Genomic DNA, 61,106 nt, shown 5'->3' with positions numbered 1-61,106 from the left:
TAAATCAAAGGGGACATGAGTCAAGGTTCCGAGAACCCGGAAAGCGAGAGAACTCTGTAATGACAAGGGCAGATAATGACTTGTCTTTTTCATAACTGGCGAACGTAATACACATTTATATCATTGGTATTGTCCGATTACTGGGTGTTATTATTAACGACTATGATTTATCTGTGCTTCACCAGGTTGCAGTTCGGTTGCAGTAACAGCAATAACGAAAGGTTTTGATATAAGTAATGGTGTTGGTCTTTATATTGGTTAAACAGACGTAAATTAAATCATAGCATGAGATCGGTTTTAGTGTCTTGTTGCCACCCTTTCAAGTTTCTATAATAATTTTTGTCAAATCATGATTGAATATTCGGAAGGTTTAACCAAACGCTACATTTCTTACATTTCCGGTACATGCGGGTACGCGACTGGACTATGGCGGCTTTAAACAAACAAACAAAGATCTGATGACGATGGTTATATTTACATGACGTTTGCGATGCTCATGGTACTGAGAAACTGTCTGCCATTCTGGAACCTGTGTTAATATCAATAAAATGCTATTATTATTCCTATTCCTATTTGTAATATGCTTCCCATACATATGTGCAGATTTAAAAATGTACCATGTATATTCATTGCATGAATCAACCTCCCCGGCTGTCTACAAGGCTTGAATTGCTATGAATAATTCCTACATAACAGAGTTTTAGAGGACGTACACGACACAGTGGATTTAATTCGTTTATCCAACACAGTGTGAACAACACAGCTAAAACAAAACCACGTATGTCAAAGACAACCGGACACAATAGAAACAGGAGAGGATAGATGGCATGAAGAACCTGAAAGCTAAGTCAGTTCTTTGCCACAGGCAAATACTTATAATGTGATTTGGATCTGTTTCACTTATTAGCCTTGATACGCGTTTCTGGATTCTGCTGGTAAAATGTGGATGAAATTAATCGAGGATAAGCAAGAAATAAAAAGTCGCTGATAATGAATGTTTGCAATGATTAACATATATTGAGACTTATTTATCAGAAACTTTCTATAAATGTCAAGGCATTGTAACGTCATTGTAATGTGGAACTGTAGAACAGTAAATGTGTTGAGTCAGTTAGCTTTTAATAACCAGGAAACCAATTTAAGGCGCATTTAATGAGAATCAATGAACATGTTACATCGATATTCTTTAGTCATTCAAAATGTTATGAACAACTATGAATCTCTAGATTCTCTAGTTTGTGTCAACCAATCTTGGTCAATAAATATCCGGCTAAAGGTAGGACTTATTTCGCTTTGCACAGTTACCAAATATTCACACATTCACAGAGGCTGATTTGTGGGCGTTGTCCCCCTCCACAAGGAAACTGGCATTAAAGGCACAATGGCCCATATTTTCGACAATGTTTTGGCCTATATATGCATTATACGTATTGGGTGATATGCCAATCAATTTTGCTTCCCTTTGATACAGTGAAAGTTATGTGATCCCTTACAGACAGCTTCCAAACATGGAACACTTGTCATGTCATTCGTGTCCAACTCGTGTTATTCCGGGACAAACCGAATTGCGACTAGTGCCCCTCTCGTCGGATTTCCCATTGACGCAGGAACACCAGAACTTCATCAAACATGAACGATACCTCTATTCCTGTTTGATTCCAATGGTACTAAATATCACCGAAGTACTTATACATTGTACTGCTGTTTTTGATTTTTCTTATTTATTAGAAAAAAACTTCTTGATACACCTAAAATCAGGAGAAAAACATATTGTTAAGGACACATTGCGACGTAATTATCACCAGGTGTTCACCTTAGGTTCAAAGTATATTATCGAAAAGGGTTTAACTGTCACAGATGGGATGTCTTTCATTGAATATGCAAAATTAATAAAATGTATGATACAAAAACTCAGCTAAATTAAAACATACAAAAAAAACCCTCCAAAACAATTCTCAAACTGAACATTTCACACCTTAAGTGGAATTTTTACTGAATTCGATGAAAAATATAATGAATGACCAAAACAGTCAGACTAGAATATCCCCAGAGATGTGAAAATTAAAATTATGTTAAAGATTAACTTTTATTAGTGACACAGGTATAATATTATTGTGCTGAAACTCCTAATGATTTATAATTACATTTCCTAAAACTGCTGGGAGCTAACTTATAATCACCACAACGAACCCGAAAGATCGTCAGAAACCTGTGAGACAGTGAGACCAGTGAGAGCCGTTATGTCAAAAACCGCACGTGCGTATGTTTGAATCTCACAGTCAGTCGCATGATTCTTATAAAAGGTTTTACATTTAACAGCACAATTCTGTTAGCAGCGTTCTGAGTACTTTGAACATGACGGCATTTATTTTCATGACTATTTAAACAAACCACAACGCCATAAACGGGGTTCAATATTTTTATCAAATCCATTGCGCGCGTTCTGAATGGTTTGCCGTATTTTCGAACATAACAAGCATCAAGTGGGGAACGAGTCTTCTTTAAGGTTACGAAAAGGGGCGAGTGCTGACGAATATTGCCATGTATGGAATGTAAACAGTTGCTCCGTATACAGAAAACTGTCGTTGCCGGTGTTTGCCGAACTGCTTTCAATCACAAGATGTGCGTTGGATATTCGACGTGAGCACTCCAAGGGACATAACACTGTGGGGTTCGCTTGAAATAATGTTCGGCCGGCAGGAGGCGCGAGAGTCGATTTAATGCCACTTTTTAAATTAATATTGTAATCTAAATAAAATGAATTATATACTAGATATTCTGGCAGTGCATTGTTAGTAGTATTGGGAGAAATGCATCATATGTTTTAGAGAGGCGTGGTAAGACATGGTGCCTTACCACGGAACGCTTGATCTAAGGAAGATTGGCGATGACGTCATTGCCAGTATTGGATTATATCCAGGAGTTTTATCCAGGTCACAATGTATAGGAGAAAAAACGCCTCAGAGGTTTTGGTAGACATTGTAAAACCGGAGGGAGAGGGAAATCCCGACCCCGATTTTTTTACATTGTCTACCAAAACCGAGGAGAAGTGTTTTCTCTATCATGTACACCGTCAATGATGGGTAATTACAATGTAGACGATTATGTAATTAAGCTACATAACAACAACTGAAGTGCGCGTAAAATCAATTTAATGACAGTAACCATAAGTTGATGATTTAACCCCTCCACCTTCTTCGGTCCGGTGGCCGTGCGGTAGGGCATCTGCCTACGGATTAGAGGATTGCGCTTCCAGTCCCGCTTCGGAAAACCTTTGTATTGTGAGTTTAATTTTGGACGATATTTTTCAATTGATTTCAAACACTCATGTATCATTTGAATGTCGATTTTCATATAAAATTATGAAAAGTAAAACCTGGGAAGCGGTCTTACTAACGAAAAGTAAAACCTGTCCCTCCAAAACAAAAACCTCAAATGCGGTTATTCTGGGAAAACAAGAGATGACCTGAAATATAGTGAGAAGCACACTATGGGTTTATACAGCCTTTTCCTTCAGTTGATAACTTAATTTCAGCACTAGTTTCTGAAAATGTCTGATGAGGTGACCGATGGTCAAATAATCTACCAAGAGCAGGAAGATGAAGTGGTCAAGGTTGAGAAGGGTAAGTAATAGGGCGAAAGATGAAAAAGACATGCACTGAGGACTCCCGAGACTGTCGTGAAGTGTTGAACAGATTTCAGTCTCAAATTGGCGGTATCTGTATTGACACATTCTTCTGACATTAAAACTGGCGTGATATTTACCCAGGTGAACTACCGTGTTACGCTACTATTATTGTGGTTTGGAAAATGTACTTTAAGTGTCAATTTGCGTACATAGGACGTGTTATTCGATTGTTAATTATTGAAACACTTCCACACACTGTTATAATTTCTGGTGTCCCTATCTTTGATTTAACCCTTCATTGTGTTCCTAGAACAGATCTTCATCTATTTCATTGACCGGGGTTCAGCATTAATGCAACGTACCAGTTGGTGTTCTAGCTATTTCACTGTTTACCCCTTGACCCGAAGCAGTTCACTTGTTTTGAACCATTATCAGTGGCGTTTAAGTGCATTAGAAACTTCGGGAAAAGCCGTGATTAAAACGTCCACTAACTATGAACACCATAATCAATGTTCATTCACTTGTGTTCCCCTGGCAACCAATATTGTTTCACGTGCAACCTGTTACGACCCAGTTGATAACATGGCCTTCGGTGACCACAGCTTGTCCATAGGGATGGGGTCAGATTCATGACGCAACTGTGGGCAGCATATATTTATTCTGTCTTTCTCCTCGCCCGCTCGCCTCTTCAAATTTTATTACAAAATATTTCATGCATGTTATGTTTGCTCAGTTCGTTAACACCAGGTGTCATCAATGATTAACAGTGATGCATTCGAATCGGTTTACCTTTTGTTCCAACTGGGATCTGTCTTGAAGGATGCTCGGATCCGATTGTTTTCTGACGTTAGCGTTTCGCATCTAAAACACTGTGTTCGTGTTAGAGTGAGTGAGAATGGTTTTGAGACGCTTTTAGCAATATTTCAGCAATATCACGGCAAGGGACGCCAGAAATGTTCATGTCAGAAAAAACATAAGGCTTATTGAGATGAGATGATTTTCAAGGCATTGAATTTCAAGTTCCGCCAGTTCCAGTCAGTTTGTTCTATACACGCTGGGTGCGGTGATAACCGAACAAACGATAACCAACTGACAAGAATTTAGTGGTAATATACAGTATGACGTAAGAGTGCATGTGTTAATACATCACAGAGTCGAGGACATCGTTATTGTTCACTGGTATACATATTTCCTTGCAGTCAGTCCATTCGCAACGCGATGGATTCTGGCTTACGTGTCCTTCTTTGGCTTCGTTTTCGTTTACGCCACTCGCGTCAACATCAGCGTGGCCATCATCTGCATGGTGCGGTCGGCGACGTTGAACTTCACATCAGATGACAACAGCACTGGACTGCTCAACATGACGTCGACTTCCGGAAGTGTAGAAGATGATGCTTGTGACATTTTGGAAAAAGCTGTATTAGCTAAAGAGGCAGGCAAAATGTTCATTATGTCGTTAGTTATATTGTACCTATGCGCACTTGTTGATCATAATCAAAATACACAAAAAATATACAAGTTGTTTAACAAACCATCATCAAAATATTGACACAGTTAACTATTTGTTCGCAGAGAAAGTGACATTCAGGTGTTCGAGAAGCCCCTGCATAAACTAATAAATATAGAATACTCAGTGAAATACTCATAATCAAAACATCACACCTGCTCGGTGAGGTTTTTGCAGAGTATTGTCCTAAATTCACACAAGTCGTTAAACAAACTATCATTAGACTATCGACACAGTTCACTGTTTGTTACGTGGGAGGAGTCCATAGAAATGAACAGCCAAAAGAAGCACATGCAGAAGCAGTCTGGTTCCCTGAGTCTGATGCGCCTGCGCTAACGACACTGAGCTTTAGCGCAAGCGCATCACACCCAGGAAACCAGGCTGATGCAGAAGTGCCACCATATTTATTCACGCATCTGTACCGTCTCCATCATTTCTCCTTGCACATCAGAACCCTGTACAATTATATCTATACTTATTACTGTCGATGAATGTGTTCCAGAGTGGAGAGTTTGACTGGGACAAGCCCACCAGGTCGCGTATTCTGGCTATGTATTTCTATGGCTACATCTTCACACAAATACCTGGAGGGTGGCTGGCAGGACGCTACGGGGCACGGCGGGTGTGGGGACTCGGGATGTTCGTCAATGGACTTGGGACCATTCTCACCCCTGTCAGTGCTCGTCTGAATCTGTATGTTTTGTATGCAGTGAGATTCATCATAGGATTTGCAGCGGTAAGTTTCAACAAATCAAACTTGTGTTAATACCAAATGTTGGCACAAAGAACGATCACCCGATTCCTTCATGCTCAGTGACACCTGTTCCAACTCGGGATCACCTTTTAGGTCCCGATGGCTAATGACTGTAATGAAGTAAATGTGGTCCCGTACAAATGAAGTATTTAAACACTTTGCTATTCAACTTGCATTTGATATACAATCTGATGAATTCATGTGTTTTTTTCCCTAATGGATGCTTATCGTTATTTGGGGGTGTCTCAGGGCGTGTCATTTCCGGCTATGCATTCACTATGGGGGAGATGGGCGCCTCCCTTCGAGAGAAGCAAACTCGTGTCGGTTAGTTATGCAGGTAACGCAACGCAACGCAACGCAACGCAACGCAACGCAACGCAACGCAACGCAACATAAAGTAACGCACAAATGTCTATCACCTGTCCCTGAAAGACGTGACTACAACAGACTGCTGTTAATTTGTTTGCATGTAAACTCCCTGAAGTGCAGGATGAACATTTCCCCTAATGACAACACACACACACACACACACACACACACACACACACACACACACACACACACACACACACACACACACACACACACACACACACACACACACACACACACACACACACACACACACACACACACACACACACACACACACACACACACACACACACACACAAATAGGGAGGTACTTCACATTTTAACTGAGTTGGGATGAAACACAATTCGACAACACAGACATATGAATATTCTTTTGGAAACTCATACGACAAAGACAATGCTCGTATCACCTGCAGGATCTCACGTGGGCACTATCACCGCATTCGCACTGTCTGGGTACTTCTGTGCCAACGGGTTTGACAACGGCTGGGGGTTCTTATTCTACGTCTTTGGTTTGTATAGTTTTGCCTACTCAATAGTTAAACCAAATCATGTTTTAAGAAAACAACTAGAACTAGATGTGACGCTGATAATGCTGTATACATCGTATAATACTGAATCCTGTATATTTGGCAATGACAATTTGAAAGCTGCTTAAAATTATTGTCAAACCAATCATTACCATCACTATGCATATGCATCGCCGTCGATGTTGTCGTCACACGTGAAGATCCTAGTTAGAGTTGATCTTCAGTAACCCATAACAGGCAACAAATGGGGGCAGGTGGTGAGACTCACTGACTTGGTGGACACATGTCATCGTGTCCTGAATGCGTCATGCTGTTGATCACTGGATTGTCTGGTCCAGACTCGATTATTTACAAATTGCCAGCATATGGCTGCAATATTGCTGACTGGGCATAAACTAAAATCACTCACTTATTGTCGTCAGAAATGGTCTAATTTACAAACTATATATTAATAAGAAGAAGAACTTGATCTTGTTCTTTTTGATAAAGCCAATGAAATTATTTATATCATTGAATTTTCTGTCCCTTTTGACAGCAATGTGATTGGCAAGATTCAGGAAAAGCATGATAAGAATGCGGACCTCACCTTTGAAATCGCTTGCGTCCCAAGTACACTGTCGTCAGGCTCCCCATTGTTCTCGGTGCCCTTGGTTTGGTACCTCCTGATCTCTTGGCGCAGATCACAGCCCTTCTGACAATCTGGGTAATGCAGAAGGCTACAGTGTTGGGGAGCCTCCATATTCTCCAGAAAGTTCTTGGTGGTTTCGACTAGGCAGTGTTTCCTGGGAGAAGTCCCATCCGCTGTCTGGGCTGCGTGTAGAGGGGACGAGGGCCCTGAGCTGATGATGAGCCTTACCGGCCTGACTGTGCCAGGATCACCCAAACCCTCTCTCCTGCATATCAATCTTAATCTGTAAAACATAATAAGTGCTGACTTCAGAATCTATTCCAATCAGAAGGGAAATTTTCAAGGGGGACTCCTTTAGTCCTTTGCTTTTTTTTGTCTGTCTTTAAATCCTTTGAGTTTTCTTCTCAATAGGGAGGAGGGTTACCATCCCGGGCCTCCTCAGCACAGATCACCAACACCTCTTACTCATCTCCTCTACATGGATGATATCGAACTCCTTGCCAAGGGAGAGACCAATTTGAAAGAACAGGTTCTCCTTGTCGAGTCCTTCTCTAATGATATTGGCATGACTTTTGGACTCGACAAATGTAATACTCTTCATTTGAAACGTGGGAAGGTAACCAATGATAGATCGGTCAAGTTACAAGGGGGAGGAGTTATTGAGCATCTTGTGGAAGATCAGGCCTACACCTATCTTGGAATGCAAGTTCGAGACAAGCTCCAGAATGCCCAGATTCAAGATAAACTTCGGGCCGAGTATAAATCTCGTTTAAAGAAAATCTGGAGTTCAGAGCTAAATGCTCGAAACAAGGTCAAAGCCACCAATGCCATTTGCTGTGCCAGTCCTCTCCTATTCCCTTGGAGTAGTCTATTGGACAAATCAAGACATCCAGGGGCTTGACCGCCTGACCAGGAGGATCATGTCTGATAACAGAGCACACCACCCTCGTTCCTCTCTTAATCGTTTATACATGCCAATCACTTCAGGAGGTCGGGGTTTGATTAATGTGGAAGCTCTTCATGATAGAGTTTTATTGTGTACTTTTGCACATATTTATTTATCGGATGATCCTCTGGTGATGCATGTCAAGACTCACGATGAAAGCAAGGAATTCCACAGCTATTTTAAGCGTGCCAAGGTTGTTGGACACAATCTGAAATTTGAAGATGATTTTGCTCATGGTGATGTACTGCTGGACGGTACAGCGATGGGAGTAAACCAGGTGAAGTCCTTCACCAAGTCTGGCCAGAGTCGGTCCTTCGTGGGGAAGCTGTCTGAGAAGCCATTGCATCGTGTGTATATGCAGTGTGTGGAACAGAACAGCAATCCAAGCGACTCCTTCGCCTGGATGAAGTCGGCTGGTCTCAAATGTGAAACTGAGGGCTTCCTTTTTGCTGCTCAGGACCAGTCACTTCCCACTCGCAATCGCCAGAATGTGATTCTTAAAGAGAATATCAATATGAAATGTCGTCTTTGCAATGAATTTACAGAGACTGTCCAACACCTTGTCAGTGGATGCCCTTCCTTGGCACAAACAGCATATCTTAAAAGACATGATGGCATGGCTCGCTGCTTTTACTATCGTCTCCGCCATGCCTGTGGTTTTGACTCCGAGGTCCATCCATGGTACGACCCTGAACATGTCCAGGGCGTCCTGGAAAATGATGCTTTTAAACTTCTGTGGAATAGGCCAATATACAGCCTGAGACGAATTCCAGCCAACAAACCTGATCTTGTCCTTTTTGATAAAGCCAATGCAATTGTTTATATCATTGAATTTTCTGTCCCTTTTGACAGCAACGTGATTGGCAAGATTCAGGAAAAGCATGAAAAATATGCGGACCTCGCCTTTGAAATGTCTCGCTTGCATCCCAAGTACACTGTCGTCAGGCTCCCCATTGTTCTCGGTGCCCTTGGTTTGGTACCTCCTGATCTCTTCGAGCAGATGAGGAGAGTGTCCGGGTTCTCCACCGGGAGCACAGCCCTTCTGACAATCTGGGTAATGCAGAAGGCTGCAGTGTTGGGGAGCCTCCATATTCTCCGGAAAGTTCTTGGTGGGTTCGACTAGGCAGTGTTTCCTGGGAGAAGTCCCATCCGCTGTCTGGGCTGCGTGTAGAGGGGGCTAGGGCCCTGAGCTGCTGATGAGCTTGACCAGCCTGACTGTGCCAGGATCATCCAAACCCCTTCTGATGCATTTCTATCTCAATCTGTAAATAATAATAATAATAATAATAATACTCCGGAAAGTTCTTGGTGGGTTCGACTAGGCAGTGTTTCCTGGGAGAAGTCCCATCCGCTGTCTGGGCTGCGTGTAGAGGGGGCTAGGGCCCTGAGCTGATGATGAGCTTGACCAGCCTGACTGTGCCAGGATCACCCAAACCCTCTTTGCTGCATTTCTATCTCAATCTGTAAAACATAACAATAATAATTCCGCAGTAATATTCTGTCAGTCTTGACCATTAGATATGAAAAAATGTGCTCTTGGAAGTGAATCCATAGGTACCAGATATATTCCACTCTTTATGAAGATATACAGTGTTCCCACAAATTATTGAGAAAATCTTTGTTTTTTTTGCTAATGATGCTAAGACTAGAAAAAGGGCTTTCACTATGCACTAAGCATACTAAATAAGGGAGACAACTCTTGAAGGCTTAGAAGGCAGCTCATTACATCAAGAGTTATCTCCCTTGTCTGAGCAGACGGCTTCCTGTGTTGACATGGCAGAATTTACAGCAAGAGAGAAAAGAAAGCCCATTCTAGATGATTTTGAAAGGGGTGAGGCTGATGCTAAAGTGTTAGCTTGTAGACATGGTATTCCTCTGTCTACAGTATACAGAACTTTGAAGAATATTCAAACAGGAACCGGGATAGAGCACAAAGCAGGGGCAGGTCGGCCTAGGAAATTCAGTGTTGTGGATCGCCGAAGACTTGGGCAGATTGTGAGTAGGGGCAAATTGAAAAGTGTTGAGAACATCAGAAATGAAATGATTAGCAGAGGAAGTCCTCAGGTATGCAATGAAACAGTTAGGCAGGAATTACAGAAACTTAATTGGGTGAAAAAACGTGGAATTCCCTCGCCGTTGATGAAAGATGCACAAAAGGAAAAACGTTTAAAAACTGGTGTCGGGCTCATGAAAATCAAGATTGGGATAAAATTTTCTTTTCGGATGAAAGTTCTGTTTGGTTTTTCCCTAATTGTGTGAAAATTTGGACCAAAGATACTGTCAAACCTATCTACCAGCGACCAAAACATAGCCCGAAGTTTCACATGTGGGGTGACATATCGGCTCGCTGAGTGACGCCATTGTGTGTTTTCACGGGAAACTTGACAAAAGAAAGATACGTTGACATTCTAAATGGTCACCTTCTTCCGACAGCACAAACATTGTATGAAGATGATTGGATTTTCCAGCATGATAATGACCCAAAACACACTGCGCGCTACACAAAACAGTGGTTGTCGGGCGAAAATGTTCAAGTTTTAGACTGGCCCAGTTACAGCCCAGACCTAAACCCAATTGAGAATGTGTGGGGAGTCATGAAGGACAGAATAAACCAAAAGGGACTGAGAAATATTGATGATGTGAAGGCCGAGGTGGTCCAATATTGGGATACCCTGTCACACGATTACCTACAAACTTTGATGGGTAGTGTGCCTAGGCGTATTCAGGCATGCATTGCTGAGCGAGGAGGTCTAACAAAGTACTAAAACAAGACTGAGACTGTAAAAGGATGATGTTTTAACATGTTTATGTAAGTAAAACGCCAGAAGTTAATAAACGTAATGAGTTACATGACGCAACATGATTCTCAATAATTTCTGGGAATACTATAATTATGCACATGTTAAGTTGCTAATTTTAACTGACATCTACACTTTGAGGGCAGAATTTTCTATTAACAAGACGCGTTCATTATGTATGCAAAACGTTTCTAGTCACGAAATAGCAGAAATAGTGCCGATGGGACTAAATTATAACTCGTTTAGTGTTGAAACATCCTGTTGTTTCTGTGGAGGGTAATATGCGAGTAACTCTCCATTCCTTAAACATAATGGATCCGAGGCCAATGAGTTCTCGAGGCACTTTATTTTCAAGTAATGGAGAGTTACCCTTGTTAGTTTGTTAAATAACCCTACCCTAGGATATTAGCCTACTTAAATAAGCCTACCCTGGGGTATTACCCTACTTAAATTAGCCTACCCTGGGGTATTAGCCTACTTAAATAACCCTACCCTAGGATATTAGCCTACTTAAATAAGCCTACCCTGGGGTATTACCCTACTTAAATTACATTGGAATATTTCTGGTATCAAAATTAATTGTTGAAATGACAAAATGAAGTCTTTGATTGGAAACTGGTACACATCAATCCATTCCTAAGCAGACAATGGATTAACGTCACCAATGTAATTTAAGTACAGCTGCTGGGGCAGCCTAATGGCTAAAAGAGTCGCTCGTCATAATGAAGATCCGAGGTCGATTCCACAGGTTTCGGTCATCGTCACTACCAACTGCATTTGAAGACAGGCCATCTGTTCATCTGATATCTAACTATATAAACTGATATATGTTCCACACTGCTCGCAGGTGCTGGAAACTTGGTCTGGTTTGGCCTGTGGATGTTGCTGTCAGCTGACAATCCCCGCAAACATAAATTCATATCTGAGAAGGAGATTGCTTACATCGAGAAGAAAATAGGCTACAAGACGAACGTTAAGGTACGATGTATGAACAATGCCACTCTCAACCTCACAAGACAAATGCGATACGTCTACCATCCTAACGATGAGCGATACTACCCCTTACATTTAGTTATCTGAAGTCCCCATTCAACAATAATACATTTTGAGCGGGTGTTTCGATGGAATGTAGCTCTACCCACTTTACGGTGACCTTGTATCTCCACTTGTTCTTCAGTGATTTCTTCATATCATTATACAATTCGGAACAATAACGGTATGTAATGACTGATGGGAATACAGCAGATGTCTACAGGCTATGAGAACACGTTGATAACAACCATTGGACACCGGAATCAATACAATGCTTCAGTATCCACAGATAATCTATCTATACCTATCATACCATCGGGAAGCCTCAGCTTCATAGTTTACAACTAGCGTTAACTAGAACAAATGTATGTACATGTCCTTTAAGACAACTGTCATCAGGTTCTCCGATAAATCTCAGGCAATTGCAAATTCCCTCGTTCTCTACGGAACCCGAAGCGCATGGGTGTTTGAATTGATTTAATTTCATATAATGAAAGGAACTGCCTGTTGCTGGAAGGTAAAACTACTGCAACCGAGTTAAACATCCAGCACTGCAGTGATCTTGATATATTCTTGACAGTCACACTACTTTCACATTCTGTTCAGTTAATTACTTTTGCGCTATGGCCAGTTTGCCTAAAATGTACCGAACTTCACACAAGAAATCACAGAACTTTTTTTGTAACATAAAGTTTTGTGTTCTGTGTCTAATAATTTAAAAGAACGACTCCGTCAGGTCATGCTTTTCTCACATTGGCCACCATCTATAGTAAGTAACCCGTATGCCACGTGCTACCACACAACCCAATTTAAAGGAATTTTATAAATGACTTAAGTAACTCCAACGTTATGGTATTAAGTGTACAATGTAAACCATATTTGAAAAGGAACAAGTATTTCCACACTGTATTTCAGACTAGATCGACACCATGGTTGGCTATGGCCAAGTCCGGACCTCTCTGGGCCATCATCCTGGCTCATATGTGCAACAACTGGACCAATTATACTCTCATCACTGTCCTTCCTACTTTCATGAAGGAAGTCCTCAAGTTTGACATCCGTCAGGTTTGTTGAACCATGTCACCAAGTCACCATGACACAATGGCTCCATGTCATCATGTCACCATGTCACCATGACACATGACACATGACACCATGACACTGGACTGGTGTAATGAACAACCTCCGGCATTCTACACGTACACAACCACGTCAGTTGCCTGACAACTCAATCCAATCAGTTTAGCAACACCTATGTTGACCTGCCAGAGACTGACGTCAATCAAGGTCTCACCAATTACAACACATGTGTTGATCTGCCAGAGCATTGACAATCAAATGATGTGAACAGCTGCGTTCTCGTGTAAAGTTTTGTTAAGAATTTGCCAATTTTCACCGAGTTTTATCATTTAATGAACTCACGGCAATAATCTTCTCAACGTTACAATATCAGTTCGTGTGTACACGGTACCTTGAAACAGAATGGAATAGTTTCCAAATCTAGTTTAGAAAAGTTGACTGAAGTAAATGGCTGCATTTAAAGCAGTGAGTCGAAACCTTTGAGGAGTAGCATCCATTGTGTTGTTGCAGAACGGACTGATATCCTCCTTACCCTTCATCTGTCATTCTGTGGCGGCAGTGATGTCTGGTCAGGTGGCTGATTTAGTGAGAGCCAAAACCCAACTTGGCACCACAAAGGTCAGAAAGATCTGCCAGAACACAGGTTTGTGTGTGTCCTTAACCCACTGGTATGAAACACGTAGTTTTCAAAATATCCTGAAGGGAGAAAGCAATTGTGACCATGTTGATTTCACGTGGCTGTTTAGGAAAGGCAGTTAATACATGGATAATCATCTTTGTGATTGTACATTCAGGTATTGGAAAGACGTCTCTGTACTTTAAAGTAGTTTCAGATCTTAAATTAGTTCAATAACTAATGTGCATTCTCATCCTTTCAGGGTAGAATAATAATTACACAAACACTCCCCATTTCAGCGTTTCTCTCGGTTGCCATTTTCCTTGTGGCAACAGGTTTTGTGAAATGTGAAAACAGGATGGTTGCAGTCGTTTTGCTATGTGCCGCCGTAGGTTGTCTGGGAATAAGCAAAGCAGGATACATGGTGAACCACGTCGACATTGCCCCCAAGTACGTCAAGACTTACATAAGAGTGAGTGAGTTTCGTTTTACGCCGCATTCAGCAATAGTACAGCTAAATGGCGACCCTCTGTAAATAATCGAGTCTGGACCAGACAATCCAGTGATCAACATCACGAGCATCGATCTGCGCGACTGACATGTTTCAACCAAGTCAGCGAGTCTCACCAGCCTACCCCGTTAGTCGCCTCTTACGACAACCATAGTCCCCTTTGATGACAAGCATGGGCTGCTGAAAGCCTATTCTACCAAGATCTTCACGGATCCTAACTTAGGAAAACTTGGATAGCTTCATACTCTTTACTTTGTCTTGTGAACACAGCATCATCCTGTGCGCCGTCAAGCTACAAACACATTTTCAACCAGATTCGAGGGTTGGGGTAATGGGGTAGCCAAGTGGTTGAAGCATCCGCTTGTCATGCATAAGACAAGGTTCGAGACGCGTGAAGGTCCCAGTGTAGAATAGGCCTTCACCAACCCATGCTTGCCATAAAAGGTGACTGTGCTTGTCGTAAGAGGCGACTAACTCGATCGGGTGGTCAGACTCGCTGACTTGGTTGACACATGTCATCGGTTCCCAATTGCACAGATCGATGCTCGTGTCCTTCATCACTGAAATGTGGAGACGTGCTGAACATAAACCATGCATTTCAAGAAGAAAAAGAACTAGTAACTATGTCGCTTTGTTTTTGTTTTGTTTTGGGACTTGTTCCACAAAAAGTAATTGTAAGAAAAAGTAAAACACGAACGTTACACGCGAACGTTTTGCAAGAATATATCCATTCCCATATAATTGTGGTTATAACTAAATCTGGTTTAAACAGTGTCTTCATTGTCTTGCAGTTATTCTGGTTTACTATTTGGTTTTACCAACACAATGGCTACTATCCCAGGGATGATAGCCCCTCTTGTAGCTGGGGCTCTCACGCCAAACGTAAGTGTGGTTTTCTCTTTGAACGCCCCACAATATTCCAGACAAAAGATTGTAACTTGGACCCAAAATATACACTACATGTTTGTAACATCGCATTTTAAGTCCGTTTCTTTTTCACCAATGAATTAGCTTTGCAAATCAATTTGAATAGTAATTTGGTATCCAGCTTCATCCAGATTTCACAGAGCTATTCCTACTACTGTTTGCAGATGATTGTTGTAACCAGGTTCACTGAAAAGAAAATCCGCCATCTTGAATTTATGATACCATTCTTTTTCATCCACAGTAAAAGGACTACAGAGACAAATAGATGAACTTGTAACTTAATGTGATGAATGGAAATTGACAGTTAACAGGAATAAGACAAAAGTTCTTGTATTTAAATAGAATAGAGGGCGGGTATCACGTAATGAGTACTCAATATTTGAAGGAGAGATTTTAGAGACCACAGCGTTTTATAACTATTTTGGAGTCTATTTCAGTAGAAATCTGCCATGGAATAAGCATTCAAGCCAGGCTGCATTGCAAGCAAGAAACAAATTTTCAAGTGTTTTCAAACATTTGAGATTGTTGGGAAACATAACATACCAATCATTCTTCAAAACGTTTGATGTTAAAATACTCCCAGTTCAATTATAAGGGTCAGAAGTGTGGGGCTTACGACAGTTTGATGTTCACTTGTATGTTTGTAAAAAGTTCTTTGGTGTGAAAATAAGTACATCTGGCCTAATGGTATATGGCGAGTGTGGCCGATCTCCACTTTCTGTATGTTCAAATATTAAGGTCAATAAATACTGGTTAAGACTTCTTGACCTGCCATCATACAGACATCCCCAAAAATGTTTTAACGCGATGTTGTTCTATGATAATAACGGAAAAAGAAATTGGGTCACGGGTGTAAGAGAGTTACTTTTTAATAGTGGTTATTGGCAGATTTGGCATGACCAGAATGTATATTCAAAATCAAATTTTGTTTTTTGTCATAAACACACATGTTAAAGGATATTTATATACAGACATGGGCTGCAGCATTAGCTTTGTCAAGTAAATGCAGTTTTTTTTATAACTAAATGCATAAATCACATATAATCCAGGAAGATTATCTGTATAAGGTAAAAAAGTTTCGGACAACTCTTTCACGTTTTAGATGTTCGTCTCATGACCTTCTCACTGAAACTGACCGTTATTTAAACATTGTCCTTGATCAAAGAATTTTTCAAGTGTGTAACTTGAACTTAGTGGAAGATGAGTGAGTAGCATTTTCTGCTTGTGTGCCCAGCTTATTCACAACTTAAAAAACAATACCTGCCGTCATATTATTATACATACCCAAATGTTACTAAATTCTACTCAATGCTATCGAATATTGTAAACTTTTACATGATTTAGCGATGTATATTTAGCATGCCTTCATCTATAGAAACTATATAAATGCATGAGTTAATATGTAATTTAATTGTATAACCTTTAATTGTTTCACTTATATTTTTAATTGTTTACAATTTTAGTTCACAGATATAGTATAGCTATATACGTGCGTGTGTATATGTATCTACATACAACTCCAACCTGTTTCGTAGGCATGCTGTCATATATGTTGAAAAGGGGGTGTGTGTGTGTGTGTGTGTGGGTGTGTGTGTGTGTGTGTGTGTGTGTGTGTGTTTGTATATATATTTTTATATGCGTATAAGGTTGTATATGGTTATGTGTATTGTGTACTATTGCATTATACCGTAATGTACTATAGGCCTGTGACCTTTTAAGTACGGTAACAAAGACATTATGTTAACATCTCATAACATTGTCCACAAAGGATACCTGTATTTAATACTTTTGTATGTCTTTACACCCCTAAAAATGCGGGTTAGAATTGGTTTTCAGCACCCCATGCTTGTCATTCAGAGGCGACTAATCAGATCGGATGGTCAGCCTCGCCGATATTGTTGTTATCGATTCCCAGTTAAGTTAAACGATACTCATGTTGTTGATCACTCGATTATCTGACAACACCTTGAGGTATTTTGAATAGTATTGTTTGAGTAATAAAAACCAACACACACAAAATAATTGCGAGAAATAAAATCCTTACACCAACCAACATATTGGGAATCCAGTCTTTACTGTCATGTTAGTCACCTTTAATATTAAATCTAATAAATATTTTACACTTTTTCTCAGAAAACTGCCGAGGAATGGCGTCTCGTGCTGTGCATATGTTCTGGGTTTCTGGTGGCAGGTGCGGTTATCTTCGCTTTCCTCGCCAGCGGTGACGCACAGCCGTGGAACAACCATGACAAAGTAGAGCTGACCATAACAACGGACAAGAAATCGCATAGATATGTAGCCGTGGACAGCGTAGAGGAAACAGTAGAAGAACCTCCGATGTAGCGTCAAAGACTTTGCAACTACAACAAGAACACTACACTACAACTTCAGTGTCATTGAAAGTTAGCGGTTCGGTTCGATCCACCGAGATCGAATCTGGCACCATAGTTTGGTGTTTCATTCACCATTGTCGCTATATCGATTGGATATTTGAGCCATGTTCTGTGTTTAAACATCACATTTTAGTTTCATACGTTTTGCTTAATAAACTTGGAGAGTTAAATAAAATCTGATGTTTTACAATGTTTGATTACGATGAAGAATCGACAATGATCGAATCGCGGGTTCGGAATCGAAAAACGAATGAAATCGAGGTCTGGGTGTCTTTGCAGGACCCATGAAATGACAATGCCTCTGTGAAACAAATAATGAGTTATAGATATCATTGTAAGGGCTATATGTATGACAAAAACACGTAGTTTAGTCTAGTACATGATTCTTTGTTGTGAACGGTGAACGACAGCGACAGTGGCAACGTTTCCCTTGAATACTAAAGAAAAATCAAATCGTATTCATTATTCCAGTTGTGTTATTCGTACTCTACACTAGTTCTAGGAATCATGACGCTCGTGACGACATCTCATGAGACACATCATACTTGAAGACTGCAGTTGACTACATCCGGCAGTTGAGGTCGTTTTATACGCAGGTTGTTAAGGTGCCATTTCCAAATAGGTCCGGGTGGTTTGGTAGCCACGTGGTTAAAACGTTCCCTCGTCGCACAAATGGGAACTCCACAAAAAATATAATATGATAAGATTTATAAAAATAAACGATGCCGGTTTCCATGCTATGTATATACGAGGTAAGTCTTCCAGACCTCGCTCAATTTGTCTTTTGCCTTTTCCGCAAGCAAACGATTATTGTTTGAATGGTTTAATTTCTAATTGACAAATATTTTAGAATACACAGTGATTGCAACCTGAAATCTACAAGTCACCTGGTTCTAATGAAATAGGTGTGGATCGTGACCTTTTCAGTAATGAAAAGGGCGGTGGGGTAGCTTAGTGTTAAAGCGTTCACTCATCACGCCGATGACCCGGGTTAGATTCCCCGCAATGGTACAACGTGTGAAACCCATTTCAGTTGTTTCACGCCGTGATATTGCTGGAATGTTGCTAAAAGCGGCGTACAACTACATTAACCCACTCACTTATAGTAGTTAGTAAGAGGCCACTAACGGAATCGGATGGTCAAGTTCGCTGACTTGGTTGACACATGTCATCGGTTCCCAATTGCGCAGATCGATGCTCATGTTGTTGATCACTGGATTGTCTGTTCCAGACTCGATTATTCATAGACCGCCGCCATATAGCTGAAATATTGCTGAGTGCGGCGTAAAACTAAACTCACTCACTTACTCATTCTTGAAGCATACTCAAACCTTTAAGTTGAAGGTCAAAGTCTGGATGTCGGTTACCTTACCGACATCTTCGCACGATTTTAGAAATGCTTATTCTTCAACACATAAGTCTTAATAAACATATTCAGCGTATTCAGTGCATTTGAACCATCAAGGTGTATCTGTATGCTAAATAATGTTGACTGTATACACGAGGAAGACTGCTAATTCAAGGGAAGTAATCGCCAAGCGTTCTACCTGCCGCCATGTTGGGATGTTGGTAACGTACGTTACCAGTAACACTTTAGGTGCAGTGATGCTGGACATGGAGCTGAAGATTGTGCAACAAACGGTATTGTCGGTGTCTAGTGTGTACAAGTGCCCAATAGCAGTAACAAGAGTGTTAGTAGATGTCCAACTACTGGATAGTTACATGTTTGGTTTGATGGAGACAATCTGAATTCAAAGTGTTGTATTATTAACACCAAAATGCGATTATTATTCCTAGTTGTAATATGCTTCCCATACATATGTGCAGATTTAAAAATGTATCATATATATTATTTGCATGAATCAACCTCCCCGGCTGTCTACAAGGCTTGAATTGCTATGAATAATTCCTAACAGAATTTTAGAGGACGTACACGACACAGTGGATTTACTTCGTCCAACCAACACAGTGCGAGCAACACAGCTAAAACAAAGCCACGTATGTCCAAGACAACCGGGCACAATAGAAACAGGAGAGGATAGATGGCACGAAGAACCTGAAAGCTAAGTCAGTTCTTTGCCACAGGCAAATATTTATAATGTGATTTGGATCGGTTTCACTTATTAACCTTGGCACGCGTTTCTGGATTCTACTGGCAAATGTGGAGGAAATTACTCGAAGGGACGAAGTCGCTGATAATGAATGTTTGCAATGATTAACATATATTGAGACTTATTTATCAGAAACTTTCTATAAATGGCAAGGCATTGTTACGTCATTGTAATGTGGAACTGTAGAACAGTAAATGTGTTGAATCAGTTAGCTTTTAATAACCAGGAAAGCAATTTAAGTTACATTTAATGAGAATCAATGTACATGTTATATCAATAATCTTTAATCATTCAAGAAGTTATGAACAACTTTGAGTCTCTCGAAGTTTGTGTCAACCAATCTTGGTCAAACATCAACCTACAGAATGCAATTCATTTCCCAGGTACGTTTGATCCCAAGCAAGTAAATAACCGTCTAAAGGTAGGACTTATTTCGCTTTGCACAGTTACTAAATATTCACACATTCACAGCAGATTAATTTTCTCCTTACTTTGAGAATTTTCTCGTTACATCAAGTTTCTTTCAAAAACTTGAAATTTCGAGTATTTTCTCGTTATTTCAGTTATTTTTTCGTTCCTTCGATTAATTTCTCGTTTTGTCAAGTATTTTTATCGTTGCTTCGAGTTTCAGTCAAAAACTTGAAATTTCGAATATTTTCTCATTGCTTCAAGTTTCTTTCAAAAACTTGAAATTTCGAGAATTTACTCGGTACTTCAAGTTTCTTTCAAAAGCTCCGAACAAGATGACATCCTCATAGTCACAAACACCCTACACCACCCGAGTTTCAGTGGTCATAAAACAAATTTTCAGTTCAATAGGGAGGTCGCGCACCCTTGCAACCATGGTATCTTCCCATAAGGCAGACCTCACAAAAGACAGACCGCTTAAAACAACACACTTTATGGTTGTTTGCACAAGGCGTAATTAATCTGATAATAATGGCATGTGCCCAGATATGTAATGTATAAACTATACTTGTTTTACTTCATGTAATGAATTATGATTTTTATATTAAGATCTATTGCATCAAAGATACACAAAAAAGTGCTTCAGAACATTTCAGCTTCTCAAACAACTCAGTTCTTGACTGCTTTTCACTCTAATTACCAGTAAACTAAGAAAGATGGAAATGTGTTGTTACTATACTGTGGAGTGACTGGTAGCAGAACAGAACAGAACAGAATTTTTATTCTTTTCTCAAAAACACAAAAGGTGAAACATAGAACATAAAGTATTACACAATGTATGAAAATGCATTTATTCCAGAACCTTATCTTAAATTAACCTTTCAAAGTAGAATTTCACTAACAAAATTTAGGACAACAAATCAAAGGTTACCAATGGAAACAGGGCGCTGTCTGCATGTCTTGGAAGAAAACCGAGTTTTTAATCATTGTAGTCAAGCCATATGTGACGAATTCCATGTTTTACTAATATGTCCACCACTTGTAGAACAACGAATATCATTTTTAACAAACTATTTCTGTGTGAATTCCTCTATCTGTACATGTATTTTTCTCATGAAATGTGATTTATCAACCACACTCTCTCAAATTATCCAAATATAGGAAACACTGTGCCTTTTCAAATGATATCGTTTAAATATTTTAATTATGTTTATATATACTTTATGTTCTATGTTTCACCTTTTGTGTTTTTGAGAAAAGAATAAAAATTCTGTTCTGTTCTGTTCTGCTACCAGTCACTCCACAGTATAGTAACAACACATTTCCATCTTTCTTAGTTTACTGGTAATTAGAGTGAAAAGCAGTCAAGAACTGAGTTGTTTGAGAAGCTGAAATGTTCTGAAGCACTTTTTTTGTATCTTTGATGCAATAGATCTTAATATAATTTAAGATAAGGTTCTGGAATAAATGCATTTACATACACTGTGTAATGAAATCATTGTGATGATTGAGTCTTACGTGAATTCCAAGATTGTACAAACTGGTCTAACACACTAACAGCACGAACTGGTATCCTTCCAGTCTCCGCATACAATATGTAATGGCGAGCGCTTTCCTTTAAGCGAAGCAGTTTTCTTGAATGGTTATTAAATAACCATTTTCAGTAACACTTAAAGTTTCATATGGCCAGAGGTCGTATAACCATTTCTAAACCTAATGTTGTCTTTTTTATCAGTGCACATACCACAGTTTTCAAGGTACAGCTTAAATAAACCTGATGCAACCAACCATAACGTGTTGTTTTAAGCGGTCTGTCTGTTGGGAGGTCGATACCGTGCGAAGCATATTTCCTAAACTATTCGTGATAACTTCAGACTTGGTACATATATCAAGAATGATAGATAGGTTTGCCATTTCGGGTTTAAACCCAGAAATAAAACTTTTGCGGTTTCCACCCCTATATGACTTAGGCTGTGAGTATGAGGTTGTCATCTTGTTCGGAGCAGATTTCCTTTAACTATACATGCTAGCGTCATCAAATTTGGCACATATTTCAAGCATGATCCATAGACATGCCATCTGATGGTTATACTAGATATGAATTTTAATTTTTGCTGTATCCATGGATACGTGATTTAGGCAGTCAGTATGAGGATGTCATCTGACTCGAAGCAGATCTCCAAAACTATACATGCTAAATTCATCAAACTTAGAAATTAAGAAAAAGGAAATCGAAGCAAACAGTAAATACTCGAAATTTCAAGTTTTTGAAAGAAACTTGAAGTACCGAGAAAAAATTCGAAATCTCAAGTTTTTGACGACGAGAAAATACTCCAAGCAACGGGAAATTAATCGAGGGAACGAAAAAATAATTGAAATAACGTGAAAATACTCGAAGCAACGAGTAATAATCTAAGTTACGAAAATTGTCTTTGAAAAAAAATATTTTATGCTACAAAAGTAGCAGCATTAGACTTTCGTTGGAGACCCGTGAAGGTCCCGGGGTAGAATAGGCCTTCAGCAACCCATGCTTGTCGTAAGAGGCGACTAACGGGATCGGATGGTCAGGCTCGCTGACTTGGTTGACACATGTCATCGGTTCCCAATTGCGCAGATCGATGCTCATGTTGTTGATCACTGGATTGTCTGGTCCAGATTCGATTATTTACAGACCGCCGCCATATAGCTGGAGTGAGTGAGTGACCGCCGCCATATACCTGGAATATTGCTGAGTGCGGCGTATAACTAAACTCACTCACTCACTCACTTTCGTTGGACTTGCGGGCATTGTCCACCGTCCACAAGGAAACTGGCATTAAAGGCACAATGGCCCATATTTTCGACAATATTTTGGCCTATACAAGTATTATATATATTGGGACATGTGCAATCAATTTCGCTTCCTTTTGATACAATGTAAGATACATGTTCCCTTACGACTTGCCTAAAATTGATTTTGAAACATTATCGAGGCGAGCAGCTTCCAAATATGTAACACTTGTCATGTCATTCGTGTCCAACTCGTGTTATTCCGGAACATGCCGAATTGCGACTCGTGCCCCTCTCGTCGGATTTCACATTGGCACAGGAACACCAGAACTACATCAAACAGGAACGATAACTCTATTCCTGTTTGATTCCAATGGTACTAAATATCAGCGAAGTACATATACATTGTATTGCTGTTTTGGTTTTTGCTCATTTATTTCAAAACAAAAACCTTCTTCACACACCTAAAATCAGGAGAAAAACATAGTGTTAAGGATACATTGCGACGCAATTATCACCAGGTGTTCACCTTAGGTTCCAAATAATCTTCACGGATGGGATGTCTTTCATTGAATATGCAAATAAAATATATTATAAATTTAATCAGCTCAATTAAATAAAAAAGTAATAACTCCAAAACATTTCCCAAACTGAATTGAACATTTCACACCTTAAGTGGAATTTTACCTGAATTCGATGAAAAATATATGAATGATGAAAATAGTCAGACTAAAAGATTCCCAGAGATGTGAAAATTAAATACGTTAAAGATTAACTTTCACTAGTTACACAGGTATAATATTATTGTGTTGAAATTCCTAGCAATCTATAATTACATTTCCTAAAACTGTTGGGACCTCACTTATAATCACCACAACAAACCCGCAAGATCGGCAGAAACCTGCGAGACAGTGAGACCAGTGAGAGCCGTTATGTCAAAAACGCACGTGCGTGTGTTTGAATCTCTCACCGTCAATCGCATGATTCTTATAAAAGGTTTCACATTAAACAACACAATTCTGTTAGCAGCGTTCTTAGTACATTGAATGTGACGATATATATTTTCATTATTTTTTAACAAAAGCATAATGCCTTAAAAAATATACCCGATTTAAGTAGTCGGAAATATTTTTATCAAAGCACCGCATCCATTACGCGCGTTCTGATTGGTTTGTTGCGTTTTCGAACATAACAAGCATCGAGGGGGAAAGTCTCCTTTGAGCATTCGTAACTACTCGCTTCTTTCCGTTACCTGCAAGTAAGCTCGTACCCCATTCGTAACTACGACTCGCCTCATTCCGTAACATGCAAGACGTCTTGCCGGAATCACACGAGTAGTTACGAATGTCCTTTGAGGTTACGGAAAGGGGCGAGTGGTGACGAATATTGCCACGTATGGAATGTAAACATTTGCTCCGTACTTAGAACTGCTTTCAATCACAAGATGTGCGTAGGATACTCGACGAGAGCACTTCAAGGGACATAACTCTATGGGGCTCGCTTGAAATAACGTCAGGCCGGTAGGGGGCGAGAGAGTTGATTTTAATGCATCGTTTTAAATCAATATTGTAATCTTAATACGATTTATGAAAATAATTTATATGCCAGATATTCTGGCGACTGTTAGTTAGTATTATTGAGAGAATTGCATCGTATGCTTTTAGAGAGGTGTGGTGTGACACTGTGCCTTAACTTAGAACACTTGCTTTAAGGAAGATTGGCGATGACGTCATTACCAGTATTGGATTATATCCAGGAATTTTATCCAGGTTACAATAGTGCTTGCCTTCAGTTTATAACTATCTAAAATTCAATATGCATCTGAACTTAATTTCAGCACTTTTACAAAAAAATGTCTGACGAGGTGACCGATGGTCAAATAATCTACCAAGAGCAGGAAGATGGAGTGGTCAAGGTTGAGAAGGGTAAGTAATAGGGTGAAAGATGAAAAAGACATGCACTGAGGACTCCCGAGATTGTCGTGAAGTGTTGAACAGATTTCATTCTCAAATGGGCGGCATCTGTATTGACACAACCTTTTGACATTAAAACTGCCGTTATATATTTACCCAGGTGAGCTACCGTGTTACATTACTATTATTGTGGTATTAATGTAAGTGTCAGCTTCAATTTGCATACATAGGACGCGTTATTGGATTGTTAGTTATTGAAACACTTCCACACACTGTGACAAAAATTGTTGTTTCTGTAAAACTGCTGGGGTGGTTGGGTAGCCTTGTGGTTGAAGCGTTCGTTCGTCACGCCAGAGATCCGAGTTCGATTCCCCACATGGGCACAATGTCTTAAACAAATTTCTGGTGCTGCTATCTGTTTATTTTAATCCTTCATCGTGTCCCTAGAACAGATCTTCATTTGTCCGGGGTTCATCATTAATGCAACGTAATAGTTGGTGTTACAGCTGTTGTTATATATTTCTTGTTCCGAGTACACCCTGGGACGTCCACGTGTTTTGAATATTTGAACCAGTATCAGTGACATATAAGTGCAATAGAAGCTTCGGGAAAAGCCGTGATTAAAACGTCCACTACTACTAACTATGAACACCATGACCAATGTGCATTCACTTGTGTTCCCCTGGCAACCAATGTTGGTATATGCAACTCGTGGCGACCTGGTTCATGAAATTACCCTCAGTAACCCCAGCTTGTCTTTAGAGACGACTCATCCAATTTCGAGTTCAGATTTTTTTTTCTTAACTGAGGGTATCATCCATATTTTCTGTGATTCTTATCGCCCCCCACCCACCCACTAGTCCAAAGAACGCGAGAAATCGTTATAAGAATTATAATAAATGACAATCAAGAGCATTATTCAAATAGTTTGTCTTTTTTAATTTCTATGTATTTTATTTTTCCCCGCGTGACCGACCCATGTTCAGAATTTGGTAGCTACGTGAAATGCATGAAAATGGTGCCCTTATGTACGAGGGGATGTCAATAAGTTTTGAGCTTTGAGCATTTTTCATACCCAGGTGTCACATGTGGCCTATGGTACGACATTGAACCTTGAGGTGAAGCTGTAGTTTTGGTATCCTACTCTCAGAAGTTATTGAACAGCTCACATTGACAGAAAGAGCATGGTAGAGAGAGTCCTGAAGATGACCCCCGTCCAGGTCGCCCAACAACAAGCATTAGTCAGGAAAACATTGATAGAGTGCATAGACTTGAGCTGGAAAATCGTCGAATCACACTCCATGAGTTAGAGGAGACCACAGGCATTTCACACGGATCCATCGAGACAATTCTTCATGAACATCTCGTCATGTCTAAGGTGTGCGCAACTCCATGCTAACCGGATACAAGAAGAAACCAGAAGATTTTCACTTTAGGCTAGTAACCTGTGATGAAACCTGGATCCACCACTATGACCCTGAGAGCAAACAAGAATCCATGGAATGGAAACATGTCACTTCTCCCAGGACCAAAAAGTTCAAAGCCTCCAGATCAGTGTAGAAGGTAATGGCGGCAGTCTTCTGGGATAGCAAAGGCGCCATCCACATAGATTACTTACCAAAAGGAAGAACAATGAATGGGGAATATTACGCTAACTTGTTGAGGCAAATGCGACAGTCAATCAAGGAGAAGCGCCGGGGCAAGATCAGACGTGGTATTCTTCTACATCAAGACAATGCTCCAGTACACAGCTCTCGCGTTGCAGTCACTGCTGTCCAGGAATGCACGTACGAAATACTTTCAGGATGATAATGATAATGAGCTTATTGCTGCTTTTGAGGCTTGGTTTGAGGACCAAAATGGCGCCTTCTACAGAGATGGCATCAGCGCCTGGCAGAAAAGATGGAACAAGTGTCTTGACTCACAAAGGGACTATGTTGAAAAATAAATGTGTTTCATACCAATATTTTGTGTTTTTCTATGCAAGGCTAAAACTTATTGACATCCCCTCGTATGTCATCGACTCGTGCATACCAAATTTCATACAAAAGTTTACGCCACCTTGAGCATATTTTTTGCTTGGTTCATTAACACCTGGTGTCATCAATAATTTACAGTGGTCCATTCTTATGGGTGTACCTTTTGTTCCAACTCCGATCTGTCTTGAAGGATGTTCGGTTCTCTGACGTTAGCATTTCGACTGTAAAAAACTGTGTACATGTTACAGTGAGTGAGTATGGTTTTACGACGCTTTTAGCACTATTCCAGCAATATCACGGCAGGGGAACACCAGAAACGTTCGTGTCAGAAAAAAACCTAAGTCAGAAGATTTAATGAGATGAGATGTTTTTCAAGGCATTGAATTTCAAGTTCCGCCAGTTCCAGTCAGTATGTTCAATACACGCTGGATGCTTGCCTATTTCTGAGTGCGAACAAACGAAAACCAACTGATACGATTTTAGTAGTGATATGCAGTATGACTTAAGAACACCTGTGTTGATATATTACAGAGTCGAGGCCATGGCCATTGTTCACTGTATACATATTTCCTTGCAGTCCGTCCATTCGCAACGCGATGGATTCTGGCCTACGTGTCCTTCTTTGGTTTTATGTTCTTGTACGCCACTCGCGTCAACATCAGCGTGGCCATCATCTGCATGGTGCGGTCGGCGACGTCGAACTTCACATCCGATGACAACAGCACTGGACTCCTCAACATGACGTCGATTTCCGGAAGTGCAGAAGATGATGCTTGTGGCATTTTGGAAAAAGCTGTATTAGCTAAAGAGGCAGGCAAAATGTTCATTGTATAGTTAGTTATATTGTAACTATGCGCAGTTGTCTTCCCTAGCAAATATTCAAATATAGAAAAGAAAAGTATGTGTGACTATCGAGGGTTTAGTAATTGACTTCCGTTGAATAATGTCGCAGCGCAAAATACATGAAGTACCAGATTCGTTAATTTTGATTTAGATTTATCTGCTCCTGGTATCTCTAACACAAACATGGCGGCAAACACGGAACACGGCATGCGACTCGAAGCTTGAAATTGTGACTGTTGTCCGTTTGGCTCAAGCGCAGGCTGATAAATCGCAATCTGACTCGAAAACTAATAAACATAAAATACTCAGGGAAATACTCATAATCAAAACATCACACCTACTCGGTGAAGTTTTTGCAGAGTATTGTCCTAAATTCACACAAGTCGTTTAACAAACTATCATTAGACTATTGACACAGTTCACTATTTGTTACGTGGGAGGAGTCCATAGAAATGAACAGCCAAAAGAAGCACATGCAGAAGCAGTCTGGTTCCCTGAGTCTGATGCGCCTGCGCTAACGACACTGAGGCTGATGCAGAAGTGCCGCCATATTTATTCATGCATCTGTACCGTCTCCATCCTTTCTCCTTGCACATCAGAACCCTGTACAATTATATCTATACTTATTACTGTCGATGTATGTGTTCCAGAGTGGAGAGTTTGACTGGGACAAGCCCACCAAGTCGCGTATTCTGGCTATGTATTTCTATGGCTACATCTTCACACAAATACCTGGAGGGTGGCTGGCAGGACGCTACGGGGCACGGCGGGTGTGGGGACTCGGGATGTTCGTCAACGGACTTGGGACCATTCTCACCCCTGTCAGTGCTCGTCTGAATCTGTATGTTTTATATGCAGTGAGATTCATCATAGGATTTGCAGCAGTGAGTTTCAGCGTCTTCGTGTCATATATTGAGATATGCTGCAGATGAACGTCTGAAGTTTTGAAATTTTATCAAATCAACGAAAATTATTTCTTCATAACCATAATGATAGCATATGTTATTATCAAGGGATCCCTCCCGAAACAAGATTATATTGTCCATAAAATAGTTGATACATATACCGGCGACCTGTCAAATGATATACACCTGTTTCCTTATTGTCCCCCTGATATGTTATCGAGTTCTACCAATGTATAGAGATCTCTAACTGTTTTGATTCATTACCCGTGAAGATCCGGGTTAGAATTGATCTTCAGTAACCCATACTTGTCATAAGGGGTGACTAACAGGATCGGGGGGTCGGGGTCGCTGACTTGGTTGACACATGTCATCGATTCCCAGTTGTGTAGAGTGGTGCTCATGCTTTTAATCACTGGATTGTCTCGTCCAGACTCGATTGTTTACTGACCGTGGCCATCTAGCTGGAATATTGCTGAGTGCGGCGTAAAACTCACTCAGTCACCCACTTTTGATACTTATACGTAATTGTTCAAAATTTACTATTTCGAACCAGTTTATTTAATGTGATTGTACACATAGCAATGTCACACGGGTGGTGTGTTGCTGATTAGAAGTTTAAGCGAATTTTTGAACGGCTAAGGGCTGATCTTGTTCAGTAACTTCTACCAAGTGGTGATGACCTTTCATTGCAAACCATTAGAAAGCTAGATTGAACAATAACGGATTGAAATTTGTGGCACGTTAATAATTCGTCACAAGTAAGTCCTGCATTGCAGCACATTCAGTCAACATTAAGACGTCGTCATATACCTCCACAGTATTTACAAAGAACAGGTTTTGAAAATAAAGCGTAAAATAGCCCCAAAAAGTAATTAAAATATAAACTCAGTGCAGTATATTTTTGTTATTATTATAGACAAACTAAGTAAAAAGGTCCTTGTTAGATCGAAATATATTACATCGACCTTTGCATTTTCTAGGGCGTGTCTTACCCTGCTACACATTCACTATGGGGGAGATGGGCGCCTCCCCTCGAGAGAAGTAAACTGATGTCGGTTTGTTATGCAGGTAAATGTGAGAGTCAGACGGCCAATAAGTTGTACTGCAGACACAAGTAAATCCTATACAGTTAGAATAACAGTACATCCGGTTCGCTTTGAATCTAATGTTATAAATCTATCTCGGTGACCCAGTCTGAAACTATGCATGTTTATTTATCATCCAAAACTGTGTTCCACAGGCGATATCGCTTGTGTGAGATCATATGATATCTCCTAAATAGATATTGACAGTGGATTTTATACAATGCCCTGACAATGCTATGACCTCATGACCTCGTGTTTACTGATATCAGTTGTAACAACACTTTTTAACAAAGGTGAAATCCTCGGCAAGTTTTGGATATTTGTTACTTTATCAACTCGTGTTGATATATTTGATATCAGTAGACACTTGGGCGAGATTCTCTATATCTCAAGTCGGTTGTAAAATAACCCCTTCTTTCTCTAGGCTCCCCCGTTGGCTGTATCATCTCGTTTGCACTGTCTGGGTATCTCTGTGCCAATGGATTTGACAACGGCTGGGGATCCATATTCTACATATTTGGTTTGTATAAACTGTCGGTAAAATGTATGTAACATATTTCTGGTGCCCCCTGCCGTGATAGTGCTGGAATCTTGCAAAAAGCTTCGTGAAACCCTACCCACTCACTCACTCACTGGTTCACAAATATTAATTCTAAATTTTCCCAAATGATATTTTGAATTACGCTCTGATTTCTAGGGTGCTTTGTCGTGACTGTCGTTGTCATATAATCGCCATCATCATTATGATCCTCGGTTCCCAAATGCACACACTGATGCTCATGTCGTTGATCACTGGATTGTAGCTGGAATATTGCTGAGTGTGGCGTAAAACTAGACTCACTCACTCATGATTATGATCCCCAGTCAGATAGACGACTTAGTTCGAACATCCACATAGATGCAATGTGTCCACCATAGTGAAATTGCTCAAATTTGCTAAAAACGATTTTAAACCAGACTATCTGACGACTTACCTACTTACTTACTTACTTACTTAATGTCTTCAGTAAGTCGATTTATTATCGCTATGTGGTTATGTATTCATATTAAAATAAGTCCTAATGATCTATAGAAGTTTAACATGGAATGATCTTGTACCCAGCACAATAGTCATAGGTGGCAATTACTGCACGAGGGGGTCAGGCTTTATTTCCTGACTGGTTTGTCTTGACTGTACCCCAATCCGTGTATCGATGCTCGTGATGTCAGTCACTGGACTATCTGGTCCAGAATATCTAACGACTTTGTTCAGCCATGGTCATCACTGGCAGTAAAACACGCTGACAATATCATCGTCATTGAAACGTTCTCAAATGTGTCATGTGTCTCCTCAGAGGAACACACACCACATCCACAATGATTTACACATTGTGTGCGTGTAACAATCATAACATAATGCTTTACTTACATCTGTTATGGGAATTATATCAAATCGATATCTTTTTTTAAAAGTATGACATCTCGAAGTAATGAATTTCAAAACAGCAGTGTATGTCTCCTTCAAGTTCAGAAATATGTAAATATTTGCTTACATATTGACATTGAGCGCTCCAAGGGAAAAAACTCTCTGGGGTTCGTTTGAAATAACGGTCAGCCGACAGAGGGCGCGAGGGTCGATTTGATACAACGTTGCATTAAATCATTGGAACTTTTTAATTTGATGCAGTAATATTATAATCTAAATACATATTACGAATCGATTGGAATAAATTATACACTGGCTTCCCTGAGGGGTGGTAGTTGGTATTATTGAGAGAAATGCATTCATTTTTGTATTTTTAGAAACGTGTACTGTGACATTGTGCCTTTAATAGTGAATAAAACTGTTGCTGTTTCTGCACAAGACTACTTTTTGCCCAGCAGGTGCTGCCAATTTAGTGTGGGTTGTTGTGTGGATGCTAGTATCAGCAGACTGCCCTCGCAAACACAGATTCATATCTGAAAAGGAGATAGCATACATCGAAAGGAAGATTGGCTCCAATACAAACGTCCAAGTATATTCACCATATTCACATTCGATTACCTTTTATGGCTTGAATCTGTTTATACCACCGCGGTGCAGACGGAATGTTTCTGACCGTTACATTAAAGCAAGGTAATGCACAGAGGTGTTTGTGATCTTTCAGAATTACTTTATCGCTATATAAACCGATAATTAGAGCAGTGGGTAGCCTACTGCTACAGACCCGTTCCCTTCCCCACATGAGTACAATGATTGAAACCCATTTCTGGTGTCCCGGGCTCTCATACTACGGAATATAACTAAAAGATGCGTTTAACTGAACTTACTGACTCGTTTTTTTTAACTGGCCTACGGCACGATAAAATTATATATATGCTTGTCCTCACACTGACTGTAGATGGTGCGCCCAAGCCGACAAAGTAGCAACATTAAGCGGGGACCATTGATCTACATATTACAGCTGATATCGGAGTATCCATTCACCTACACTACCATTTTCCAGGCGAAGTCCATCCCCTGGGTTGCAATGGCCAAGTCCGGACCTTTCTGGGCCATCATTTTGGTTCATATGTGCAACAACTGGACCGCTTACACGCTCATCACTGTCCTCCCTACGTTCATGCGGGAAGTTCTCAAGTTCGATATTCAGGAGGTAAAAAACTCCAAACTATTTCTCTGTGACTAAGTCATGTATGAATAGATGGATATTTCATCACAGACCAAAGAGTTGTTTCCAAGCAATGTCGAAATGAGAACGGCTAGTTACTGATTTGACGTGTTGTTCGCTGCAGAGTAGACTTGTTTTTAAGTGAATAGAATCGTTCAATGCCTTGTTACAGAACGGAGCTCTTTCCTCCCTTCCTTTTATTTGTCGGACACTGGGAATGATGGTATCCGGACAGGTCGCCGACCTCATCAGAGCCAGAACCAGTCTTGGAACTACGAATGTCCGGAAGATTTTTCAGGGAATAGGTGCGTTGCATCTGTTTTGGAGAAAGGAGTGCTCTTAGAGTGAAGTCCAGAGGTTAGGGGAAATGCTCATCGGGAAAATTCTTTTCCGACAAGAGTGGGGAATGTGTGCTCATGGTACCGGAAGTAGCCCAGTAGTTTAAACAGCGGAAGTATTGGGTTTGATTCCCAACATGGATACAGTGAAAGAAGCACATTTCCTGTCTTGTTGTTGCTGGGATATTGCTGATATAGATGATATTGCTGGGATATTGCTGAAGTAGACGCAAGTGGTTTATGTAATGAGGAACTTTCTGTGTACATTAATATGTGTACGGGATATTTCACCCCATAACATGTTCACCCCAGGCTGTTTCATCTGGGTTGTTTCACTCCATTTAGAGGTCGTTAAAACTAATTATTATCCTGATTAAGTAAAGAAGTGTTTCAATATTTTATTCATAAATGTATAGTGTCGATCCAGTTTGGCTGTGTTTGATCTGGTGAAGTCGTACAATCTACAGATAAGTGAATAGTCATCTTATCAAGTCAAGTCAAGTATTTTTATTCCGTGCGTAGGCCACAGGCCCATATGCAATATACACGCAATTGTTACAAATATAAGTTAATTATTACAGGGTGTACATATTAATGGTACATGTGGATTGTATTAACAGATTCTTGTCACTATAAATATAACATTGTGATATAAACATATATACACCCAAATGTAAATATATGGTTAGAATGTACGAACCTGTGGTTTAAAGAAAAATTATTGGAGTTTGATTGTCCTGCTTTTATAAGCATGATAGATATATTTACAATAAATTTCTTAAAGTTGTTTCATTGTTCGTTGATAACAGAGACTTAAATATATAGTAGTTTTGGTTGTTTCTCATATATACAGAAAGTATTTTAATCTTAGTGCGTTATATTCAGTACATATAAAGATGAAATGGTACTCGTCTTCTACACCTAGATTACACAGAGGGCAACTACGTTCAGCAACCTCAACATTCAACCATCTACCTTCATTATACTTTAGCCTTAATAATCCACATCGGAATTTGGTCAAAATATTTCGAAACTTTTTGTCCAATATACATGATAAATATTTTTCTGGAGTTAACAGACTTTTAAACTCACGGTACATATGGTATCGTGAACTGTTATTCAATGTACTGTTCCATGATTGAAAAAATATATTGATTGCAACAGTCTTGAATCTACTTAATCTACTTTATCATAACAACAATTTACAAGTTAAATTTCATCTTTGGATGTTTAAAAGCTATCCATTAATCATTATTGACCAGTTGGTATAATTTTAGTATACAAGGGAAGGGTCTATAAGAGCGCTATGTACTAACGTGCTGACAGAAAGAGGCAATGACGAAGGTGGTCTGTCTGCTCGCAACAGTCTTATGACGGCGGTCGAGCCTGGACCAGACAATCCAGTGATCAACAACATGAGGATCGCTCTGCGCAATGGGGAACCGATGACATGTGTCAACCAAGTCAGCGAGCCTGACCACCCGATCCCATTACTCATGATCACCTCTTACGTCAAGCATGGTCGCCTTTTGGGATAATGAAGGCAAATTCTACCCCTGATCTTCACGGGTCCACACCCTTTTGAACTACTTCCACCTGACGCTGCTTTCGATTGCCTATCCTAAAATCAAACAGAGCTTGGTCATCCTTCATAGTATTCGTATTATTAATGTATCAAATGTTTGTCATAATGACAAATTTAGCCTCTTTGCCTTTGTATTAATTATCATCAACATTCATTCTGTGCTTGTAATTACTCTCGAATCCTGTTTATTCTGATCCCACATATCCGGAAACCCCGCCCTTCGGACGATTTTTCATGTGAAACGAAACTTACGTTCATTAATTGTGCTCGCTTAACCGGACGCCGCGCTTCCGGAGCCGGACTGCAAGTTAACATTAGCCTGTCACATGATCTAAGCCATGTGATCCCGTTCGGAAGTTTACTTTCAGCAGACAGCAAAAGTTCGACGCAGTGTCATTTAAAATTTAAAAAAAAAACAGAATATGCAATTAGCAAAATAGAGACGTTTTGTCATCGATTTACGTTTTTCATCTAATTTGCCATCTGAAGTTCCACACGCGACATGATTACTTCTGAGACAACATTACAAATGGTAACCTGCCTTCGTCCCTCCATGCATTATCTGTACACGTATATGTAACGATGATTCAGTGTTATTACTATTGATATATTGATATATGTACATGCAATTTTGTTTTATTTTTTAGTATTCTTTAGTAATTTTTTTATTTTATTATTTTTTTTATTTATTTTTTTTTCACTTAATATTTACGATTTGCTTGTTTGCTTTTTTGATCTAGCTAACCGGACGTCTCGCTAACAAAACGTCCGGATAAACTGGGTTCGACAGTATTATGTATATGTTTATGAATTTTGTATAATATATTCATTTTGATGCCGTTTTGTTTGTAAGAGTGATGAGATGAGATGAGATGAGATGAGATGAGATGAGATGAGATGTAAGTTCTATGTGCCATCTCAACACAGACACGGTAGTACTTACCTGATTGTTGGATTTAAGCATTAACATTCTCCATGCATGCTGACTTTGTTCGGTAAAACAATTCTTGATTAGCCCTATAGGGGTGAAAAAGACACTAATATGAGATGAACTGCCCTAGTTTGGAAATGGGATCAAACTACCTGTGTGAGACAACCGGATAAAACTACTTGGGGTGAAACAACCCGAATAAAGCTACTTGGGGGGAAACAACCCGGATAAAGCCACTTCGGGTGAAACAACCCAGATAAAACCACTTCGGGTGAAACAACTTAGGGTAAAACAATTTGAGCCCATCGTTATCATGATTTTCTAGAAATCGAGAGTTATATTTCCCTGTTTCAGCGTTCCTGTTAGTAGCTGTGTTGCTGGTGTCTGCGGGGTTTGTCAAGTGTGAAAACAGAACAATAGCTGTCGTCTTGCTGTGTCTTGGTGGTGGTGGTCTGGGGATGGCAGGGGCAGGTTATTTAGTGAACCATGTCGACATTGCCCCAAAGTACGTCCTTACTATTTCCGGCGAAGGATATTAATTCAAACTAAAACACTTGCTCAACTTACGTATGTATCAGTAGCATTTTTATTGTAGTCCCTTTCTCTGGACTCCTCCATCCTAAGAAATAGTGAACTGTTTCAATGTTTCAATGATAGACTGTCAAACTACTTTTTTTATATTTTCACGACCAAAATCTCATAGAGCTGGTATGATGTTTTAATTATGATCAGTGTTCCCTTCAGTATTTTATGTTTATTATGCAATTCATAAACTGTCCAACACCTTGTCTGTGTATGCCCTTCCTTGGCACAAACAGCATATCTTAAAAGACATGATGGCATGGCTCGCTGCTTTTACTATCGTCTCCGCCATGCCTGTGGCTTTGACTCCGAGGTCCATCCATGGTACGACCCTGAACATCTCCAGTGCGTCCTGGAAAATGATGCTTTTAAACTTCTCTGGAATAGGCCAGTATACAGCTTGAGACGAATTCCAGCCAACAAACCTGATCTTGTCCTTTTTGATAAAGCCAATGAAATTATTTATATCATAGAATTTTCTGTCCCTTTTGACAGCAATGTGATTGGCAAGATTCAGGGAAAGCATGATAAATATGCGGACCTCGCCTTTGAAATGTCTCGATTGCATCCCAAGTACACTGTCGTCAGGCTCCCCATTGTTCTCGGTGCCCTTGGTTTGGTACCTCCTGATCTCTTGGCGCAGATGAGGAGAGTGCCCGGGTTCTCCACCGGGAGCACAGCCCTTCTGACAATCCGGGTAATGCAGAAGGCTGCAGTGTTGGGGAGCCTCCATATTCTCCGGAAAGTTCTTGGTGGGTTCGACTAGGCAGTGTTTCCTGGGAGAAGTCCCATTCGCTGTCTGGGCTGCGTGTAGAGGGGGCGAGGGCCCTGAGCCGATGATGATCTTGACCAGCCTGACTGTGTCAGTATCACCCAAACCCTCTCTGCTTCATTTCTATCTCAATCTGTAAAAAATAAAAATAATAATAATAATAATAATAATATGTGCATTTAAATTGCGCCAAACTCTACTCATGGGGTGAATGTTCTTCATGACTTATCCCACCGGGTACCCATTTTCTGCTGAGTTAACAGGAGAAATTTTTAACAAAATCACTTGCCTAAGGTGAGACCACATGTGTCATGTGCGTCGTTGTGGGACAGGAAATTCTCCCCGATTAACCCCGATTTCTCGAAACAAACTTAAGTCTGAGTTTTGAATTATGTTACAGGTCTTACTCAAATTTGAGAAAATGCATTTCCCTGAATGAACTGAAATCAGTATTATACTCAAACGTTGTTGACAATTTGAGTTTGGTGGAAATATTCCTTAATTTGTTTGGGCTTTTCTTATTTTAAAAATGCAGTTAATATAAAAATTCAGCTGCTTCTAACTGTCAAGCTCAGTTTGAAATTTCAGTAAAAAGTTACGTTTGTTTCGAGAAATCGGGGCCTGAGCTTCGTCGGCCCGCTTTTGAGCCAAACGGACCATAAATACCGTTGCAAACATAAGTTAGTAGTGCAAGGGTGCAATGCGGATGACATATTCAAATTCCGTCCTGCACCACACGCGGAAGTCCCAGGTTCGATTCTCCACATGGGTTCAAAATCTGAAGCCCATTTCCTCCGCCGTGAACACCAAACTCACTCACTCACCACTGGTGTGTTTGTTTCCAGATATGCGGGTGTTTTATTCGGAATAAGCAATGTGGCGGCCACTTTCCCAGGAATGATTGCCCCTCTCGTTGCTGGAGCCGTCACACCAAATGTACGTATTGTGTCCCCAGGTTACAATACGCCTTGTAACTACGCCAATCTGTTGATACCAGTTCCAAAAAAGTGAAACATATTCTCTTTTGAAATCTCAGTTTCAACTTGAAAATTGTCAAACCTCTCTACCCTTTCAAAATGTTTTCCCCACTACTAAATTGTCGTATTTCACACTACCATTTACCAATTGGAAATGGAAGATGAAAGAAAATGTAAATTATTTTACATAAATGATGTGGATGGTGAGTTTCATTATCTTCTAAATTGCACGTTCTTTAGAAAAGAAAGATCAATGTATACACCAGCTTACTAAATACCAAACATGATAAAAATTGAATCATTTTTTACATGTAAAAAGTATCTGTCATGGAAAATCTGAGTGACCTTCCCAGGTTATAACGTCACCCTGGTTCTTGACATGACGTCATTCTGGATAAAATGTCATCTTAGTTATTTAGATAATAACTAACCAGTGACAGGAAATGATAGATCATTATTTCTCCCGAGTTATATTAATTACGTAATTCTCGAGGCTTGGCGAGATAGCGAAGAGGTTCACACACCGGCGTACCGATGAGTCGCATATTCATAACTATGTAGAGACTTCCATAACGCAAGCGATTCGGCTCTGTTTTTATATTGTTTTACACTGAACATTATGTATTCGACAACAGCTGCAACAGTAAAGTTTATGACAATATATATATTATTTATATTTCAAACCGGCTGCATCGCTTGCTATCCATTAGGCTTCGAAGACAGCACGTGGAGCCGTACAACCAATGAAAACGATGGATTGCTGCGCAAACCGAAATAATGCTACACTCTTTAGGATATTTTCTCAGTGAAACTAAACCATTTTAACAGCAATGTTTAATTAGATGTTTCGACTCATCAAAAACAAAGAAGTTGAAAACAGTGTACATAATATCAAGTGGACCGTGTAAGATGCAAGGAATCGTCACTGGCCTGTGGCAGAGGTACTATGCTGGCTCGCCGCATGGAACTCTGGGTTGGAGAGTGGAAGAGGCAATGGTTGGCAATATTGTATTTTTCTTTTTACTTCAACTGTTATTTCAAAAAGTTTACAGGGATGTTTCTACCGAGTATAATTTTTTCCTCATTCTCGTTTACAGGAGAGTTTGAGTGTTAAGCATTGCATGAACTGAACAGATGAATGAAATATATCCGGCATTTTAGTTTTAACCAATGAATTCGTAAATTTTCTGAAGCAGACAATCAACGTTCAAAGAAAGGTGTAACCTCCCTTGGGTCTTACAGGAAAAATACTATCCTGTGTCCTCTTTCCCAGATAAAAATCATCGTTGGCGTTATAACCGGGGAAGTGATATCTGTGACAATTCTGTTTCGTCAGTTATGTATGAGATTGAGCTGTTGGCTTACTGATAAATGCAGCCAGCATTTACGTGACAAACATGCGCACTGAATACGATATAACCGACAATTTTCCCCACCAGTTTCATTTTAAAAGTGCAATTATTTATGGGAAAACTTAAATAATGCAATAAAACACTGTGATAAGTTAGGTTTTGTACTGTCAAACACTGATTGTGCTTTGATTGGTGCCAAAGCATGCACACTTACTTTAATTAAGCGCAAAAGTATTTGATATGAATATTCCTCTTAAGTAAGTGTATTAAGTAAATGTCTGTTGGTTTCTCTGTTTGTCTGTTTCTGTCTATCTGACTAACTGTTTGTCTGACTGGCTGGAACGTTTTTAATGAAATCTATGCGACCATCTTCAGAACACTGCAGAAGAATGGCGTCAAGTGTTGTACATATGTGCCGGACTTCTGGTGGCTGGTACGCTGATATTTTCCATTTTCGCAAGCGGTGAGACGCAGCCATGGAACAACCTTGACCACGGGCGTGACGTCATCAACGACGTCATCAACGACGTCATCCAGGACCAGAAACCAAATGACTATGAAATGTCCAAGAGTTCATCTATGTAACTTGTACGGAAATAACTGTCACAGATTGAGTGAATGGCGAGAGACATGCTTACGCAAATATACTTCCCATTAAATATTTAGACTCACTGGTGTAAACAGTTTCAGAATATTTAACACTGAGAACACTGTTGGCGGTATTATAACAGGAAGCACCCATTCTCCAATCTATCCACTGGCTTCACAGTTTTGAACGTATCGAAGTCAAAACACTGATTCTCACTTATCAGGCAATTCACAAAATGGGACCTGCTCATCATCAAGACCTCATGACACTGTTCACTCCTTCCAGAACTCTCCGTTCCCATGATCAGTTTCACCTACCCTTACCAACTTATAAATTCAAATCGGTTGGTGCCAAGTGCTTTCAGTATGCACCTGCTACCCCGTGGAACTCTCTGCCTTTTGATCTAAAACTAGTGCCAACTCTGTCACTCTTCAAAAAGGGACTCAAAACGCACCTCTTTCAACAATATATTTCATAAATCCATGTATTTTCTTCTGCATATGAACTGTGACTTGTCAGCGCTCTCACCATTGCCTTTGTTTGGTGGAAGCCAGCGCTGTATAAATACTCATATTATTGTTATTAAATATAGCTATTTACTACAATCAAGTGTCCTAATTTTGCAAAACATTCCATACTGTTTCATGGTACTGTTTAACATGAACTGATGTATTGTAAAACAAATTCGTACAGGTGAAAAGGTCATGGGTTCAAAAAATCATAACATTGGCGAATTCTTGACAAGACGTTACACCTAAACGTGCATTATCTTTGCACGTGCATTTCAGCAATGTGATGCATGATCCTCGCGCAATTCACCTGCATAAGGTTTGCAGTTGGTTCCAACAAATTAGTGGTGAGAACAATCTTCAATGAGATGATAAAATGATATACATATGTACATAACGAATAGTAAGTGTTTTCAGTGAGTCTAAACTTTAAAAAAAAAAACTATTCTACCCTCAGGGGTCTCATCTTCAGTAACTCTGCCGGTCGCAAGAGGCGACTAACGAGATTGGGTTGTCAGGATTGTTGTCTTGGTTGTCATCCTGTCACAATCATGCTGTTGATCAATGGATTGTCTGGTCCAGACTCGATAATAATAGACCACCGCCATATAGCTGGAATATTGACGAGTGCGGCGTCAAACTAAACTGACTCACACGGATTTTTGTAGAGCCACACCTTGGTTTTACACCATTGGTGCTGTTGTTTCAATCATGTATTTGTTGTGAATGTGACCTAGATGTAGTATTCTGTGTTGGATTATATGCACCCAGTATGTTGAATAAAATATGTTCAAACAAACAAATATGTCATCAAAGAAGCCTTCGTTTTTGTTTCTGCTTTGTTGCTATTAATAGCTCATGACAATTCAGGGAGTAAACCTCCAAAATTATTGCAAGTCACTGTGAAGACGTCCACCCCTTGTGTAAACCTGTCCGCCTTGATAATGTTTCAAAGTTTGTTAGAACAACAGCAAAGTTTGTTACACTTAAACCTCAAACGTGTGAGACCTGCATTTGTTTGGGCTTTTGTCTACAATTTAACTGGACCCGTGAAGATCTATGTTAGCGTTTGTCTTCAGAAAATTATGCTTCTCGTAGGAGGCGATTAAAGTTATCGGGTGGTCAACACGTTTCATCCTATCCGAATTGAGTAGATTGCTGATCATGTTGTTGATCACTGGATTGTTTGGTCCAGACTCCATTATTTCCATACCGCTGCCATATAGCGGGAATATTGGTGAGAGCGCTTTTAAGCAACAAACCAACCAACGAAATTTAACTGATATATAATGATAATGCTGTTCAAAGCGGTGTTGATCCAAACCCACTCGCTCGCTTGCAAAACGAAATTCTATATGAAGCATTACATATCCATCCTGAAGCAGTTCATTGTTGAACCTCAGAGAAGGAACTCAGAGGAAGGATAACAATATACATCCTCGATAATCTCCAGGGTAAACGTTACGATAAATTTCGACTACATGTAAACCCCGGATGCATCTACGACTCAGTCCGATAATTTCATAACCTCCTTTTGCTGGCGCCACATTCTCATAGTAGCCAATCAGCTAAGCCGCCGTTGCAACTGTGCTTGCCAGTGTCATTGTGTTGACCAGTTTAATTGTTTAATTATGAATCGAAAGTGACTTGTGATTGGTACGCTCAACGTAGATACCTGATTGGATTAAAAGCTAGAAAAGAGAAGTAATAAAATAATTGCGTCCAGGGTATAGTACGGATTTATTGAAACGTATACCCTGGAGATATCGAGGATGAAATATACCAAGTTTGGATAAACAACTTCTTTAAAGCAGTGAGAGCGAAGTTGAATTTCGAAGTTGTTCATCTTTATTTTGTTATCCTTCCTTATAACTCCAGCTTCTAAATGCCTCTCAATGAAGTAGACCTGTGAAGTTGACCCGGATGCTTGTCGTAAGAGGCGACTGACAGGAACGGGTGGGCAGGGACGCTGACCTGATTGACACGTCATCGCTTCCCAATTGCGCAGATCAGTGATCATGCTCTGGACCACTGGACTGTGCAGTCCAGACTCGATTATTTACAGACCACCGCCATATAGCTGGAATATTGCTGAATGCGGCGTAAAACTAAACTCACTCACTCAGTGACGTTAATGATCATTCTGGTCTCTGTTCGCTTGGAATACGTATGTTATCCTTTAGCGCAGCAGTCCCATGACGTAAGTAATGATACGTCGGTATGTCACAGTCTTTGTGACGTTTGATTTGGAGACGTCATGATTTACTACGGGGCGGTGGAGTCGTCTAGTGGTAAAGCGTTGGCTCGTCGCGCCGAAGACACGGGTTCGATTACCCACATGGATACAATATGTGCAGCTAAAACCTTTCTGGTGTTTCGCGCTGTGATTTTTCTGGAATGTTGCTAAAAGCGACGTAAAACCATTCTGACTCACTCACCCAAACAGCTCAAGATTCTGACTGTGACAGCTGCTGACAATTATGGTGTGAAGGATTCTTCGAGGGATCATGTAGTATGAAGATAATTTGAAAATGTATGTTTATTCTTAGAGTGTATACCATCAATGTTAGAGGCCCAGAGTTAATAGTCTGAAACAATTAATTTGCGCTGTTTTATTGAATGTCTATAATATTATATTATCATGAATTATTCGAGCCAGTAGGGTGTATGAAGGGTTAGTGACATTTTAGGGTCATTAGCCCCACTGGCTGTCCCTTTCTCAAGTGTGTCAATATTTTAATGATAGTTTGTTAATCAACTTTTTCTCTCTTTTTAAGGCAAAAATCTGCAAAAATACTTTTGTATGATGTTTTGATTATGTTCAACGTTTCATTGAGAATTTTATGTTGAATATTTTTCGAATTAGACTGCAATTCATCGGTCCACGTTTGCACCAAACGGACAATATTGAGTATATTTCTAACACTGAGTCTTGACATGGTGCATGTGTGTTGGACAGTGCTTGGTTATTTTACATGTGCTTCGATGGAAAGGCGTCATCCATATAAAGGCTGTAAAGTGTCTGTGTCTGCCGGTGTTCCTCCTTGAATATAAATATGTATGATAGAAGGTATATGTGTTCGATTATACATGTAACTACTTGCATGTGTTGTTTATGTAACTGAGGAGTGTGCGACGTTGTGGTGACAGATGTCTTTGGTTCATTCGCACACTTGTAAATGCGCTTGGTATACATATCGTATAATAATACATACATACATACATACATACATACATACATACATACATACATACATACATACATACATACATACATACATACATACATACATACATACATACATGTGTGTGTGCCTGTGTCTCTGTGTGTGTGTGTGTTTGTTTGTGTGTGTGTGTGGACGGTTAATTGTGACAACAGTTCCTGAATATTTTTTTCATCAATTTTCACGTTATTTTAACCCAAGACTAGTCTTGTTTAAAAATAGTTTCTCGTAGAAGATGAAGAGACTGATACTCTAACATCTGCATCTACCACATGCCTGGTCTATCAGGTGTATCACCACTCTTGGGCAAGGTGAAAAACGAGGCCGTCCGCCACTGACTTACTGAGACATCTACTGAGACTTACTGAGACATCGTTATGAAGTGTAAGGCAGAGGAATCCTGTCTGAAGGGGCGTGAAAAAATTATGATTTGTCCAAGTTGATAAAACCTCACCAATATTCCTTACTTTGAAAAATTCTGATCATTCGCACACTTGGGCAACACGTATCGCGTATCGGCGATCTCGGCAGAAAACGCTTTTACTACGAGAATAGGAAACGCGCGAGAATGGAAGACAGACCTATACTGAGGGGAAAAATAAGAGATCACATATAAGCACCTGTGTTCCTTTTCATTTTTTCCCACAGTTTCTTTCAAACACTTGTGCTTTCATATGATCCCTTATTTTTCCCTCTGTACATATGGGAGCGTTGGTGTACCCTAGTGGATAAACGTTCACTCGTCACGCCAGTGACCCAGGTTCGAGTCCCAAAATGAGTACAGTGTGCGAAGCCCATTGCTCGTGGCGTGGATCTATATTTTGTAGCAGAACCGTATTGAGAAACCTTGAAATGAAACAAGGACCGAACTAGTCGTAATACGGAACATATGTATAGGAATTTATTCATGTGCTTGTCAATAACACTTTATGTACATACGAACTGGCTTGATAAAACATGTACCAACGTTATGTAAGTCTGAGGGTCAGAAAACCGTCCTAAACCATTGAGTATGTTACTCGCTTCATATAGCCCATTATTGTGCACCTGTGTTAAATATATCACAATCGAATTACTAGTTACTCTAAGTAGTCGGACTCAACAACCCATGCTTGTGATAAGAGACTGGCATACAATGTATTTAGTACATGGGTCGAAGGAATCTTGGACATGCGGTGACAAACCTGTCATAAGGTGACAAACCTCAGGCATGGCTGAGGAATGTACTGCATAGGGTGATAAAGTCATAGGGTGACGAATCTCAGGTATGGGCTAAGGAATGTACTGCATAGGGTGATAAAGTCATAGGGTGACGAATCTCAGGTATGAGCTAAGGAATGTACTGCATAGGGTGATAAAGTCATAGGGTGACGAATCTCAGGTATGGGCTAAGGAATGTACTGCATAGGGTGATAAAGTCATAGGGTGACGAATCTCAGGTATGGGCTAAGGAATGTACTGCATAGGGTGATAAAGTCATAGGGTGACAAACCTCAGGCATGGGCTAAGGAATGTACTGCATAGGGTGATAAAGTCATAGGGTGACGAATCTCAGGTATGGGCTAAGGAATGTACTGCATAGGGTGATAAAGTCATAGGGTGACGAATCTCAGGTATGGGCTAAGGAATGTACTGCATAGGGTGATAAAGTCATAGGGTGACGAATCTCAGGTATGGGCTAAGGAATGTACTGCATAGGGTGATAAAGTCATAGGGTGACGAATCTCAGGTATGGGCTAAGGAATGTACTGCATAGGGTGATAAAGTCATAGGGTGACGAATCTCAGGTATGGGCTAAGGAATGTACTGCATAGGGTGATAAAGTCATAGGGTGACGAATCTCAGGTATGGGCTAAGGAATGTACTGCATAGGGTGATAAAGTCATAGGGTGACAAACCTCAGGCATGGGCTAAGGAATGTACTGCATAGGGTGATAAAGTCATAGGGTGACGAATCTCAGGTATGGGCTAAGGAATGTACTGCATAGGGTGATAAAGTCATAGGGTGACAAACCTCAGGCATGGGCTAAGGAATGTACTGTACAGGGTGATAAAGTCATAGGGTGACGAATCTCAGGCATGGGCTAAGGAATGTACTGTACAGGGTGATAAAGTCATAGGGTGACGAATCTCAGGTATGGGCTAAGGAATGTACTGCATAGGGTGATAAAGTCATAGGGTGACAAACCTCAGGCATGGGCTAAGGAATGTACTGTACAGGGTGATAAAGTCATAGGGTGACGAATCTCAGGTATGGGCTAAGGAATGTACTGCATAGGTTGATAAAGTCATAGGGTGACAAACCTCAGGCATGGGCTAAGGAATGTACTGTACAGGGTGATAAAGTCATAGGGTGACGAATCTCAGGTATGGGCTAAGGAATGTACTGCATAGGGTGATAAAGTCATAGGGTGACGAATCTCAGGTATGGGCTAAGGAATGTACTGCACAGGGTGATAAAGTCATAGGGTGACGAATCTCAGGTATGGGCTAAGGAATGTACTGCATAGGGTGATAAAGTCATAGGGTGACGAATCTCAGGTATGGGCTAAGGAATGTACTGCATAGGGTGATAAAGTCATAGGGTGACGAATCTCAGGTATGGGCTAAGGAATGTACTGCATAGGGTGATAAAGTCATAGGGTGACAAACCTCAGGCATGGGCTAAGGAATGTACTGCATAGGGTGATAAAGTCATAGGGTGACGAATCTCAGGTATGGGCTAAGGAATGTACTGCATAGGGTGATAAAGTCATAGGGTGACGAATCTCAGGTATGGGCTAAGGAATGTACTGCATAGGGTGATAAAGTCATAGGGTGACGAATCTCAGGTATGGGCTAAGGAATGTACTGCATAGGGTGATAAAGTCATAGGGTGACGAATCTCAGGTATGGGCTAAGGAATGTACTGCATAGGGTGATAAAGTCATAGGGTGACGAATCTCAGGTATGGGCTAAGGAATGTACTGCATAGGGTGATAAAGTCATAGGGTGACGAATCTCAGGTATGGGCTAAGGAATGTACTGCATAGGGTGATAAAGTCATAGGGTGACAAACCTCAGGCATGGGCTAAGGAATGTACTGCATAGGGTGATAAAGTCATAGGGTGACGAATCTCAGGTATGGGCTAAGGAATGTACTGCATAGGGTGATAAAGTCATAGGGTGACAAACCTCAGGCATGGGCTAAGGAATGTACTGTACAGGGTGATAAAGTCATAGGGTGACGAATCTCAGGCATGGGCTAAGGAATGTACTGTACAGGGTGATAAAGTCATAGGGTGACGAATCTCAGGTATGGGCTAAGGAATGTACTGCATAGGGTGATAAAGTCATAGGGTGACAAACCTCAGGCATGGGCTAAGGAATGTACTGTACAGGGTGATAAAGTCATAGGGTGACGAATCTCAGGTATGGGCTAAGGAATGTACTGCATAGGTTGATAAAGTCATAGGGTGACAAACCTCAGGCATGGGCTAAGGAATGTACTGTACAGGGTGATAAAGTCATAGGGTGACGAATCTCAGGTATGGGCTAAGGAATGTACTGCATAGGGTGATAAAGTCATAGGGTGACGAATCTCAGGTATGGGCTAAGGAATGTACTGCACAGGGTGATAAAGTCATAGGGTGACGAATCTCAGGTATGGGCTAAGGAATGTACTGCATAGGGTGATAAAGTCATAGGGTGACAAACCTCAGGCATGGGCTAAGGAATGTACTGTACAGGGTGATAAAGTCATAGGGTGACGAATCTCAGGTATGGGCTAAGGAATGTACTGCATAGGGTGATAAAGTCATAGGGTGACAAACCTCAGGCATGGGCTAAGGAATGTACTGTACAGGGTGATAAATCGAAGTCATAGGGTGACGAATCTCGGGTATGGGCAAAGGAATCTACAACATGGGGTGACAAATCTTCGACAGAGTGTGACAAATCTCGGACATGGGTTGAGTTATCTACGAAATGTGGTGACAAATCTACGACATCGGGGTGACAAATTTCGGCATAAGCTGAGAAATCTAGAATCATGGTCCAACTCACCAAACTAAAAATAAGCATCATTTAGCACTCAAAGCGTCAACGAGTCCTCAATAATATCCTCTTGACCGGGGAAGAAGGAGTCATATTTGGTCTTCAGCAACCCAGTTAAGCTGGTGGTAAAAGACGACTCACGGAATCTGATGGCCAGACTCTCTGACTTAGCTGACCAAACACGTCACCGTATCCCATTTGTGTAGACTGATGTTTGTGACGGCAGTCATACAGCTAGGACATTACAGAGTGAGACGATAAACAACAAACAAATGTTTCTGGTGTGTCCCACCGCCATATTGCTGGAATATCACTACAAGCGACGTAACTAACGCCATTCAGTGAGAATTAAACCCCGGGATTAACATTGTTTTCTGGTGTTTTGCACCGGACAATGACGGCAGGCTTAAAAACACATCCACCGCGCTATATGTATGAAACTCTCATCCCTTTTCTGAAGAATCTAGGGTTCCTACGTGGGGCGTTTTTTATTGGGTTTAATTTGAGAGTTTTCACGCAACTTCTTCACATATCCATGAACTGTACCTTCCGCGATGATTTTCATCGCCAAACGGACGCGAATTATATTCTTCTGCAAAAGACCATATTTAGAAGTGTAAATAGAAAAACAATAAAGTAAATACAAACACGGTTTTAAGCCATTATTATGCATCTCGACTGAAGGCAGAGTATATTGTTCGATTCAAACCAAAATGCCATGTATTTATGAGTCATATCAAACCATAATGTCATGTTTTTATGAACCATATTATACCATAATTATACACCTCGACTGAATGTAGAGTCTGTTGTTCGATTCCAGACATGCTGCTGTGTGTTTATGACCCAGATTAAACCAACATGTCATGTGTTTATGAACCATACTAAAACCATAATGTCATATTAAACCATAATGTCAGGTGTATATGAGTCATATTAAACCAAAATGTCATGTGTTTATGAACCATATTAAACCATAATGTCATGTGTTTATGACCCATATTAAACCATAATGTCATATTAAACCATAATATCATGTGTTTAAGAACCATATTAAACCAAAATGTCATGTGTTCATGAGCCATATTAAACCATAATGCCATGTGTTCATGAACCATATTAAACCATAATGCCATGTGTTTATGAACCATATTAAACCATAATGTCATGTGTTTATGAACTATCATGAAACTGTGATACCCGGTGTTTGTGCTAAATCCTATCAACACAGACTATTCAAACGGGTCAGGCATTACATAAAGGTTCAACCCTCAAGCTAGTTATGAAAAAATCCATAAAAAGTACAATTAAAACAAAAAATATCGAAAACTTTATTTTTGTTTGTTTACTGATGACAAATCACATCTCCATTGCCTTTGTTATGATAAAGATGCACTAAGTTGCGCTTGTATTACAATTTACAGTTACGTGTGTTTGGCTGCATATCGTCGGTTCTGTAGTAACGTGTCCCCCTACATCATGGGTGTGGTAGATTGTTGTTGACCCTCGGCCTGAAATATACAGTGACAATACGTTGTGTAGAAATGGTTGAGTTTTCACATGATTGTTGCATATTAATATACCCATTCCAACCTGGTGTCATAACTAGTGAGTGACGATGGTTTAACGCAAAGTTTCGCAATATGTGAACGGCATACACCAGAAATGGTCTCCATATCTTGTGCAGGGAATTGAACCCAGTACTTCGGGGCGACAAACAAATGCTTTAACCACTGGCCTACCCGACTGCTGCTCTCCTGTTCAGTCATCAGTTCAGACATATATACAGCTGTATTGACACTGAAGCCCAGTGGAATCCATGACTTAGGAACCATGTGACCTAACATAACAAATGTAAACAGCAATTATCAGAGGCGGCTTAATAGCTAGAGGATTACGGTCTCACCCCTCAACAAAAATATGTGTACCTTTCACCCTGAAACGTTGATTCAAAACCTCGTTCGTGCTCGCTGAGCTACTTACATTTTATTGGTTGTACTTGTAGCATATAAGTTGAAATTCAGTAAAAAAGCATGTGAGGTATTTTTATGATCAAAATAAATACCACCCTAAATGTTGACAGCACCGTAGTTATTTTTGTTTCAAAATCATTCACAACCGTTTTGTTGCCGCCAATATTTTCTTATTGCGGCCTAGAACATCGCTAAAACAGGCCGCCAAACACCGACAACACAGCACTAACTTAGAGATAAACTTCACGAAATCTTATTCACTGATGTGAATGCCCAGAATTCATATTATCATTAAAATTTGATTGCCATTCGATGAAAATTTGGACGGCGGGGTAGCCTAGTGGTTAAATCGTTCGCATATCATGTCGATGACCCGGGTTCGATTTTGTAAAATGTGTGAAGCCAATTTCTGGTGCCCCCTGCCTTCACATTGTTGGATTATTGTTAAACGCAACGTATATGTCAACACACTCACGCATTCACTCACCCGACGAAAACTCTTATTACTATTCACAGAAATGAAAACGTACCCGATTCACATAATCTTAGAAATGATTAATTAGTCAATGATAATTAATCACTGAGCAAATTTAACATCTCGGGATTTACAAACAACGTACCACCATAACGTCAGTTAGAGACTGTTGTTTTAAGAGCATGTCCTTCAATATTCCAGATTTCCAGATTCCGAACTCTGTTTGTTATATACTCTTCCAAATAAGTAGGGCAACCTGAACTTTCAATTTGGATAGGAGGTGTAAAAGTTGACAAACGTTTCAAGTACAGACATTTTATTGACGCACTACCAATTCCCTCTATTACCACCCCTAAACATAAGGCTTGATATGCACGTGCACAACGCAGTTGCCCCAAACACGTGCATGGGACGTCATTCAAGGTTTTGACGTTTTTCAAGAACGTGGGTTTGTTTTTGTTTTTTGTTTTGTTTTGTTTTGTATAAATGAGAATCGTACACATACAAATTACATGTCATTCGCAAATCATCTTTCAAAAGCGACTACATTCCAAATAAATATGGACATAATGAAGAGAAAATGGTGATGTACTCTCAAAACATTCAATATTGTCATATCAACATTGATCGACTCCGATAAATCTCCAAAATATTTTTAATCGTAAATAAAAAATGAAGTTCTCCTACTTTTTTTTAAACGTACAACAGTAGAAAGTCACCGAGCTTTGCCGCTGGATCAATCAGCATCGCATATTACAATTAATAGTTCCTGGGGACAAATCCAAAACCAGGACTCCCTTAAGGATGGAACATTAAATATGAGCATGACTTACCGCTAGTTTCTTGTTCAGTCTCCTTAATTCGAAAATGGTGTAGCAAAGGTTCCGGAATAGGTTTTCAGCATCTTCCAGCATAATTAAGGGGTCATTCTGCCATTCTGTAGGAGTAGGTGAAGAGTGCATGATGAAATTAATCAGAATCAGAATCTAGGAAACAAATACGGTACGAGGCTACAACACACTGGCCTGTACCCGTAATGCACTGAGATGTACCCGTGGAGGCTGTAATATACAGGGTTATACCATAATAAGGTGTATCATACGCAATTCTACTACACAAGGCGACAGTTTAATACACGAGCTATACGGGTGTGTTCTGTACGACCCTGTACGATACGGGCTGTACCATATGGGCCTGTACTATACTGGGTTGCACAATACGAGGCTCTACCCATGCGGGGCTATACAATATGCGACTCATACCATACAGGGCTCTAGTATATGGGGTTGTATAATACGGTGCTGTACCATATGAGACTGTCCAGTAGCAAGCTACGGATCTTTACCATATGGGGCTCTAGTATACGGTGCTGTATATGGTGCTGTACAATAGAAGACTGTACAATACGGATCTTTACCACACGGGGCTCTCGTATATGGGGCTGTACAACAGGAAGCTGTACAATACGGATCTTTACCACACGGGGCTGTACCATAAGTGGATGTACAATACGGGGCTATACCATATAGGGTTGTACAACACGTGGTTCTAGAGAATGAAACCATGCGGTATGGGTGTATACAATACTGGACTGCACCACTCCCTGTGTCTACAATAATTAATATATAAACGATAATATCATATTACTCGGATGTAGTAATAGGGAAAGAAGCAACTTGGTGATAGAAGGTACATAAGCTTACTGTCCAGATTTTGCGCATTCCAACGTACGCTACTGAAAGACGCCTCAAAGCAGTGTTATACATAACCTGGAAAATACAACGTTTTTTACAGTTAATATGTACCGACCCATGTCAGTCATCATAGGAGCATCTGTAGTCCTCTTGGTCTTTAGCATATCCAACAGACGCGCCACCAGCGTTTCCGTTCGCGTGGTTGTTGAAGTGGTTGTACCCTTTTGGCGAAGGTATACCCCCGACGCTATGCAGCTCTGTAGAATCATGTCGGAGATGAACACCTTCTGCGTCAAACCGAATGCTGGAAAGAAATTCGATGAAACATTCATACTTCTTGTACCCAAAACTAATATTTGAACAAATATATACTTACCTTTCCATGCATGTGTTTGAGTTGCGGCATATGCAGCCAAGGCAAGACATGCGTGTTCTTTTCGCTAAGGGCCCGTGAAGGTCCCGGGGTAGTATAGGCCTTCAACAACCCTTGCTTGCCATAAAAGGCGACTATGATTGTCATAAGAGGCGACTAATGTGATCGGGTGGTCAGGCTCACTGACTTGTTTGAATTTTTTCATCGGTTCCCAATTGTGCAGATCGATGCTCATGTTGTTGATCACTGGATTGTCTGGTCCAGACTCGATTATTTACAGACCGCCGCCACATAGCTGGAATATTGCTCAATGCGGCGTAAAACTAAACTCACTCACTCACTCTTTTCGCTAACACCCGGGCTCGCTTGCACAAAGCGATCTTAGCGCTACGATGATTGTATCTCTCATTCACTAACCTAGGTTCAAGCCAGTCGTAGCTAAGATTGCTTTGTGCAAGTGGACCCTGGTGTACTAACTAGTGAGTGAGGATGGTTTTACTCAAAGTTTTTGCAATATGTGAACGACATAATGGTCTCCATATCTTGTGCAGGGAATTAAAACCCAGTACTTCAGTGCGACAAACGAATGCTTTAACCACTGGGCTACCCGACGGCTGCTCAGTGATCAGTTCAGACATATATACAGCTGTATTGACACTGAAGTCTAATGGAATCCGTGACTTAGGAACCATGAGACCTAACATAACAAAATGTAAACTCCAATATCAGAGGCGGCTCAATAGCCAGGGCCCAGTTGTATCAACGCGTAATTATGTAATCATCAATTAAACACTACACAGTGATACAAATTCGTAATGTTTGATTAGTTAATGAAGTGTTTAGATAAAGTTGTATAAACCCTTATTTAAACACCCATTAACTAAGTATGCTTCTAATGAAACTAATGAAGGTCCCGTCATCAAACCATGAATAACTTAGGGGAATCCCCTAATCATTACCCATGATGCATTGTGGGTAAATACTAATCTATTGTCTGCATGATGGCTGTCGTCAGAAATCGTAGTAAGGGTTTGGAAAGTTGTGAAATACAACTTCTAACAGACCTAGGTGAAGATGTGTTCAATAGCAAACTAACTCCATTCCTAATGTCACAATAACCACCGATAATAATAGCCTTGGGGTAAGGAACAAAACGTCCAAACTAATCAAGACAAAAAGGAACAATATGTTTCAAAATGAAAACAAAAAGAGTTTTTGGGTAGGTAGTTGATGGAACGTTATGCTGTCTGCCAGGTTGATATGACTAATGATGAGTACCTTTCACCCTGAAACGTTGATTCGAAACATCATTCGTGTTCGCTGAGCTACTTACCTTCTGTTTGTTGGCCATCGCTTGACGGCCACTGATCTTTCGAAGCTGTTCCCTCAGCTTCTCCCATGAACGTATCAAATTCCTTGATGAATTTCTTTTCATCTGCCTGCAGATCTAGGGTTCGCCGTACCGTCCTAGCCCGTGCTTCTACCGCCCCCAACCATGCCATCGACAGACAGAAACACACCAAGATCCGCATAGTGACTCTACTGCGATTCCCCGTTAATCTGAAATATACAACCCATCCTTAATTTCGTGTAATTGATAAACAAATGCACTGCATTGTCCACATTCTCCTGAAACATAAGGAACAATAGTCTTAAGTTTGATGTAATAGTTATGACTGTTCACTACAGAGATCACACAAACGTGGGATCTCCACAAACATGTAGACTTGATCCAATACTTTACTGAATGCTATGTCTATAGATCTGTAGTAATTCTCTTCTTTAATAACACAAGCCCAGATAAACTTACAGGACGCCAGTCGGGTATTATATTTTTAGAAATTGTCATATATACTAGTCTGTTTTTGCATTTGTGGCCTTGACTCAGTCCGTACAACGGTTCATGTCCGTATCGCAATATAGAGTGGTTAAGCTGCATAAAAATATGTGTTTCTCCGGCACATTTCTGTAAAAAGTGAGGTAGGGCATTTTTTTTACAATTTTTATTCGATACGGTTGTATAAACACAGTTTTATTTGTTTTTCTCTCAGAAATACAGTTTGGGAAGTTTAGTACGTGTTAATGAGTCATACTCGTTCTTAGACACTCTTTTATATAGTGGACAGATGGATGATCGGAACGCGGCCAAGTTATTTTTTTTAAAAGGCAATAATATAAGGGTAACGCTATTTTTCAGGGCAATAGAATTTTTTATAAAATAAGAAAAAAAACAGCGACATCGATTTAGAAGCATTTACTGCCAACAAAACGACGGAGGTCACTGACACACATTTTACAAATATAGTCACGTCATAGAACAACACGGATGACGTCACTATTGAGAGTGACGACATTCGACCTTGACCTTTGTTCATACTACCAGCCGCCATTGTTTTCAGTGATCAACAACGTTAGACTTCAAGTCGATATTTTCATTGCTGTATGTTGTCATTTATGGTACAATTGTTATGGTTGGCACAGGCAGGAAAGTGCATTATGGCACAGGCACATGTGACGAATGTGAGCCAGATATATATCAATAATGAACCTAAGTTTAAACGAGCCGAAGGTGATTGAACTTTATAGCTAAAATGGATAGAATTATCATGAAAACGACCGCTCGTTATCAGAAATGAGCGGTCCACTGTAACTTGATAACGCCCGCAAAATGCTTGACGACGGGCCATTATCAAGCCCGTTGTTACGTGACGTCATAAGTAGCTCAGCTGTTAATATAAGGGTAACGCTATTTTTCAGGGCATTATCATTTGCAGAAGCCCGAGGTCTGCAAATGATAATGCCCTGAAAAATAGCGTTACCGTTATTAAAGCTAAAATGAATAGAATTTTTTATAAAAGAACAATAAAAACAGCGGCATCGGTTTAGAAGCATTTACTGCCAACAGCAAAACGACGGGCCATTATCTAGTCCGTTGTTAGGTGACGTCATAAGTAGCTCAGCTGTCGAAGTTCAATCACCTACATCATCTCTGTTGTTCTATGACGTGACTATATTTGTAAAATGTGTGTCAGTGACCTCCGTCGTTTTGCTGTTGGCAGTAAATGCTTCTAAACCGATGCCGCTGTTTTTATTGTTCTTTTATAAAAAATTCTATTCATTTTAGCTATAATAACGGTAACGCTATTTTTCAGGGCATTATCATTTGCAGAAGCCCGAGGTCTGCAAATGATAATGCCCTGAAAAATAGCGTTACCCTTTATATTAACAGCTGAGCTACTTATGACGTCACGTAACAACGGGCTTGATAATGGCCCGTCGTCAAGCATTTTGCGGGCGTTATCAAGTTACAGTGGACCGCGGTCGTTTTAATGATAATTCTATCCATTTTAGCTATAATAAAAATTTACGCGCACAAATAAAAGTGACGCACTGATGCCCGAGAAACATTTCACTTTCACTAAAACTCTGTACCAAAATATATTTTATATATATGACTTGTAAATGGTCCAAATATTTTGCGGGGAATCCATTTGAATTCTGGCATGGCAGTGGAATGGAGACATGGTAAAACCGGTTTTAGTCCAAAATCTAAAGTCACTCACTCACTGTTCGGATATCATATCGTGTTATTCTGGGACGAGCCGAATCGACTCGAGTCTTCATGGAGGTTACGGAAGGGGACGAGTGGTGACGAATGTTCTTGAAGGTTACGGAAAGGGACGAGTAATGGGGAATGGTATAAGGGGCACAACTCCGTACAGCTATTTACAATCCCTACCCAGTTCAGCACGATATCTTAATATACATCTCTGAGTCACTGCTGTCGCGAAGAGACGCCTAACAACTCGTATTCCTGCACGTCTGCACAAATCTTCTGCTCTACTAGACATCTTTAGGGGTTTTCTGGTTCTCACGAAACATAATGTGAGTTATGACACTGGAGACCTATCACCATGGGAGGATTACATCTAACGCAGACAACAACAATTTTTTTTTAAAAGAGACGAACTGAGCAAACGAAAAAAGGCGCCTTAGATGAAGTTAGAAATTCGTAATCATGCATTACATAGTCGAGAAACGACCGCAGACATTCCGATCAGTAAAACATCAAATGGTGATCCCATATTTATATTTTAATTAAGGCCCTTCACTAGAAAACTCGTAGGGGTGTAACTGTCTGTTACTTCATGCAGTACAAAATATCTAAAATTATGCAATAAGTAAGCGGGTATAATACATAAAATTCCAGCAATATCACGGCGGGAGCACCAGCAAATGGCTTTACACAATGTACCTACGTGGAGAATTTAACCGGTGTCTTGGGCGTGACTAGAACGACATTAACCTCTAGGCTGCGCCACCGCCCCATTAACGAAAAGCTGCCATTCAACTCAAACCTTCCGTCGACGACGAGCACTACACGAACAAGTTTGAACCAAGTTTTCCGGGTCAAGCCGATTACCGGGGTTTCAGTTATTCCCGCTGGGAGTCAGTCCCCAACGTGACATGATTTGGATTGGATACAATACTTTTAACTACACAACCCCAGTTTGCATGTTTGGCGCACTGTAACCTGTGCTTCAAGCGTCTAAGGGGTGATGGGCTAGCCTGATGGTTAAAGCGTTCGCTCGTCATGCCGAAAACCCAGTTTCGATTTCCCACGATGTATGAAACCCATTTCTGGTGTTCCCCGCTATGATACTGCTGTAAAATCAAACTCACTCACTCAAACGACTACACTTGCTGAACAGGCATTACGTGCCATTGTACCACAACGTCCAGATTCCATGACACGAAAACGATGTTCTTCCGTATTCAGGTGACAAGCGTCCAAAAATTCAAATAGTATCATGAAGAGCATCTACATAAATCAAGCCACTCCCTCTTTTTATAACAAAGAATTACAAACGTCTGTGTTAACAGGGAGGATGGCTTCATGAGTTGTCTGACATCATCATATCAGTTCTCTGAATCTCTTATTTCTTCTTATCAACAGTGCCAAAAATGAATGGTCGGGTACAGAATGGGTATTTGTGATATTGTCTCTATTAAGGAATTCAACTCTGAACTTCAGATTACTTTCTACCCGAAGTTTATCCTTTGAATGAGCAACTTCAGAGTTGCTGAACCTGCATCCCAACGAACGTAAAGGTCTAATCATCTACGAAATGGTCAGCAGTCCTACATAAATTGTCTGAACCTCTTCTGTTGCATTTGTTTGTCCTCAAGGGCATCCAATTTCATTAAAAACGAGCACCTGTCTTATCTGTGTCTCCTTTGGTAAGAATCCATTCATGTAAATGGAAATGAACAAAGAGGATCCATGCTGGCAGGCTAAAGATGATGATCTTCTCTATTAAGCAAAAGGCTAAATGGATTTAGTGACCGGCGGAAACGTCAAGGGCTAAATGAATCGTCCCGAATAACCTCTCCTAATGGAAATACTTTCTGGAAAAGGATGCAAGCACATACTCTCAAGTTGGGTAAAAACAAGCAATAGCCTTGGGCGGTAAATGCGTTCTAATGACTTCAAACTCACTTCGCCAGGTTCAGAATCACAAGCGTTCCTGTAGCCTGTCCAATGCATTGAGATGGTAGTTTGTTTTATCCAACAATTGATCCTTGCAAGCCCAGCATCCCTTTATACCATTTTGTTAACATATTGAACAGCAAACGAAACGCAAAGTTTCAAAAAATGAAATCTCATAAAAATAGGCGTTTTGTTTATGTCTTCTTTTTAAAAACGAGACCAACAAAAACGTTGCGCTTCTTTTGCTGTTCAGTATATTATCATTGGAGGTGCGGTATGACGGTACAAGAACGACACCCAGTAAATATTTCTTCTGAAGGGTCCGTCAAAGTGCCCTTCTTTGGGACTATTTTGTATTTTCCGACCTTTGTATAGACAATTAGGAACATTCCTTTTGGCCACGAGGGGATCGAGACAGTAAAGGCTTTTGGACACAAGGAAACATTTTCCAATACCAATTTCGAAAACAACCAGGCCTTGGTACTGTATAAGATTTTGGCATTTTATTTAAGCTTATTTATTATTTGTTACTTTGATCACCAATTATTATCATCATTTTACCCAGAATTGCAGTTGAACTATTGATGTAATATGGAAAGGCGGGTACATTTGAGAGAGGTGAGTTAGTGAGTGAGTGAGTTTTACGCCGCACTATTCCAGCTAGTTGGGGCGGTCTGTAATTAATTGAGTCTGGACCAGACAGTGCTCAGCATGAGCATCGATCTAGGCGATTGCGATACGATGACATATGTCCACCAAGTCAGAGAGCCTGACCACCCGATCGTGTTAGTCGATTCTCACTTCAAGCGTGGGTTACTGAAGATCAGTTCTAACCCGGATCTTCCTGGGTCGTTTGAGAAAAGACCGGAAACAGCCAGCATAAAAACATACATGTAAATTGTCGATCTTATGTGGATCAATATCGATAAATCAGAAAGTATGAGCTGACCTACCTGTCAAACCGATGACAGCTGTACTCTGTGTGTACCCGGGTAGATTGAGCATGGCTTTATACTCCAGGTTCGAGCAGTACAATGTGGTATTACTACAGCCAATGGACCGTGTATCTGTCGCTGGGAGATATTTACCTACAGGAGGATTTGGATGTGTTTGACTGCCTCTGCATTCACAGAGCCGTAACAATATATATACCGTAACTTCCCGTATAAGAGACCGGGGCCTCAGCCCAAATGAAACTTGACGAATAAGTAGTAGTAGTAGTAGTAGTAGTAGTAGTAGTAGTAGTAGTAGTAGTAGTAGTAGTAGTAGTAGTAGTAGTAGTAGTAGTAGTAGTAGTAGTAGTAGTAGTAGTAAACAACTAGCATCCAAAAGAAACGCCGACAAATATCTTGCTGGTCTAAAACCAAACTTAAGCAAAAACTGGTAACGTTAAATGTTTTACTGCAAAAAGGAATAATTCAACAACAGTATTTAATGGACAACAATGAATGACACTGGCGTGCATTATCCAGTATTCGATCACCAATGCAGAGTGGACTGGGAGCTTTTACAACTTTCTGGACAGCACATATTGTTCAATACCGGGTGTGGCCACCCCTATCAGTGATGCAGACCCGAACCCGTAGTAGTAGTAGTAGTAGTAGTAGTAGTTGTTGTTGTTGTTGTTGTTGTTGTTGTTGTTGTTGTTGTTGTTGTTGTTGTTGTTGTTGTAGTAGTAGTAGTAGTTGTTGTTGCAGTTGTTGTTGTTGTTGTTTATTGTATTGTTTAGTGGACGGAACGACTAGTGGTGGTAGTGTGGGGGTATGAGTGTGGGTGTAGGGTCGAATGTTGTACTGGATTTTTACATTGAAAATGTTTAAACGTGCTTGTTAGATGGTTTACGGTATCATAATACTGTTATCCATCTCCTGGATTCGAACGCGTCAACACTTGTGGATCTATTGTGTATTATGTCAAAGTGTCTTAATTGCACGCATTATGTGAGGGCACTAGGGATCGTCCCAGCACCTCCTTGAGTACACCGGTGGAGTGATGGCTTGGTGTTTTAATCATGTTGGTAATCAAGTGTCGTACTTTGATATTTGAATGTAAAAAGAACTACTCATTAATATAAATTGATTGTACACTACACATTACCCCCAACAACCCGTAACAACCCATAACTCATTATCAACCTCCGGCACTGTGCCACAAAGCCCAAGTATACACATTTACAAACTATGGCCCACAATGCAGGATACTATGCACCAAATCCCCCATGCGTCACAGACCCGTGAAGATCCGGGTTAGAACGGATCTTCATCAACCCATGCTTGTCGTGAGAGCTGACTAACGATATCGGGTGGTCAGGCTCAATGACAAGACTGACACATGTCATCGTGTACCAGTTGTGTAGATCGTTGCTCATGACATGTTAATCACTGGATTGTCTGGTCCAGACTGGATTATTTTCAGACCGCCGCCAGACTGACTGATTGATGATCATTAAAAGATTAATAGGTGTTCTTACAAGTAGGTCCATTTACGCTTTGCCCATTATAAAGGTATGCTATGTTTCCAAACTTATGTAAAGTAGTAAAGCTGCCGCACGCATTACCACAAGCAAGAATGATATTCTGAACTGTATCGCGAACGATATTCCTTGTGTATAATACTCCAGTACGTCAAATGTCATTACTGCATCACCTTACGTAGATTTATGTTGCTTTATGTTGCTTTCGGCAATGCAGTAAATAATGCGGTACATTATCTAGCTCATTACACACTGAACAATTGGTAAACTGAATATATTTTTAATAATACTTAGATATGCACCAAGACCGTAAGAACCTCTTCTCTCCGACTTTTTCGTTAATTTAGACAGAATCGCCATATATATCTTGAATAAGTGTGGCGTAAACAACAAATAAACAACCCATGCCTTGCACCATGCCTTACATTTCAGTACCAAACACCTGTTCAGATCACTGCACACATACACACTACGTTCGATATACAACTAGTTACACACGAACACGCACGTAAGCGCACACACATACATACCACAAACATTTATTCATTTATATATAGATCTGTCATTATAAATTAGTGAAAAACTATCAAAGATTTGTTAAGGGGCATTGGTTTACAAAAACGCTAAACAACGAAGAATTAAACAAATCACGAAAACGCAAATCAAATGCATTCATATCTAGGTGAAATTAATCTTTTTCAGAAGAACTATATTGTCCTGTTTTTTACTATGCCGAAATAAACCAGTAACAGTGATTTAAATTCCACAAGAAAAGTTGTAAAAACGAAATGCTGTGTTATCATAATAAAGAAGTTGATATCCATAAAAATGGGTTGTATTAGGGAGGGATAGTTCAGGTTCGCCATACATAAACGCTTAGATGTCAGTGGGATTTTCTCACAATTTGACCTTCAGTTTGAAGTTTGCGCCCGACACTTCAAAACATACAAAAATCCATTACCTGCCCTGCAACTTTGCCAACAATAATATCCCGAGCTCTTGGAATCACCATTACTTCATTAATCGGGACTGTAAATATGTCATATTACGTAAACCTAATCCGTGGAAATGGTTTCTCCAAAGAGTCACGTGACTGAAGCTATCCTTTTGTCCTTTTGTTCATAATGTGTAATCATCAATGTACATCCATAGGGTTTATGGTCACCAGAAACGTAACAATCGATTTAATGCTGTAACTGCGGTCGTCAGTTGTATTGATACAATACCGGATAAAGAATTTTTTTAAAATATGTCGAACACTGTTGTGTCGAATTCTGATAAGCCGATATCTCGGTTGTCTCGATATAGTTTCTTATGAGGGTACAAAATCCTTCATTATTTGAACCCTTGTAACACGATACGGAT

The 61,106-nt window shown here is 40.2% G+C and overlaps 3 protein-coding genes across 3 annotated transcripts; 2 read left to right on the top strand and 1 right to left on the bottom strand.

Moving 5' to 3' along the window:
* Window positions 1–718: 718 nt before the first annotated feature.
* On the top strand, window positions 719–17,900 carry LOC137268214 (sialin-like). The gene is made up of 12 exons (XM_067802754.1): window positions 719–847; window positions 3,536–3,623; window positions 4,828–5,060; window positions 5,638–5,871; window positions 6,139–6,226; window positions 6,681–6,776; window positions 12,014–12,144; window positions 13,114–13,263; window positions 13,789–13,921; window positions 14,194–14,344; window positions 15,197–15,287; window positions 17,466–17,900. Exons 2-12 carry the CDS (start codon window positions 3,551–3,553, stop codon window positions 17,673–17,675), a joined length of 1,590 nt encoding a protein of 529 aa, XP_067658855.1. The 5' UTR covers window positions 719–847; window positions 3,536–3,550; the 3' UTR covers window positions 17,676–17,900.
* Window positions 17,901–24,856: 6,956 nt separating this feature from the next.
* Window positions 24,857–40,806, top strand: LOC137268223 (sialin-like). The gene is made up of 11 exons (XM_067802762.1): window positions 24,857–24,938; window positions 27,483–27,715; window positions 28,399–28,632; window positions 29,634–29,721; window positions 30,163–30,258; window positions 31,602–31,732; window positions 32,204–32,353; window positions 32,541–32,673; window positions 35,577–35,727; window positions 37,422–37,512; window positions 39,281–40,806. Exons 1-11 carry the CDS (start codon window positions 24,866–24,868, stop codon window positions 39,488–39,490), a joined length of 1,590 nt encoding a protein of 529 aa, XP_067658863.1. The 5' UTR covers window positions 24,857–24,865; the 3' UTR covers window positions 39,491–40,806.
* A 7,763-nt stretch (window positions 40,807–48,569) lies between these two features.
* On the bottom strand, window positions 48,570–58,359 carry LOC137268221 (uncharacterized). The gene is made up of 5 exons (XM_067802760.1): window positions 58,222–58,359; window positions 53,111–53,337; window positions 51,520–51,708; window positions 50,544–50,647; window positions 48,570–48,773 (listed from the first exon to the last, which is right to left on the bottom strand). Exons 2-5 carry the CDS (start codon window positions 53,307–53,309, stop codon window positions 48,735–48,737), a joined length of 531 nt encoding a protein of 176 aa, XP_067658861.1. The 5' UTR covers window positions 53,310–53,337; window positions 58,222–58,359; the 3' UTR covers window positions 48,570–48,734.
* Between the last annotated feature and the right edge of the window lie 2,747 nt (window positions 58,360–61,106).

This window comes from Haliotis asinina, chromosome 16 (assembly GCF_037392515.1).
Source record: "Haliotis asinina isolate JCU_RB_2024 chromosome 16, JCU_Hal_asi_v2, whole genome shotgun sequence".
Classification (NCBI taxonomy): Eukaryota; Metazoa; Mollusca; class Gastropoda; order Lepetellida; family Haliotidae; genus Haliotis; species Haliotis asinina.
The sequence above is the reverse complement of the archived record's forward strand: the minus strand, read 5'-3'. Positions and strand labels throughout refer to the sequence as shown.

Bases quoted from the DNA above. Each gene is read 5' to 3' on its own strand.
- LOC137268221 (XM_067802760.1), bottom strand. From the start codon at position 53,309: ATGCGGATCTTGGTGTGTTTCTGTCTGTCGATGGCATGGTTGGGGGCG. The intron at 50,648-51,519 runs GTCGGTACATAT...CTACTCCTACAG, and splicing joins TCCTATGATGACTGACATGG to AATGGCAGAATGACCCCTTA. The intron at 48,774-50,543 runs GTAAGTCATGCT...TGTATATTTCAG, and splicing joins GACTGAACAAGAAACTAGCG to GCCGAGGGTCAACAACAATC.
- LOC137268214 (XM_067802754.1), top strand. From the start codon at position 3,551: ATGTCTGATGAGGTGACCGATGGTCAAATAATCTACCAAGAGCAGGAA. The intron at 6,777-12,013 runs GTTTGTATAGTT...CACTGCTCGCAG, and splicing joins GTTCTTATTCTACGTCTTTG to GTGCTGGAAACTTGGTCTGG. The intron at 13,264-13,788 runs GTTTGTTGAACC...GTGTTGTTGCAG, and splicing joins TCAAGTTTGACATCCGTCAG to AACGGACTGATATCCTCCTT.
- LOC137268223 (XM_067802762.1), top strand. From the start codon at position 24,866: ATGTCTGACGAGGTGACCGATGGTCAAATAATCTACCAAGAGCAGGAA. The intron at 30,259-31,601 runs GTTTGTATAAAC...TTTGCCCAGCAG, and splicing joins ATCCATATTCTACATATTTG to GTGCTGCCAATTTAGTGTGG. The intron at 35,728-37,421 runs GTACGTCCTTAC...GTTTGTTTCCAG, and splicing joins CATGTCGACATTGCCCCAAA to ATATGCGGGTGTTTTATTCG.